The sequence below is a fragment of the Rhipicephalus microplus genome, chromosome 3 (genome assembly GCF_043290135.1).
Source record: "Rhipicephalus microplus isolate Deutch F79 chromosome 3, USDA_Rmic, whole genome shotgun sequence".
In the NCBI taxonomy this organism is placed as follows: Eukaryota; Metazoa; Arthropoda; class Arachnida; order Ixodida; family Ixodidae; genus Rhipicephalus; species Rhipicephalus microplus.
The window spans coordinates 206,897,918-206,970,006 of NC_134702.1; the positions used below are offsets into that span (position 1 = coordinate 206,897,918).

Sequence of the window (72,089 nt, forward strand, 5' to 3'; positions counted from 1 at the left end):
AATTGTTTGCGACGACAGAAATTTGAACTCGTTGTTCGCAGGATAAAGGAATAAACTCGGGGTGCGCCAATCACGCAAGGGGGTACACACCGACCTTCGTATCTTAAACACTTGCTCATGTGCGCGCTTACCCACCAACCTTCTTTTATTCCGTGTCCTTATGTCAGGCCTACACCTTCGTATGACCAGAAAGATTGCCAGCATCGGCGTACACTAAAATGTCACGTAAATTTATATGAAGAAGAAAATCTATAAACAGAGTTTCTCTCGAGCAGACATCATGACAGCGGACTTGTCATCCTTAAGGCTATAATTGTATTTCAGTCTTTCAGAAAACAAGCCTGCTTGTCGAAACGCCGGCTCGAAACAACTTTGCTAAAACTACTGATTAAGCGAGTTGGTTCATGATTATTTTCAGTGTTTGTGTGTGTGTAAACAGCGATTAAAGAATGGGAACAACCCCTGTTCACAGGTTTTTTACTGCAAGCTTCCATCCTCCCCTTTCTGACGTTTCTTACAAAAAAGTATAGGGACACTAAGTTAATAGACTGATAAATGAGTACCTGATAATTCTCTATCGTTCCTGTTCCGATCATACGACTATTAGAACAGAAAAAATTAAGACTAGGTTTAATGTTCTGAGTTTGGCGAACAATCTTCGACACGTGCACGTCGCTTTATGTTGCGTCGCTCCTTGTGTACTTGGCCGCATTGGCTGAGAACATTTCTTTGAAACTTGCTACTTCAGACCTTGCATCTACTAACACAGCAGTCTTAGACATTACCTGAGGCCGTCAAAGTATGACGTCACTGCTAGCCGATGCGCGAGAACTTAAGGGTAGCATCGCCACCTTTACAATCTCTTATAGTTTCGAGAATTCCTTCGCTCACCGGACGTCCTCTCGTAGTACGGGTGATGTTGATAGAATTGACTTACTCCTAAATTGTTATTATGTTCAGAGTCATTTAAAATTAAGTGCGAATATAAAAGGATTAATATAACATTCGTCCACTGACGTAACTGCGTACCTGCAGCGTTAGAGCGCCATTCGCCTCGGCGAGGGCTTTCATCTCGAAAAAATCTTTCTTTAGCTTCTCTAGCTGTGAATGCAAATTACTGTTCATTTCTTTCAGCCTGCTGCACTTCCGCCGCAACGTCTTAGTTGCCGCGACCAGGGAGCGCATCTTCTTCAAACCGATCGACGTTTGCGACGTCATGGAGCGCCGCACTGGCCTCTTCTGGTGTTCCCCTTGTATAACTGAACTACAGTCCTCCATGTTGTCCTGACTTGATGGAAAATGCAACCACTCGGCCTCTTGTGCAGTTTCAATTGGGTTTTCAGAACTATATACTTCCCCAGGCTCCGCTGATGCTCGCTCTTCTTGAGAAGAATCTGCGTTGGACGTTCCCCTGTTAAGCCGAAAAAATAGCGAAGCATGACAGATATATTGTCCCGCTAAACGCATAAGGGAATACTGCTAACATTATTCTTATCCGTTGTTGTGTTAGACTTCAAGTTTTACTTACAGTATTTTTACTTGTATGGGTGCCAGCGTTGTTTCCCCCTGCGTTCGTTTTAGCCGCTTTTTCCGCGGCATTGGATCTTGCCCACGTGGATCAGGAGAAGCGGGAAATAAGGAAGGCACGGCTGTGGGCTTCAACATCTTCCTTTTCGTCACTGTTCTGTAATCTTCAGCGGTAAAATGCAGGCTGCATACCTTCGACCGGTCGCTGGGCTCCCAGCGATGCTTTCCTGAACCTTCATCAAAGGTAAAGGCGTATACGCATGGCTAGCAAGATTGCAAAATAACAGTCCATAACACCTTTTTTGTAATTAATTTTTCCAAAATGTAACAAGCCAAATGGGGAGGTTAAGAAAAAGCATAGCCACGATTTTATTCTGGGGAAGTACCTGTATACCCATTTAGTGCATTTTCATATTTTCTCGCAGCCTTTGTAAATGTCTTTTTAGATGACTACATTCGTCGATTGATGTTTAGTGATGGTACGTGGTCGAGTCCAGTGGCATACTTGAAGCCCTTTATTCGAAGAGCTCATTGGCTATACAAGGTTTCATAACAAAGCTGAATTTCCTAATGGCTGCTCAGTAACGAAGCGCGACCCAATACGACAGAGCCGAAACCGAGGCGCACTTGAGCGCCTTGGTCTTGGTTTAGAGCGCAAACCTCTAACCTGTACAATGACTCCGCCGTTGACGACGATGACTTCAGTGGTTTTTGTTCTTTTGCATTCTCCAAAACGAATCTTTGTCATGCATGATGTAATCTCAGATGCAGCACGCACATAAATAGAGTATCTGTCGCTGATTATTCCAGGTTCCTCATTTCGGTTTCACCGGCTGGGTCTCTTAACCCTCACAGAGCCGATGGGCTCATTGCACGAAGGACTTCAATTATGTCATTATACCCGACCGCCTGCCAGCCCTATATAGAGTGAACAGTTAATCGCCACATTTCGTTACCGGCGTAACGTTTCTAATTACCTTAAGTAAGCTTATACAGAAACGAACAAAGCTGTATGGGAAGATAGAAGTTTGAGATGAGAAATACATTTGACCAAATTCGGTCGCTAACTTCAGTGACACCCAGTGTTCAAGAGTTGTCCATCGCTAAACACACACACACACACACACACACACACACACACACACACACACACACACACACACACACACACACACACACACACACACACACACACACACACACACACACACACACACACACACACACACACACACACACACACACACACACACACACACACACACACACACACACAGAGACAAACTGTGGAGGCAGCACGTAAATATTTCATATCATTAATTTTTTTATGGATTTCGGCGGCATTTGTTGAGGCAGCCTTCGGGAAGGGTGCTCGAACCCCTCGCAACCCACCGCTACGCATTTTTACATAATTTACAGATTTCGTATATTTACTTTTTTCTTGTGTGCTATATTTAAATTTCTTGGCACTATTTGTGGAGCCTGCCATATTAGCCGCGGTACTTTAAAAAAGCTTTCATGTTTTTTAGCTCAGTGAATTAGCATAACACACGGAAATAAAGTTTACTAAAGCACCCTGGTGCTTCTTGCTAGCTTGCAACTCGTTCTGAATTGAAACGACTCTCAAAAACACAAGACTCACCTTTTCTTCCAATTGCCTCGATCCATTCTTCCCGTATGTCTGTGGCAGGAAACTCGTGAAAACTTACTTTACTTTGTTTGCCTTGTTCCGATTTGCAATATGGCACGCAGCAATACACCATACTTACATTTGAGGTGTCAGCTCATCTAAAAAAAAAAAAACTGCACGCGGCCACTATTAGAGCTGACTACTGCAGCTATCTGCCGTCTGCAAGTTTCTGCACACGACCTACTGTGTTTCTGCGTATCTTCTGCAATTTGTGTATGCGTATCGTCTGGAACCATCGTGATTCAGTGTGAACAATGAATGCCTAACAATAGTTTTTTTATCTCGTTGGACTACGTTTTCATTCAAGAAATATTTTCATAATAAATTTTCCTTCATTTGTAGAAAAGTTCCCGTCTGCTTGCCACTGTGACCCTTTGTGTGCTTTTTTTACGGTTCTATTTCTGCTTCAAACGTCCACACGAATGCAGCCAACTCTGACGAGGAATCATATCGCTTTATTTGCCATATTTTACACATTCATACACAATTCATGCACAATAAGAACGATTTGCACTGCCACAGCGATGGCTGAAGCAGACGACAGCGAACAGGTGCTGCCTAGCGCCACGCCGCTCGTAGGTGACGGCCCTAGCGGCAGAAGGTATGAACTAGAACGTGGGCGCTGGAAGAGGTGCTCTCTGGGCAGGTCAGGAGTGTAGTAGGTCATGGTGCTCAATCCCCAACTTGTATAAGCACCTTGGGGGATATGGATAGATTGGATGGGACGTGGCTGTAGCTGTACCGTTTAGATTGGGTGGCAGCTAACGCCACCTAGCCGTAATACTTCATGAACCAACAATTAAATTTCTTTTTTTTTTCTTTAAATAGTGTAGTTGAGGACTGGTACTCGGCAGTGAAGGCGTAGAGAAAGAAGAAGACAAGAGCGGACACTCCGCAAAACCTGGCCTTAGGAAGTGCGTCACGACTACGTAACGAACTAGTGCTCCTACCAAACGTAAAAGGGCGCAAGCGCAAAAAAAACACAGTTATAATGAATGCAACAAAATTGTTTTCACAAATTAATAATTACACGCCCAAATTTGGTATGTTCTTTACACATAAAAACGATTTATTCAACACACCTTACGCGATTATTTTTCTTCAGCCGTACTGTCATAAACACCATCTACCCAGCGACAAGCCCATGCATGACTGACAGCGAGAAGCTTTCGTCGCTTTCGTCAACGTCGGCTGCGTCGGCGTTTTCAAGCGTGAGATAACAGGTGAGGCACGTTTTCAAGCGAAGCTTGTTGAATGACATGTTGTTGGTCTTGTTGGGTCATTTTTTCAGAAAACGGTTACGCCTGCGCGAAAAAGACACCATGCAACAAACATAGAAAGATACACACACACACGTTGCGCTTCGTGTGTGCGAGTTTGTTTCTTACGTGGCGTCTCATTCACGCAGTTGTAACCTTTTTCTGAAGCTTGTAAGGACTGGGAGGTTTGCTAAAAAGAAAGTTTGTGGCTCTATGCGGCGGTTAGACGGGAACATTGTGCAACGTATGCAGTATATAGCAAAGGCGGCCCGGCGTCAAGCTGAGGCGACGCGTGCTGCGTCTGCCACGGACGCGAGCGTCTGTGCGCTGAGCATAGCTGGGGAGCTAGGTCGTAGGCTCGGTGCAAAATATTGAGAAGCGTTTGCTGGGCCTCGCATGCTTCACGACGCATTTCCCGAAGGCTCGAAACATGAATAATTCTTGGTGTGCCGGAGGCAAATCTGGACTAGCCAAGTGGCCATCATCTTTGTTTCTTCGCTAGCCTTGTGCCACTAGTGCAAGCTGCCCACAAATTTTTTTGACGTTTCCAATATAATTTTACCGCACAAATTTCAACTACGATTTTTCTTCCCAATGTACTGCTGATACTGCGTACGCACGAAGGTGTTCTAAAGTTTCCAGGCCGCGATACCATTGCATTACAAGGGATAGCGGCCTGGAAACTTCTGAAGATCTTTGTTCGTGGTCTTGACGTATATCTTTGTAAGTCAGAGTTTTATGGGTCAGAGATGTATCACTGGTTTTGTATTGTGCATCGATTAGCTAATCATTCAAAGGGGTTTGCTGGTACACTTATGACGTACACATATCTTTTTCGTAATTTGACAGCGAAGCATCCACTTACTAACATTTTCAGACCGCGCTGACGCCATGCCGTCCGGCGGTCCAAGCTACGGCAGCTACTGCTGTGTATCGTGGTGCTTCAACAATGGCAGAACCCACAAAAAGCCTGGGACGAAATTCTTCCGCGTACCACGGGACGGCAGGTGTGTTAAAGGTTTTGTATGGTTTGCATGTCTGTAGGCTTACTGTTCGTACTTGCTAAGTGAGGGTAACAGTAAAAAATCACTATTCAAGCACTTCCTCTTTCAGCTGATAGTTCATTGCCAATGCAGGATGAAAGCATGGATGCAGTATGCTGGGCGCGATGATCTCCTGAGTAAGCCGGCCAGCCTATTGTACGCAACGTACAGGGTTTGTAGCGACCATTTTACTGCTCAAAGTTTCATGGACCCTGGGCACACAAGCCTTACAAGAATGGCTGTTCCCAGTGTGTAACCAGCTGCACCATGTAAGTGATTGACTGAAACTCAAATATGTGCAATAGCAGCCACATGTATTGAATCAGTGGCGACAGTTAACCGTGAAGATCTTTGTAGCCGATAGAGAAACCTCACTACAGAAGTAACACTTGGAAAGTCTTAAATTCTGTGAATTGTGGGCTATTACCTTCCTAACAGCAGCTTTACATTTCTGTCATTTTTTGATGCTCTGGACCTGCGCAACTTGTTTTGAAAGACTTTAAAGGGCTATTTCACGTTATCTTCAAGCCTGAGTGCACATGTACGTATACCTTTCATCAGTGAAAGCTGCCACTGTTGATAATTCCAAAAATCACAAATTACTTGTTTCCTAGTTGGTGCCGTCTCTTTTCTTCCACGTTCGACCAATTTATGCGTTTGAAAGAGCTGTTTAAGTTTCCCCATGCTACAAGCTTTGTAACTTGTACCAACTGCACATATATGCAGGTTCTCTGAGCGTCGCTTCAAGTAGTGACTGTGACATGGCTGCAGAAGCAGCACTGCAAGGTGCGGATGAGCTTCAGTTTGTGTTGTTTTAAGCCTCTTACTGACACATTGTCGTAATTTCATCTCTTCAGGACCTGCGGTAGAGGCTTCAAAAAGCGGCTCCCACACATTGAGGTGCCCCGATGAACAGGGTGCGTTCAGTGTCGCGATTTCTTTTTTTTTTTTACCCAAATTGACTGTTGACCAAACCTCTGCAGGTGGCAGCTCCCTTGTAGCTGGTGAAAGAATTTCTGATGATTTCGTCTTGCCGGAGAAAACCTTAACCAGTCGTTCAGCTGTCACAAAAGGAACTTGTGTGGCCGGTAAGTTGTACGTTCACTTCAACACCAAAGTGGATTGATATAGAGACTTCCGCAGGCCGCTCGCAAGATTGTTCCGACAGCACTGTCCGAGGCACTGAACAAGCTTCACAAGACCCTCCAGAAGACGTCTCCGCCAACAGCTCCACGCCTGAGTGCCTTAGAGAAAATGGTGACTATGCTTTTATTGCAGCAGTTTTTAATGTGCTATTTTATGTTTAGGACATTCTGAGGAAACTATCCTCAAAAGGACACTACGTGTGCACTTACAAAATGTAAGGGTGGGCTCTCAGTGATTTTCATTTTTTTGTGCATTGTCAACATTGTGAATGGTTTGTTTTTAGGTAGTGGAATCGAAAACTTTGTACCACAGAAAGTTGTGCACCTTGGGTCTGAAAGAGCGAGGAAAGTGCACGTATGGGATTAGTTGTTCTTCGCTTTTACATCAATTTTTTTGTTTATTGCAGTGCGTTCCTGTGTGCCAGCGACAATGTCTCCATCAATGAAGTACAAGCAAACCATTAAACATCTGCAAGCCAAAGTAGCAGCACAGCGGAAAACTATCAAAAGACTGCAGAGACAGCCTCTCCAAGCACCGTCGTTGACTTCGAAGGCCCTTGAAGTTATCCGACCGCACGTCACCGAAGAGGTTTTTAAACTTCTTTCTGCACATGTTCGTTTGAGGCCCAAACGCAAGGGCAAGCGGTTTCCCGTGTGGTTCAAGAAATTCGCTCTTCACTTAAACTTCCGAGGTCCGCGAGCATACCGATTTCTGGCTCCGTATTTTTCTTTGCCCTCCCGGCGTTCATTAAGGAGGTGGCTAGCTAATGTAAAGATGACTCCAGGCATAATTCCAGTAATCCTTTCTTCCATTGCAACAAATACTCAAGCTTGTAATGAACGGGACCGAGTGTGCGCTTTAGTTTTCAACGAAATAGCACTCAAAAAGAATTTGTACTATGATGCTTCAAGAGACGTTGTCCAGGGTTTTACAGATGATGGCACTCATCGCACTTCAACCATCGCTGATCGAGCACTGGTTTTTCTTCTTGTTGGTGTTTCGAGAAAGTGGGTTCAACCGGTTGCTTTTACTATAGGGCACGCATCAACACCATCATCTGTTATGCATAACTTGCTGGTGTCACTCATTTTGGAGCTTAGAAGCATTAATATTGCAGTGAAAGCAGTCATTTGTGACCAGGGCAGTTCAAATGTAAGTCTCGCTAACCAACTAAGAGCGACTGTAGCAAAGCCTTTTTTTGAAGTTAATGGTGAGCGGGTATATTACATTTTTGATGTTCCGCATTTAATTAAAACAACGCGCAATAATGTCCAAGCACACAAGTTATACATTGGGAATGACATCGTTAACTGGTCGCACATTGTAAGCCTTTACCAATCCTCACATGAGTTGCGGTTGCGATTGGCTCCAAAGTTGACTGAACGGCACGTTCATCAGAAACCTTTTTCTAATATGAAGGTCAGCAGAGCAACTCAGGTCCTCAGTGCATCAGTTTCGATTGCTATCACGGCAATGGTGTATGCGAAGGTGCTGCCTGCCTCGGCCATCACTACAGCTCAATTTTGTGATCGTATGGACAGGATTTTCGATGCCTTGAACAGCTCGAGTAAAATAAGAACTTCGCAAAAGCTGCGGCATGCAATCATGAAAAATGATTCAGAGCTGATTGACTTCCTCCGAGGCCAGCTTCCCTGGATTGCATCATGGCAGTTTGTTGGCAGACGTCAACCACAAACCATCGTAGATTGGCAAATTACAATTCAGGCAATTTGTCAACTATGGGATGACCTCTCCAAAAATTACAATTTTGAATACCTGTTAACACGCAGGCTTCAACAGGATCCTCTGGAGAACATATTTGGCCACATTAGGCAAAAACAGGGTTGCAACACCAACCCCAACGTAGCACAATTTATTTGTGGCCTGAAGCACATCTGCATAAGAAAACTTTTCAAGCTGTCAGAATACGGAAATGTCGAGGATGATGAATGTGACCTCCTCCAGGAGCAGCTCTCGCCATTCTCCCTCACCAGTGCGTCTCTTGTGGATAATGAGGAGTGTGCACAGCCACAGCCTGACGACTTTCCCGCTCTAGACGATCTCTCTGAACTTGCGACAAACATTCACTCCCATATTATCGATGGCTCCGCTGCATATTATGTAGCTGGTTTTCTCATCAAACACTTCCTTCGGAATGCATGTGACGGTTGCAGTTGCCCACAGTTACTGAAAGACGACAGTGAGACGCTTAAGGGTACCCACCAGTATTTCACAATGCTCAAAGCATACCACGTCCCCAGCAAACTTTTTGGGAATCTCACTGTGCCATCAGAAGCAGCTTTTGCATACGTACAACAACTTGAATCTCACTTTCTTGCCATAATTGAGGCCACTGCACATCACCTGAAAGTGTGCGATGTTTTGTATCACCATCTGTCAAGTGTTGGCGATTTTCATTTCTGCTCTGCTGGGTGTCGCGCTAAGTTTCTGAAAATGTTTTGCCGGGTTCGTTTATGTTGGCATGTGCGTTTTGTGAACCGAAACTTAGACAGGGTTAGGTTCCAGTCTTCAATCTCGGGCATGCAGCTTGACAAGTTCAAAGGTTAGCAATTAGCGGCGGGTTTACACTAAAGTATTTGAGTTGAGCCGAATCCTGCAAGAGCTTTGTTATGTTATTACTTCGTTACAGCAGACTTCATTATGGTCTTATATGCTTATATTCAGTTCAACTGGACTAACCACTCCTTCGTTGCATTCATTGTTTTGGTTACCCGCTATGAGGAGTACGAACACTGTGTATTCGCTCGAAGTGATTTGCATAACCTTAAAAAGAATGTTGGGTATTCTGTCTGTATTTTTTGTAGCAAATATGGGCGAACTGTACACTTTACTGTGGGTCGCTTGGTCACTGTGTATGCTTTATCTCTCCAGCTCAAGTAATATATCGATAACAAAACCGCTTGTTGAAATGTCTTCGAGCGGGTAAGGAACACAGTATGAAGTGGGCACGGTTCATGTTATCACGCTTTTCGTATTTTAGCTTCTCATCAACCTCCTCATCTTGCCCATCAAAATTTTCAAAAGAATACCCAAACTTGTAGCGTTTGATGGAGCTGCGGACGCTGCCATTTTATTTTTATATAGCTTGTGAGTGATAACGTACGATGTAGAGCCTTTGTGAAAAATAATGAGCCAAAGTGGTTTCCTTCTGCTATTTATTAGCCCTGTAATACCGCTCTCGTAGCACCAATTAAAGTCCACAATTCTGGATAAAGTGATGACTACAATCTATTTTAGCTCGCAAGCGTCACAGCAACACCCAGACGCAAATCACTTGGGATCTTAAGTTTTTGATAAAGGCGACGCATAAGAAGAGCCACAAGACCTGCCAGTGTTGTAGCATAAAGTTCGTCTTTCACGTAGTGAGCAAGCTGCAAAGCCCTACCTTTCTGAGGACAAGCAGGCATCAAGTCTGCTTTTTTTCATTTTGGACTAGCTGTTCTTAAGCACAGCCAGCACACTGCACCTTTGCCTTTCTGCTATATTGTGTCGTGTGGTTTCTGTGCGCTCTTTTTTTCTATGCATTATTTCGGTTAAGCCCAGGCGTGATTCGCGACTTCATTGCTGTGTATATGTCACTTCTTCCTTCTTCATCAGCATTGTGCGCTGTGTTTTTGCCATACCCACTGGCCCGGTGTGTCATACTTCACCAGCTTCTCGGCTTCTGCCAACTCTAGCGATGTGTGCGTTGTCTGTGTTCTCTATGTCTTTGTTACAATATTTGTTACAATTTATTTGTAAGGCGAGATGCATTTGTTGTCTACCTTTGTCATATTGTGCTTTTTATATTCTCATACTCTACCTTGCCTTTGAATAAAACATTGCGGATGCTCTGTTTCTTTCACTGATATATACATTGATCACTTGTTCCAAAAGAAAAACACAAGCACGATGAATAAAACCGTAGTGAATTATCATTACCTGCATCTCTTTTTATTATAACTTAATCGAAATAAAAATTACGTCACGACCAATTCGCACGAACCACTGAACAAAACAGGGAATCGCTAAATCAAAACGACCTACAAAAACTATCCATTTGGGCGATGAATAGTGGTCTGAAATCATGAACTTTCGACATAACCAAACGTCGGTTATGCAAAGTAATTCAAAATTTGCGCCAGTGAAACCGGAAGCGCACGCCACTTGCTCTCATCAACCACTAGGTGTGCTAGAGTCGATTGGGCCACTGGGGCATGACCTACTACACTCCTGACCTGCCCAGAGAGCACCTCTTCCAGCGCCCACGTTCTAGTTCATACCTTCTGCCGCTAGGGCCGTAACCTACGAGCGGCGTGGCGCTAGTCAGCACCTGCTCGCTGACGTCATCTTCACTCTTTGTGGTCAAATTTTGACCAACAAAGCACTCGTAGTGCGTATTTATGATCCAAAATTTAGAATTATTCAGAAATAATAATACTAAAAGACATTCAGAATTTTTTTGCAATAAAATGCACGCGACCACGCATAGGCTGCCCTACATCGTGTAAATCTACGGGTTCCCACGTTTGTCAACCAGTGTGCTATAAATACTCAAGCGCTCTGAACACCTTGCTTAACCAGCAATGTATGGGAAGAAATAGTCACATATATGCCGCCAGTTCACTGCAGAATGCAGGCATTCTTATACCAGCGCCTACAAAACAACCGTAAAGAAACAGACGAACAGGTTATAGGTAGCGCCACCTACGGCGAGCGATTGAACGAGAGCGGGGACACGCGCTCCCATAGGAACCCCGCTATCTGAACAGGTCAGGAGTGTAGTAGGTCATGCACTGGGGTCTACGGGAGTGTCCACTCTTCACCTTTTTTTATTTCTCTATGGTGAAGGGTCTAATTTTCACTCGTGCCTTGACTTAATCCGCCAATCAGGTAACCTTTTTCTAGTTAATTCCACCCGTTTAAAGTCATCTCTGTCCCTTAACCCCTGATATCAAGGGCGATGACAGTGCCGCGATGCGCCTATGGCGACAAGCACTGGCAAAATTGGGAATAGGTGCGGCCGACTCGGCGATTTCACCGGTTTCACTGCAGACATTTAGTGTTTTGGGGTGATGAACTTCGACAACGCGTGCTATCAGCTTGGTGTGCTAAACCGATTGACCGGCTGTGCGAAACTGCATTTGTGCGTGATGGCAGCAGCGACCCCAAGGAAGAGGCGAGGTCTAAAGTATTGTTGTGTTGTGGGCTGCTATAACACTGCTGACAACATCAGGGCACGCGGTCTACCTATAAAGCTGTATCGGTTCCCGGGCAAGTCGTACGAAAAAGAAAGGCGAGAAACGTGGATCACCGCAGTAAGGAGAATTAAGTAAGTTATAGCCGTGTCTCGCCTTTTGTTTTGGCTGGCTGAGTTCTTCGCTTTCGTTCGACTATCTGGAAGTACCGTGTCAATTTTTATGAAAGGGAACACGCGAACGAATGGCCCGCGCACTCCTGCGGCTGCTTGTAGCGCGTTCAAGCGAAAGTGATGGGAACCACCGCCTCGATTCCCGTCTTATCTAGCGGCCGTGGCACAACAACCAGAGAGAGAGATATAGAGGTTCAGAAAAAGAAAAGACGCGACTTCTGCAGCCCTAATTGGGAGCACGGCTTACACCCAGTCATGGGACCGGCGGCAAGATTGTTACCCCCTTCCCTTCAAGGCGATTACGCCCGGCCTCTTACGTATTCGCATTAAAGGGGAGGCGTTTGATATCTTGGCGCGGTTCTATATCACCGATGACCGGTGGTTTTTTTCGCCACTAGATGACAATAATCGAGCAAGCAGGTTATACTAAAGCTTCTGGAGTGGTGGTCCCGCATACCCGCCCACGTATCGAAGTGAAGCCGCTGCGGCCATATTGCTCAGGGCAGAAGGTGGCAGCGCCGAAAATGCTCTGGGCGCTTGCGGCCGTGTGTTTCGATATAGCTGCTAAAGCACCTGTTCATTATTCTTAGGAGGCGAGGGAACATGGAACGGACGTTAATGTACATCTGTTTTCATTTTTACTTGACACAGTGTTTTAAGCGGGTTAAAAAGGTAATCAGGGATTCGCCTTATATGTTAACACAGTTGATTCACAGCAGAAGTAACCAGTGAGGAGATGCAGAGAAAATAAGTTTCGCTTGCACACAATCGTAAGCCCTTGACAAATAATAGTGCAGGGTGTGTGCAAACTCTTTTTAATATTGTGGGGGGTATTCACCTTTTCACGGACTAGTTTGAGCAGCTCTTGGATATCCGGTGCTTGTAAAACATCCTATACTTCATCCGAGAATATGTTCTGCACCATTACCTGGTCAATGAATTTCCGAGAAGATATAATACATCTTAAAAGGTCCTGTTGGTACTGCTACGATGTCTTGCCCTACTTTTTCAGCTGCTAATTGTACCTAAAAAAAAAAACAGGTGTGTGCAAGTTGAAGGCAAGGACACAGAAAAGATGGACAGATGGAACGCGCATTTGCATGCACATTGCCAAGCTTGAAGGTGCCCACTGATTTTCAAATAGATTAAGATTTTTGGTAGGAGCAGTAATATCACAGCGGGCGAACTGTTGGAAGCCTTTTATATTTCTGCAAGAATGTTTATGTTAACGACACCTCAATGTCCTTATTTGAAAGTGAGCATAAGTTTGTACGCGAAGCTGCTTGGTTTTTGACCATGTCCACGTGAGTATGTTCTCTTGTAAGTATAACTTTGAAAGTTTACAAATAATAAAATTCGTTTGAAGGTTTGCACTTGTTCCTGTCCCATCTTTTCTGTGTCTTTGTCTTCAATTTGGACACACTAGTTTATCTTTAAATAGGAACCAACTCGCCCAGTGACAAATTTTGCTAATTGTACCTCGTTCGTAGTTCATTCAGTTCTTATTTTTTTTTTGCCTGTACCATTTCTTTGTAGGTGAAGTTTGGGGGTGGCAGAATTTTGACAGCTCTATCAATGAGAGGCGCTATAGGCAAAAGTTTTTTCAGACTTTTTAGAGGAGCTCGTTTTCTTTTTCTTCTACATACAGAGATGCATATCGCAACATCATAAATTCTGGAATTGGGAGCGTAGGGCTTATGAAAATATAAGAAACTCAAAATCCCAGAAAGTCAGAGCCGATGCTACAATAACTACCTTTCAAAAATGAAGCGCTCACTTGTATCAAGCGCAGTTACGTGCTGTTTTTTTTATGTGCGCTCGAAACAATGCAAACACGGTAGTAATGTTACAAATTCGTAGTCTCGTTATTTACCCTCTCTCATCGAAGCAGCCTGCTTCAACATAAGTATTGAACATAAGTCGTCATTCTTTTTTAGCACTTAACCTCTAGCCTCGTAGCGCTCGCGCATATGCCGCGCAAAATGACGTCTTTTGGAATCCTAAAATGTATAAAAATTATTCAAAGTGTCTCTGTGCACCCGAACGCAAAAAGGAAATAGTCTGCAGTCATAGTCGCGAAAATATATGAGAAAAAGCGAGCGATTGAAGCATATATATAGAAAGTTCTACCCGGTGTCTGCTTCACACGATTCGCACAGCCAAATGCTTCTCAAGAGCCCACCATCGTCGTCTCCAAAATAGATCACAGACGTTTTCAGAACTGTCTTGTTCAATTAGAGGCACCACACAACATTACTAGCACAAAAACAACGTGAAAGCCTCGTACGCTACATGCGCCCATCCGCTTTCTATCCTGAGCAATATGGCAGCGCATCGACTTCAGCCACGGAGCCCATTCGCCACTCCAGCAGAAGATTTAGTATAACCGCTATTGAATCGAGATGGTGGTTGCTGTCACGTCCGTTTAAACATGCTACAAGCAGGCGCCGCGGAGTGCGCAGGCCACACGTTTACATGTTCCCTTTCATAAAAATTGACGCTGTACGTAACGTGCCACATGCATGCAACAACTGCTCAGTGCTTGCTGTCTCCTCGCAATGTGAAAGTGCATGCAGTTACAGTTGTGTGGTGAAAGAACTTTGTATTTTGAATCTCTGTGTGTTTGAGACCTAGCTGTCGTTCTTGACTGTTCACATTCACATGCGTCATACCACGGTTTGCATTGCACTGTTGATTGAATTCATGTGTACTACTCACATTGTCAAAGGTTCACACGTCTATAACGCTAGCTTTTTCATAGTGTGGGAACGAACGTCTGCGCATTTTCAGCAAAGTTTGACATCATTTGTCTGCTTTGTTTTTATTAGGGTGGGATATACATTTTGGTCGCTGAATCTGTCACTTAATTAATAGATGCTTTGTAGTTGCCACATTTCGAAATAGTGCAATTTTCTCTCCCGGGCTCGCGCACGCCTGTGTGTGTCATGAATTATGACGATTTTCAACCTGCTATGCTGTTTTTTTCTGCTACAGTCCCGATGGAACTCCTTGGTTGCCGAAAGACCATACACGAATTTGCAGCACTCATTTTCAAGGCAACCGCAAAAGTGACATTCGCGAACATCCAGCCTACATCCCCACAATCTTTCCACCTGTGTACAGACAAAAGGCACGTGACCAGCAGAAGGCGCAAAGGTATGAAAGCAGAAAGGTGAAGATGCAATCGGAAACTACAGCTATCTGTTTTTAATAGTCATGCTGTGTTTTCTGATTAAAAAAAAAAGTTGTTGGCATAGTATAAATGAAAGGTGCATGGACCCTCATTCAGTGCATCGATTTCGTGAGAGGTCCCCTAGGCAAAAAGACAATTTGTACATCTCCTTTTTTTATTGTACCGCTTTTCTTTTGCCTTAAATAAACTTCAACTTGCAGCCGGAACAAGACTGGCATTGATCCGAGCCTTTGTGAAATGCAGGTTGGAGAGATGCTTTCAGCAGAATTTCACCAACGAATCTCTGCAAGCACTCACAACCTGTCCCTCATACAACAGCACTCCAAAGAAACACGCGGTGTGGATATATTTAATTTCAGTATTGTGTTTTTGGACAGTTCCATGCAGCATTTTAAATCTGAGTAACACACAGTATTTTGTGTTTCATTCCTTCAGATATGCCAAACAGAAGAATGTGCAGCTCCAGGAAAACTGTCCATATTTCTGTCAGTGACAAATGGCTCCGAGGCGTCCACTCAAGTTGCGCATCCAGAAATGAATCACAAGGTTGGAATATAACTATATACTATACCAAATTCCAGCATGGTTTTAGGAAAGGTTATTCGACAAACACTCAGTTAGTTGAAACAATACATGACTTTGCCAAATCAATAAATAGTAGAACACAGACTGACGTTATTTTTATGGACTTTTCGAAAGCCTTTGATAAAGTATCCTACACTAAACTGATATATAAGATAGGTAGAATAATCAATAATTCCCAAGTAGTTAACTGGATTTCTGCATATCTCACAAAACGTGAACAATTTGTTGTTTTTGCTGATTCCTTCTCACATAGACAGCTTGTTGACTCTGGCGTTCCTCAGGGCTTAGTGCTAGGACCACTTCTTTTTCTCCTGTTTATTAATGATATTGTTGATGGCATCCCTGTTAAAATCAAACTCTACGCTGATGACTGTGTACTTTATAAAGAAATATGCAGTCCCGCAGACCAACACGTGTTAAATGATGCTCTACAAAAAGTGTCCTCCTGGTGTGATGAATGGCTATTAACTTCGAAAAAACAGTGTTTATGCAAATAACTAATAAAAGGAATCCTTTAGAATACGAGTACTCTACTACACATACTAAACTTTCCCAAGTCCCACATTACAAGTATCTTGGCATATGGATCACAGATGACCTAAATTGGACGAAACACATTAATACAGTAACTAACACTGCAATGCGTAAGCTGTTCTTCCTCAGAAGGGCATTGAAACTCTCAACCCCCTCCGTCTGCCTTCTGGCTTATAAAACAATAGTTATACCGACTCTGGATTATGCTTCCATTATATGGGACCCTTTTACCAAATTTAATATCAACAAGCTAGAAAGACTACAAAAAAAGGCCATTCGTTTTATTTATAACAGCTTCGGGCGCACTTCAATCACGGAACTTTCAGCTCGAGCTAATCTACCAACACTAACAGAAAGAAACCAGGTATCCAGACTAGAATTTCTATATCAACTAATAAAGGGACATTACAAGATAGACATTTCTGAAATTCCTTCATTTTCGTCTGGATATGCAACTCGACAAAGGCATGAGCGCACAATAACACCCTATGCAACCCGTAACAAGTGCTTTAAATATTCATTCTTTCCACGAACTATAAACGACTGGAACAAACTAACCAACACCGAAGTTTTACAGCCATCCTTAACATTGTTTTCTTCTAGCCTCGATAACATTGTTTAATATAGCATGCCAATTAAGCTCTGACCCCATAAATATTCCAATTTTTGCATATTTAGGTTGCTTTGTGCGTACTTTTGTTTCTGTGTGTTTTTATCTTCCTGTTTTGAAAATTTGTTTGCATGCATATTGAGCATTCATGTAATTCATGTAACCCACTCTGTGAAAATCCCTAGTAGGGATTGCAGTATTCATAAATAAATAAAAATAAATAAATAAAGCTGCTGCTCCCTATATGTTGTGCTGAATTGTGACACCGCCTTGCTGGTTTGTCTACGAATTCTCACTTTGTTGACTTAGATTATTGGGTACTAAATTTAATTGTTATTCCTGCCTGTTAATTCATTGTTTTATAGTACAGTTGAACTCAAATATATCGAACTTGAAGGGGATCACGAATCAGTTCAACATATAAAAAATTTGATAGGAAGAAATAGAAGCCTTGAGAGCTTACCTGTAGCAGATCACTGCCTACAATAGAAGCATTCAAGAATGACTACTGATGCCGCACATACGCGGCAACAGAATGATTTATTTGCGTGAAAAAAAAATTCGCTAATCTTGGCCTGCTTCTTCATTTTTCGCAAGTGCCATAGCGCACCATCCACCTTGCGCGGCGTTCGATATATCCGAAGGTAAGTAGAAATACCGTTCGATATAAATGTGCGAATTACTATACTTCTACATATGAATTTCAAAGGGATAACTTGCGAGTTCGATATACTCGAAAATTCGATGTATGGGGGTTCGATGTAATTGTGTTCGACTGAAGTGGTGCTTATTTTCCTTTCAGAATGATGAGTTAGAGTAGGGTGCACTTTTTTTTTTCATTTCTTGTCTTACTTAACTGCATTCCTTCTTTTCCATTTCTTAATTATGTCTGTCTGTTCCTTTCTGAAGGTTGCAATCACAGATGAAAATTGGAAACAAAGCTGGATTTCATGGATTTCAGTATATAAGAAGAGGAAGAGCTGCAGCAAGAACTGTGTGGTGTGACATTGCAATTCTTATGCCTTATTTTGAACTTACTGGCTCTGCTAAAGGTACAGCCATGATGGGATATCATGGGAAGGCAAACTGTGCTTGGCCCTGGCCAAGCTGCAACTTTGGATAACATACAGTGCCTTGTGAGCAATATTTGCTCTTACAGCCCCAACATGCATCTGATGTGTTTAGGAAAACACTTCATAATCTAATCATTGCCCTGAAACACCGGGTCTCCATGACCCTCCTGAACATAATAAAGCTTTGTTTTTACAAGGAAGGAAACAGTGCATAAATGGGACGGTGCGAAAGAAGCACACAATGACAGTGCCCGTCCTTGCGTGCGTCCTTCGCTCTGTCCCATGGATGGGATATTTTGTCTTCCTTATACAACAAGTTTCAACTATCCCGCCTTTCACTGCTAGTTAAAGAGGTCTCAAAACGTTTTTAAAAAAATTTCAACATTGTGTGTGTTTGGAATCCTGGCCATTTATTCTATGCTATGCCTCGACTCGTTTCATCGTTCGGGTTTATTTAATAGCTATCAAAGCACAATTTTGATTCCCTGCTCATGTTCCCCTCAACTGAATAACCGATGTCACTTTAACTCGGCCAATGAAAAGTATCTGGAATCGAAAAAAAATTGGTGATGCAGTGATGTTTGCTGAACCACAGTTGACCGAGCTTCGTGGAATCATACCATTCAGATTGCGGTATGGTTAGGCCATCTCGAACGTTGTTTGAACTTTGATGAGTTGTGCAAGACTGTCCGACGACACACATGGCCATTATAGCAAGTACTAAGCCACCCACAACTTGCTGTAAACACGACCTAACACAACCAATAAAGAAAAAACGGTGAGACACTGTACTGAGCTAGCGAAGGCAACGTGGGACTGAACCCTGATGTATTTGAAAGTGGAACCAAGCAGATCACTCACTGTACTTCCACATTCAGAGGGCAAAAATTGCAGTTATTTTTTTTTCCCTTAGGTTTCTATAATTTTATAATTTTGCAGCAAAAGAAAACTAATGCTCTGGCTATAACTTCTCTTACCAGGTCATTCCACTGACGTCACATTCGCGTGTTAATGCATGTGACGGCCAGTAAATCAGCATGATTGTTTAGCAGCCCGAGAAAACTGCTATTTCAAACAGGCCTCATTATGGTCGATCGCCGCTACAACGAAAAATTTATGATTCCCCGTCAGCCATCCATAGGAGTCAATGCATAAATATTGTCGCCACAACAAACACTTTTTCTTCGATCGTCCTGCTTCAACGAAATTTTACAATGCAATTTCAGGCTCAGATACTTATTGCTATGCAGTGAAACCAATCTTTAACATTTCGATGTATTTTCAGAGCCTGAAAATGCGTTAATGACGTCTAAAACACGCGTTGGCACCACCAGAAACCGCCGCTGTTTAGCAAGTTTAGGCACCGCCATCGCTCGATAGCGATGGCAATGAGACTGCCTTGATTTTGTTTTGTCACTGGCTTACTTTTGAGTCATAGACCATCGGAAACTGAAGCTCAGTCGCTTAGTTCATACTAGAACACTGTAGTTCATGGTTTCCTTCACGCAGCTACAGTAGCTAGAATAGGGAAGTGTGATGAACACACCGGCTAGTGCATAACACCCTGGGAGGAAACCGCCAGATTGCGCTAGCACACGTTTCCATCCAAGTTGAATTAAGATTAGAATTTAAGCAACGTGAAATAGATAGGCTTGCTTTAGGAGCTCACGAGAATACACTAAATCAGGAAGTGCAAGGTGATGTCGGATGGACGTCATTTGAGGGCAAGGAAGCTAGCAGAAAGATAAAATTTGAGAAGCGATTGGGAACAAATGAGGGAGGAGCGTTAGGTTACGAAGGTTTTCAGCTACTTGTACATGAAGAACGTCGATACAAAATGGAGGAAGCGAATTGACAGGTAAATACTTAGAAAACAGCAGGGGGCCAAACCAATAAGAACTATCGGTTAAGAAGAAGGTGAAGGAAACGGAGACCGACATGTGAAGAATCGACATAATTAAGAAGACCGCACTAGCAATCTATCGAACGTTTAAGCAGGAAATTTGCAAGGAAAGGATCTATGATAATATTCAGTGTAGTTCTCTACTGTTTGAGGCCAGGACAGGAGTATTGAGAACCAAGACATATTGGGCCAAATACAAAGGGGTAGACACGGTAAGCAGTGCATGGGGAGAGGAGGAGGAAAATGTCGAGCACTTGATATTGTTCTGTAAAGGGCTTCACCCTATAGTTCAGGATGATGGTGCAGAGTATTTTAAAGCACTGGGGTTTAGGGACAGGGAGGGCAAAATAGACTTTAAGCAGGTATAATTAACTAGAAAAAGGTTATCTGATTGGTGGCTAAAGTCAAGGCAGGAGTGAAAAAAAAAAAACCATTCACTGCAAAGTACCAGACCTATACTTCACTATTTTAAAAGAAAAAAAAGATAAATCTAGTTGTTGGTTCACTAAGTATTACGGCTAGGTGGCGTTAGCCGCCGCCCGATCTAAAGGGTACAGCCACACCAATTCATCCATCCATCAGTACCCGATGGATGGAAACTTAGCTGGCTTATCATGATCTATAAAGGAAACGGGGATAAAGCTGACATAAACAACTACCGTCCTATAATAGTGGCATCAGTGGTCTACAGTCTGGCGATGTAGAATATGAAGGAAAGACTGCAGGCATGGATAGAAGATGAGGGGAAGCTGGGAGAACTGCAGAATGTGTTTCGGAAACACAGGAGGCTGGAAGACAATCTGTTCTCACTGATGCAGTGCATAGAAATAGCAGAAAAGGAACACAGGCCCCTGTGGCTAGCATTTTTGGATATCAAGGGAGCGTACGATAGGGTGGTTCACGAGGACTTGTGGGGAATACTGGACACACTAGGTGTGGAAGATGGAGTCACTAATCTTATAAAAGATATCCATAAAAGTAACGAGGTAGTTATGAAGGGGAAAAACAGGTATCCGAGCCCGCAAAGGTAAAACAGGGGCTTAGGCAGGGGTGCCCTCTGTCACCCTTGTTATTCATGATGTACCTACAAGGACTAGAGGCCAAATTAGAGGGAAGTGGACTTGGCTTCAACCTCTTTTTCGTTAAACAAGGAAAACTCTTTGAAGAGGCACTACCAGCATTGATGTATGCAGATGATATAGTGCTAATGGCCGACAACAAGGAAGATTTGCAGATATTGATGGACATCTGTGGTAATGAGGGAGATGGGTTAAATTTCAGATTCAGTAAGGAAAAAATCAGCAGTCATGATTTTTAATGATAATGAAGGTAGTGAGCTCAGAATTCAGGAGGTCACGCTAGAGATAACAGATAAATACAAATATCTGGGCATATGGATAAGCAATGGGACAGAGTACCTAAAGAAACACGAAATATATGTGACGATTAAGGGTAACAGGAATGCAGCAGTGATGAAAAATAAGGCACTGTGGAATTACAATAAGTATAATGTTGTGAGAGGAATATAGAAAGGGGTCATGGTTTCTGGTCGGATGTTCGAAGATGCGGTCTTGTGCATGAGATCAGAAGTGCAAGCAAGATTATAAATTAAGCAATTTGGAATAGATAGGCTTGCATTAAGAGCTCACGGGAATACACCAAATCAGGGAATACAATGTGATATGGAATGGACATCATTTGAGGGCAGGGAAGCTAGCAGCAAGATAAAATTCGAGAAGCGATTGAGAGAAATCAGAAAGGAGCGTTGGGCTAGGAAGGTATTCAGCTACTTGTACATGAAGACTGTCGATACAAAATGGAGGAAGTGAACCAGAAAATTGACTGGTAAATACTTAGAAAATAGCAGGGGGCCAAACCAAAAAAAGAATTATCGATTAAGAAGAAAGCGAAGGAAGCTGAGACCGATATATCGAGAATTGGCGTGATTAAGAAGTCCGTACAAAAGATATATCAAACTTTTAAGCAGGAAATTGCCAAGGAAAGGATCTATGATAATACTCGAGGTAGTTCTCTACTGTTTGAAGCCAGGAAGGGAGTATTGCGAACCAAGACATATTGGCAATTATGAAGGGGTAGACACGGTATGCAGTGAAGGTGGAGAGGAGGAGGAAACTTCCTAACACTTGATAATGTTTTGTAAAGGGCTTTACCCTCTAGTTCAGGATAATGGCACAGACAGAGCTTTTCAAAGCACTGGGGTTTAGATACAAGGAGGACACAGACTTTAGGCGGGTAGAATTAACTAGAAGGAGGTTATCTGATTGGTGGTTAAAGTCAAGGCACGAGTGAAAATGAAACCCTTCACTGCAAAGTATGAATCCTCAACCACACCATTTAAAGAGGAAAAAGTCTAGTTTTTGGTTCACTAAGTATTACGGCTTAGTGGCGTTAGCCACCGCCCGATCTAAAGGGTACAGCCCCATCAATCCATCCAACCTTTATACACGGTAGTTATAAAGTGGAAAAAACAGGTATCCAAGCCCACAGAGATGAACGGAGGGCTTAGGCAGGGGTGTCCTCGGTCACCCTTGTTTTTCATAATGTACCTACAAGGACTAGAGGCCAAATTAGAGGGAAGTGGACTTGGCTTCAACCTCTCTTTCACACACAAGGAAAACTTTTTGAACAGGCACTACCAGCATTGATGTATGCCATAGAATTTCGTATAAAACTCTATGATGTACGCAGATGATATAGTGCTAATGGCTGACAACAAGGAAGATTTGCAGAGATCGATGGACATCTGCAGTAATGAGAGAGGTAGGCTAGATTTTAGATTCAGTAAGGAAAAATCAGCAGTCACAAATTTTAATGATAATGAAGGTAGTTAGCTTAGGACACAGGAGGTCATGCTAGATAGTACAGATAAATGCAAATATCTGGGTGTATGGATAAGCAAGAGGACCGAGTACCTAAAGGAACACGAAATATACGTAACGACTAAAGGTAACAGGAATGCAGCAGTGATTAAAAATAGGGCACTGTAAAATTACAATAGGTATTATGTTGTGAGAGGAATATGGAAAGGGGGTCATGGTTCTTGGTCTGACGTTTGGCAATGCGGTCTTGTGCATGAAATCAGAAGTTCAAGCAAGATTAGAAATAAAGCAATTTGGAAAAGGTAGGCTTGCTTTAAAAGTTCAGGGGAATACACCACATCAGGGAGTACAAGGTAATATGGGATGGACTTGATTTGAGGACAGGGAAGCTAGCAGCAAGATAAAATTTGAGAAGCGATTGAGAGAAATAGGGGAGGAGCATTGAGCTAGGAAGGTATTCAGCTACTTGTACATGAAGAATGCCGATAAAAAATGGAGGAAGCGAACCAGCAAATTCACTGGTAAATACTTAGAACACAGCAGGGGGCCAAATCCAAAAAAAATTATTAGTTAAGAAGGTGAAGGAAGCTGAGACTGATGTGTGGAGAATCGGCATGATTAAGTCTGCACTAGAGATCTATCAAATTTTTAACCAGGAAATTGCCAAGGAAAGGATCTATGATAATACTCGGGGTAGTTCTCTACTGTTTTAGGCCAGGACAGGAGTATTGCGTACCAAGACATATCGGGTGAAATACGAAGGGGTAGACGCGGTATGCAGTGTGTGTGGAGAGGAGGAGGAAACTGCCAGACACTTGATGATGCTCTGTGAAGGGCTTCACTCTATAGTTGAGGATGATGGCGCAGAGTTTTTCAAAGCACTGGGGTTTAGGGACAGGGAGGGCAAAAAAGACTTTAAGCGGTTTAAGCGGGTAGAATTAACTAGAAGGAGATTATCTGGTTCGGGGCTAAAGTCAAAGCACGAGGGAAAATTAAACCCTTCAGTGTAAACTACCAGCCCTCAACTTCACTACTTAAAGAAAAGAAAAGATAAATCTAGTTGTTGGTTCACCAAGTATTACGGCTAGGTGGCGTTAGCCGCTGCGCGATTTAAAGGGCACAGCCACTTCAATCCATCCAATCCATCCATCCACGTCACCCAAGCCTGCAACGCACTGCCCAGAGACGGGAATCAACCAAACGTGCGTGCAATGTGAAACATTTTAAAAATATTTTTTTGCTCGTGCATGGCCTCAAATGGCAACCGAGAAAATAGGATAATTAGCCTCTGGAAAACAGGATGCCTACTACGCGGTTGCGCGACTGAACTGAAATATCGTCACGTCGACAGGATGCTGAAACTGAGCGCGTGACGGCACTGAAACATTTTATCAATGTGAAGTGGTAGAAGAGTGGAACGATGAACTCAGTTGTGAGCCATAGCTTGCGATACCTTGCATGGCGAACTATCATTTACTAAAGCACTAATCTGTAAATAAAGTCCCATTATTCATAACATCGTACTCAGAGACGAGAATCACGAGTGGTATCTGGATGAAAAGCTTTTATTTTCAGCACACAGGTCATACAAGGCAATTTCAAGTAGTGACTCACTATGTGTTTACAGCAATGCATTCTTAATAATTGGTCACGGGTCCTTTTTTATCCCCAAGAAAAAAAATTTTGTAGTTCACAAGCGCCCCACTACACAAGTGCGCCAATACATTGACTAGGCAGCGGGGCACTCTATTAGGCATTTAAAGGAGGGGGGGGGGGTCAAATCTGTCTCATACACTGAATTATTAGAGAGGGGGTGCCCTGCAAGGAAACTTCGCCCCCCCCCCCCCCTAACAGCAAGCACGCCTACGGGCCTACCCCTTTCAATGCGGAAACTTTCACCGTTCACAGTGTGCTCGAAGTTCCGGGAGATCTACCCCTCACCGAAGTACAGCTCTCACACAGCCGAGTTTTTTTTTAAACAGCTTGTCAGCGTGCGGAATCGCTCTCCACGACTGTGCTAACAGAGCTTCGTCCTTTGGAACGTCGAACAACGCATGCTTCTTTTTAGCTGACTTGTAACTTGTAGTGAACCTCGGGAAGAAGCAATGATTTTGTTTTCGTGCTATGAGAGTGCATTCAGAAGCATTGGAGTCAAATTGCCACCGCAATTGAAAAAACGAGGACGAACGCGCCTGACGAAACTGTCGGAAACCTGCAAACAATGTTACATGGATGGATCGATTGGATGTATGGACTGATGTGGCTGTACCACAAAACACTTATACACTACGCTTTAGATCGGGCGGCGACTAACACCGCCTAGCTGTAATACCTAATGAACCAACAACTTATTTAGCTTTTTTTTTTAAATAGTGAAGTTGAGGACTGGTAGTTTACACTGAAGGGTTTAATTTTCACTCGTGTTTTGACTTTAGCAATCAATCAGATAACCTCCTTCTAGTTCTACCCGTTTAAAGTCTTTTTTGCCCTCCCTGTCCCTAAACCCCAGTGCTTTGAAAAACTCAGCGCCATCATCCTGAACGATAGGGTGAAGCCCTTTAGAGAACATTATACAGTGTTTGGCAGTTTCCTACTCCTCTCCACACGCACTGCATACCGTGTCTACCCCTTCGTATTTCGTCCGATTTGCCTTGGTTCGCAATACTCCCACCCTGGCCTTAAACAGTAGAGAACTACCCCGAGTATCATCATAGATTCTTTCGTTGGCAATTTCCTGCTTAAAAGTTCAACAGATCTCTAGTGCAAACTTCTTAATCATGCCAATTCTCCGCATGTAGGTCTCCGTTTCCTTCACCTTCTTCTTAACTTTTTGGTTTGGCCCCCTGCTGTTTTCTAAGTATTTACCTGTCAATTTTCTGGTTCACTGCCTCCATTTTGTATCGACATTCTTCACGTACAAGTAGCTGAAAACCTTCCTAGCCCAACGCTCCTCCCCCATTTCTCTCAATTGCTCCTCAAATTTTATCTTGCTGCTAGCTTCCCTGCCCTCAAATGATGTCCATTCCATATCACCTTGTACTCCCCGATTTGGTGTATTCCCGTGAGCTCCTAAGACAAGCCTACTTATTCCGAATTGCTTAATTTCTAATCTTGCTTGAACTTCTGATCTCATGCACAAGACCGCATTGCCAAACGTCAGACCAGGAACCATGACCCCTTTCCATAATCCTCTCACAACATCCCACCTATTGTAATTCCACAGCGCCCTGTTTTTCATCACTGCTGCATTCTTGTTACCCTTAGTCGTCACATATATTTCGTGTTCCCTTAGGTACTCTGTCCCATTGGTTATCCATACACCCAGATGTTTGTATTTATCTGTACTATCTTGCGTGACCTCCTGTGTCCTAAGCTCACTACCTTCATTATGATTAAAAATCATGACTGCTGATTTTTTCTTACTTAATCTGAAATCTAACCTATCTTCCTCATTACCGTAGATGTCCATCAATATCTGCAAATCTTCCTCATTCTCGACCATTAGCACTGTATCATCTGCGTACATCAATGCTGGTAGTGCCTGGTTAATGAGTTTTCCTTATTTGGCAAAAGAGAGGTGGTAGCCAAGTCCACTTCTCTCTAATTTGGCCTTTAATCCTTGTAGGTACATCATGAATAATAAGGGTGACAGAGGACACCCCTGCCTAAGCCCCCGTTTTACCTCTGCGAGCTTGGATACCTGTTTTTGCCACTTTATAACTACCTTGTTGCCTTTATAGATATCCTTTAAAACATTAATGACTCCATCTTCCACACCAAGTGTGTCCAGTATTCACAATACTTCTTGAACCGGGCTATCGTACGCTCCCTTGATATCCAAAAATGCTAGCCACAAAGGCTTGTGTTCCTTTTCTGCTATTTCGATGCACTGCGTCAGTGAGAACAGATTGTCTTCCAAGCTCCTGTGTTTCCGAAACCGATTCTGCAGTTACCCCAGCACCCCCTCATCCTCTATCCATGCCTGCAGTCTTTCCTTTATAATCTGCATCGCCAGCCTGTAGACCACTGATGTCACTGTTATAGGACGGTAGTTGTTTATGTCAGCTTTGTCCCCCTTTCCTTTATAGATCAAGCTCATCCTGCTAAGTTTCCATCCATCGGGAACTTCACCATCGATTATTATTTTGCTCACTGCCTCTCTGAAAGCCTGCGTAAGACTTCGGGCCTAATGTCTTTATGAGCATAATTGGAATGCCATCTGGGCCTGTTGATGTACTACTAGGAACCCTTTTCTTTGCCCTTTCCCACTCTCGTTGTGAATATGGAGCCATTGCACCACTTGATTCGTGCTTGTCTATTGTGGTGCATAAAGTACTTCTTTGTTGAAGTTTGTCTGTCACCTTTGTTCTTATATATTCAATAGCTTCGTCCCCCTCTAGCCTAGCACCTTGGGCTGTAGTTATAAAAATCTGCTCTAGGCTTGTCTCATTTCTTAGGAAGTTTAGATGGTTCCAAAATTTCGCAGCTGCCTTTCTATCTTTTTTATGTACTTCTGCCAGCCACTGAGCTACCTTTCTTCTAATCTTGTCATTGATCAGAAGGGATGCATCCCTTCTACAGCTTAGAAAGGTTTCCCATTTTCTTTCAACATCATCTGTCGGTTCACCCCGCTGCTTAGCATGTCTGTGTTTCCTAGAGGCTTCCTGACGTTTTGCTATGGCTCTCTTAACTTCCTCATCCCGCCAACTTTTGGGTTTGTGTCTTCTTTTCCGGGGTGACTTGTCATGTGCCTTAGCAAGCTCTAGCTCAAACAGTCTAATTAGATTCGTGTATTTCCACACTGTTTTATTATCCTCAGTGATTACTTTCTGAATTTGTTTAGTAGCTATTTCTATTTGCCTTTCTGAATAAAAATTTTTCTGTAGTTGCTCATCTTGTCTCCTTTCCACTTTCAATGCTCTTCCAAAACTTAGCTTGATACGTTTGTGATCACTACCCAGATTTCTGGAGCCACCTTCATCTATATGCATTCCCCTGAGCTGATCATACATCCTATGTGACATAAGTGCGTAATCTATCGTCGACTGCAGCCTTCCTACCTCCCATGTTTTTTGCCCTTCACACTTCTCGGTACTGTTGCAAATGATCAAATCATGCATTTCACACATATCCATGATCATTTTGCCTGTCGGGTCCGTATACCAATCTGTATCTTTTATGTGTGCATTCAAATCTCCTAGTATAATTATCTCGCACTCTCCTCCTAACTTCTCAATGTCCATTGATATACGCTCTACCATTGCCTGGTTTTCCTCTCTGGGTTTTGCTCACGTCCACAAGTACACAAAACCAAGGAGTGTCATTCGTCCTGCCCGTTTCCCTTTTAGCCATAAATTTTGCTTGCACTCCTGCTTGACCCTTTGCCAGTCTGTACTTTTATGAATGAATGCCCCAATACCACCCCCCTTTCTGCTGCCCTCTGTTCTATTACAATATTCCCACGCGTAGTCCGGATTGTTAGGAGGTTGTTCCATGTCCCTGAGATGTGTTTCTACAAAAACGTATACTATCGGCCTCTCCTCCTATAGCTGTTTTCTATCTCTTCCCTCTTCAGCCTTTTCCTGCCACCCTGCATGTTAATATAACCTGTGTCTGAATAGGCTCGGCCCTCATGGCTATGTCTATTTCTGCCCCAGACTCTACCTATCTTAGATACTGGTGCCACTTTGGAATCGTATCTGCCTATACAACCTGTCAAAGAGTCCCCCTGGCCGTTTTTCTCGTTACTAGCTATCCTGCAGCCCAAAGGGCCCGCGCGCCCCCCCCCCCCCCCCTCCAAAAAGCTACTGCTCGTCCTGCAAGTCGCCTACCCACCTCATGACCTAACCGCCCATCGGAGTGAATTCTGTCTCCTTGAAAACCACCACCTCAAAGCCTTTCTCTCGACTCATCCTCCATATTTCTTGGTTTGCGTTGACAACCTCTCTTTGCAGGTTGCGCTCACGCACCGGTACCTCCGGTATCGTGCATATCACTACCTGTACCTAAGGAGAAGCGGCGCGCATGTCATGGAAACCCTTTCGTCAGTGTGGTTGCTAGTCCTGCCGAATCTTCATTTAAGACATGGTTTAAACCACCTGATATTGTCGCGAGGTTTCGTCTATCAGCTGTAATTTTGAGCATTGCGCTTGCTTGCCCCATGACTGCTTCCAGCTTGCGTCCTGGGAACGTTTCTACTGCAACCCTCTTGTCACCTCTTGCCCTCTCTTTGATTGCTTCTGAGCATCCGTTTAAATTTGAGTCCCCGGCAATTATCACATGCTGTGACTTTTCAGCTGTAGCGTCCTGCACCTGGGGGTACTTGCACCTGTGACGCCGGCTGCTTTGTTTCCTCCCAGCCTCACCACTACTTCGCTGAAGCTGGGTCTTGCGATCATTGAACTGGCTGAACCTGCTTTTTCCAAACATGCTTGCTCTTTTTTCTTCGCCGTTCTGGTTGCTGGTGCCCTACTGTTCTCTCCGTCGGCCGCTCCTTTGTTCACTTTCACTAGTGCTTTCTCGGTAGACTTCAGCCTTTCTCCCATAGCCCTTATTCTCTCTTGCTCCGTCGCCAACGCAGTCTCCAGCTCGGTGATTCTCATCAGCAGTTCACTCTGGGCAACCATCATTTTCTCTATGCGGACTCCCTGTCCGTGCTTCACCAGTCTTCAACTTCACGTATAAACAACTGCGCGCGCCCCCACGCGGCTTCTCCTTGGAGGCTTCAGTGCGCTCCGTAGGCGACGCTTGCCACGATTGTAACACAGCTGCTGGATTCAACCGCGGAATGGTGCCTTTTCAGATTCTGGCGCTTATCATTATGTTCGCACTTGGCCTGTGTGGTATGTGGTAACTAATCAGAGCATCTGTTCATCTGCATTATAACAAAATCAGCCAGCCACGAGTGATAGATAATAAGAATGGCATAGAATAATGCAAAAGTCGCCGCTCCACAATACCCTGCCACCCATCTCGGCGTTGTCGGATACTTTCGACGGCGGACAGCTGCTGGTGTTGAGGTTTTAATGCCACTGTTTGGTTTGTTAACAAAAGTGGTTTTAGGTGTTTTCAGCGTGCTTTTCACCATGGCCTCGCTATGCATGGGTGAGAATCACGTAGTGACGCTGCTGGGAACCAATAGAAAGCAGTGGACATTTTTTTTGAGTTTTGAGAATAAATGTTCCTTTGTTTTGCTTGCTCAGATTACGTATATTTTTTCGATTTCACTACAATGAAATTTTTGCTTCAACGAAATTTTTTCCCTGCCCCATCAATTTCGTTGTAGCGAGGTTCGACTGTAATTGTAGACTGGGTATCCCGCCAAAATATTTTTGAATCAGCATGTCTTGTCCTTATTGAAGCAGAGAGAATTACGAGCGGGCTGCCTCATTTTTGTCTCACGACCCCTTCTTAGTCTACCCCATTTAAGGTATGTTGCCACATTTTCGAAAAATTTTTAGATTTTGATTATAAACTGATTGCTTGCTTTGTGTTTGCCATAAGAAAGGCTGTTTAAAAGGCCCTTCAAATATGTTGGGTCATGGAATTGAAATTTGATCACTGTTTGACTACTGAAATTACCCAAAATAGGACCATCATGTGAATGGTCATAGGTCATGATGTTGTGATACTAAACGAAAACAGCTTGGTGGCAGTGTAGCTTTGCATGCAGGCTGTGCAATGCACTGGAATGTTTGTGCTATCTGAAAAATTAGGCTTTGTATAGGCTGTACAGATATAAAACCAAAATTCATAATTTGAGGCAGTTGCATTTCAGTTTAACTCTTATGACATCAAAACCTGTGTATGGATATCGATTATTGTAGTTGATTGCACAGAACAGTGTTCAGAAAAAAAGCATGGCAAGTTTCATAAAAAAATATTAGTTTATTCTAAAGTTATGACTTCTTATGCAACAAAAATATATGGTAATGGAGGTCTGAGAAAATTGATCATGAAGTTTTCTAAGCGTACTATATACATCATTAGATGGTCGTGGAAGGCTAAAAACTGCTAGGCTCATAGCTTGGTCTTTCCTTAGTTGCTAAAAGTTAAGTGTGAGAACGTTTAGCAGCTCGTAGGGTAGGTTTTTTCTTTGCTTCTGGCTTGTTTTTTGTCTGCTGTTGACTCGCGTTTGGCATTCCTCCAGTGCGCTCCGTCTCTGCTGAGACATGCTACTGTAGTGTAGTACCCCGGGTCGACACCAGCTGGGCTTAAAATGTCTAGCGTGCCACTATTTCATTGTATGAGTGGCTAGCAGAGTTTTATAATCTAAACAAAAACAGTGCACAGGCCTACATAGACATCGCTTTCAGGATTCGCTACCAGAGCATCTCATTCACGCACGCATTCACGTTTTGCATTTTCCCGTGAAGACACTTCATCAAAAATTCACCTAAACTCGGGTCTGGATACATTGGCTTCACTTTGTTAGGTATTCCCCGGTGCTTGTAATATACTAAAGGTTTTCCTCCGTGGTAGGGTCACTATTTTTTCGCTCCTAAAGAACAGAGGCTGTGCCTAGCAGTTCCGTCAGTTGAACTGCCATGGAACAGACTTTCCAGTGTGGCCTGCTTCATTTCATTTGCCCACATTGGATCTGATAGTTATGCCATAATTTTGCTATCGATCGATCACGGCACCCGTCAACTTCTCTTTACCTCCTAATCTGGAATTTTCTTTTTCAGTTTTCTCAGCCTGCATTCCACACACTTTTTAACGTGCCTAATGCATTCAAGTTTGGGCACAGATTCATTTCCATGCAAATCTTTCACAGATGCCTGACTTTTTGAATCGCCGTCTCCATAAAAATTATTGTACTTGAAATCTCGCATCGTTTCAGAGCCCTCGAACATTCAATACAGTCCTATCGCCTCCATGCTACTAGCACTACCTTTGAGGTTGCCTTAGCAGTAAGTGAGGCCTGCCTTTCATTCTTCAAAGTCATTCCTTGAGGAACGTTTCTTTCATGCCTTCCACTTCAAGGACATTGCTTCCACATCAGTCACCTTTCCAGTGTCCGCAGATATTAGATTGACACAACCATTGAAGAACGAGTGTCCACGCTTTGGCCAAGTGCCATCACCTAATAGCCACACTCATTACTGCCTACATCTTGGCGTACTTCTGAAGCAACATCAGTCATAGATGCGACAACTTTTGCAGCTTCACAGAGCTTTGAAGAAGCCTTATCATAGGCAGAGTGGCAAAGTGGCTGTGGCATGTTCATGACCATTGAGAATGTTATAGCACCAGTACGTCCTTTCCACAGGTGGCACATAGTGCAGACAAGCAGAATGTTGTTTTCAGCTGCATTTTGCTACTTTTTCATCAGGAAAAGAGCTGCTGCACACAGGAAGTACATGCTACGGTGTAAGCAGAACACATGCCTTGGCCCTAACGTTCCTCAACCTTCAACAAAATGTTTTCGCATTCATGGCATGGCAGCTACGCCATGCCATGAATGCATGGCATACCATGAAAGCATACCGACAACTATATACCTACCTATTCTCCTGCAGCACATCTTGTAGTGGCAGTTCACAGTTTCTGTCCAAATGGCCCAGTTTGTCTTCGCTTGCCGAAACAGCCACGTTCACATCACGTCTTTATCTTGATTTTAGCAGTGCACTGGGGGACGAGGACTAAGAAGAATGTGCACAACACGGGCGCTCACTCGCAATCGAATTTTATTCAAAAAAGACATGCAACATAAAGGTGAAGATAAACTGAACAGAAAACGGATAATCTTTGTAATCAACATGCGCAGGTGGCACTTAGATGTTGGAATTCCGCTTCACTTAGCCTGATAGAAGGTACACGGATACACTTTTCTTCTTTCCTTTGAATGAAGAATGCTTCACATCACGTTTGGTCGAATAGTTTGTGGTGTATCGATTGTCCTAGAATTTGCGCTTCGGCCTTTGCTGCCCTCAAAAGTAGCCATATATTGTATTCTGTGAGACAACAATTTATGACACAGAGATGAAAACAAAGTAGCCTTCACAATGGTGGCACAACACGTGGGTGCACTGTGAACCAAAACATTGCGTTCCGTCACGTGGAAATTTGTGCTTCTTGAATAAGAAAACCTCGCAATCATCATTTCTCGACCGATAAAGTACTCCATCACAAGCTAATATAAATGTATTATTTGCAATCAAACGCAACAATAAGTTTGTTTTGGGAATCGATGTGTTGGTTTTTTTTTTTTTTGAGAGTCGGCTTGATTCAGGTAGGTCTGCCCGTAGTTGTAAAAAACAACGCAAGTATTGAACCAAACAAGATAAGGATGTAAGCTTTGGGGTAGCAGAATTTTGAATGTCTCTAAATTATTAAGATCGGGAAACATAAAATTCGACTTTTTTGAAAAATCGTCATTTCTAAGGGTGGCAACATACCTTACAAAAAAAACTATCTCAATTGCACCTTAGAGGGGCCCTGCAACACTTCTCGTAGTAGCCATGGAATGAATTTAGTAAAGCATCTTCTCACAAATGAACCCCGCAAATATTTTTAGAATCTGTCCAGGATGAGCAGAGTTACAAGGATTTGTTGTACTTTGCAATTGCTTTCTGTTTTCTCGTCGCAACGAAAGCACTGGAAGCTAAGCAGGGAGGGACAGAATCGGCGAAGAAGGCAGGTCACTGTCGCCTTTTTACCTTGAGCATTTTTCTTTTTTTTTCCCAAACACAGGTTTTCAGAGCAATCGCGCACGGAGGTCAGGTCGCGGCCTCCCATAGCGGCTCCAGTGACTCCAGATTGTGCCATGCTCTAATCAGTCATATGTGGGATAATGGCCTGTGACACACTAATTTCGTAGTATGTAGCATCATTTGTCGAGAGAAGAGAAAGCTATTTTTAGCTGACATTGAGAATTTATTGTGAAATCAAGGTCGCACTAACGTGCCATCGAAAGCCTCGTGTAATGATCGGCAGGGTTTTCTGACTATGCTGGAAAGTTGTTGCAGTGCCCCTTTAACAATACGTTGCAACAAGATCCACACAAAAACACTCAAATCCTGACTGCCGAAACATGCTTTCTTCATATCACAAAGGAGCATAGACATTGAAGGTCTTAGTGGCCATGAATCCTACTGACATTATGAGTTTCATTACCAAACCCAAGCGAAAATTCTGAATAGAAAAACCAATAGCTTTTTTCATTACTGACACCCATTGGTTTTTATTGGTGAAACTGGTCTTATATATGTCTACTTCAACTGTGTTTGGCTATAGGTTCTGTAACAGTGTATTGGAACTATATTAGCGTATTGAATCTGTATAAGCCGATTCGTACTGTAGAGGCCTGTTCGTTTTCTATTCACCTACTAGGACCAGATTAATTTTGTATTTGCCTACTGGTAACGCATTAGCTTTGCAGTTTCAGTGGAGCGACGTGGTGTATAGCGGTCACTATACATGATCCTTGCCAGCCTCTTCTAAAAAATGCACTGACTGATCCATCCCACAGAAACTGGTAATAGACAACAGAGAGCGCCGAGTCAACACAACATCGATGGCGTACGTGCACGAGTAGGCTGGGGCACGTCATTCGCCCATGTCCTTGCTTACGCATGTTGTTCGGGGTGCGTATGCATCATCTGATTCTCCAGCCACGATACCGAAGAAAACAGGAAAGGAATAAGGCTCACGATGACCACCTGGGACGAGAGGCAAGGAATTCATGTTTACTTCTTCACATCATGCTGTGGTGGCTCGTAGCAAACCAATTTGAAAAATCGCCATGGTAGAATGCTTTTCATTGGGGATGCAAGAACTTCTCTCGTCTAACTACAACCTATAATGTCACCTAGAGATAGATGCTTAAAAAGTAAATTACAAACAAAACAAAAGCCCCATCCACACTTCATTTTTTACCTGAAGGGGCTGCAGCAGATGGGTTACAATGTCAAAGAAAACAGACCTTCATTGACACACACACTTTATTCTCTTTATAAGCCATTTCATTCTGTCATGAAACTAATAAAAAACAATATATTAGAAAAACTATATTTGATACGACATTCTAAAATCTTAATTATCATTGCACGAAGAGAACTGTTTAGGTAGTTTCATTTTCGTATGTGAGTTTAGCATGAAATGCTTGACTAGGAGCTTTAACTGCAGTTTAATTCAATGCGATGATATTTCCCATCCTAGTTAATACTTTATATTGTAACAGCTATAATTTATGAGAAATGGCTTCGGACAAACCTTGAATGGCTTCGGACAAACCTTGAAGCGCTGTTCCGTATTTTTTAAGGCTTGTCACTTCAAGACATATGACAAGGGATCTCAAGAAAACAAGCGTATTCAAGCATACGGTGAATGTATGCAAAGTACACCGTTGATTGTAAACATGCCAACACCTGTCTCAGGCTTCGCCATATAAAGTATAACGATTTGGCAACTTTTGCCACCACTGAATCAACAGGAGCATTCCATGAGTGGTCCTCCATGGTTTTTCATTCGTTCTCCAGCTACCCGCAGCTGCCCAGAAAAACCTGCTCTTCCTTTCCCACCTCAACACCCAGGTTTTCAGGGGGGTTCTTCAGTTCCTTCAGGGCACTGGACAGCTATTTGTAGAAGGTAGTTGCCATGTCCTCGGCCATAGATGTTACTTTTATTTTCTCACCCCATCTTCAATTCTCTCTCCTCTTTCCCCTGCAGACGCTGAGACATTCTTCCACTTAGGGCTGCAGAAATATCGTCTTTTGCACTCCTCATGCTCCTTCTCCAATTCCTCGCAGCCTGTCAGCTTTGTTTTCGTTGAACTTTATAGTGTTCGGAAATATCAGTGCTGTCTTTTTTACATGAATAACGATTTCACACCATGCTCAGAAGCAAAATTTCGGCTTTAATAGCGCTCATATGCACGCTCATTTGGAAAATAGGCATTTATAGGCACTTATAGGCATTTATAGGCACTTATAGGCATTTATAGGCACGAACATTCAAAATGGGCATTTATAGGCACAATAAAAACATTATAATAGCCCTTCTTGACCTCTAATTCATGTTCATATCAAAATGACATGATATAAAGGCAAGGAATAAAATAGGCATTTGCCTATAATCCGGTCTCTATTGATTATGCTGCGCTGACAATGCAACGCTTGCACGAAAAGGCAAGTGTTTCCAATGCTTTGCTAAGACGACACAATGGTGGCACCTACCTGTCACCTTGTTCTACACTTTATCGCCTCCAAGACGGGCGCGTACGCCACGCTCTTCATTTTTCAAGATAACTGCCAGACAGCACTCATGTCTTACGCGTGACGTTACTCGATGCGCTCGTTCGACTCCGCTGCACGCTCGAGGCACTATGATGCAGCGCCTAAAGAATACCATTCACCCATTTTCTTGCGCAGAACATCAAATAAACGTTTCGTTCACTCCTTTACAATGCAAGGCTATCGACTTTCGAGGACCTTTGCAATGTAACATGCAGATACGGGGCAAACTTTTCGTTGCAGAACTTGGATGTTACTGTAGCCTAATCACTAAGGGCACGCACTTCTGTCAAGTTCGCCAGTCTCGCGCACTTTTCCAACAATGCATGCACATTAGTTTGCCCAAAGGTCCATCAAAAATCGCTATGTTGCCAAAAAACGGGCAAATTCAAATTGATTCTGAAAGTTGAGTGGCTGCACTAACTACTAGAAAAATCCGGGTGCATGAGAAACAAGTTTACCATGACAAAATTTATTATCCAAAGTGTCGATCACCGATGATCGATTTGAATAGGCCTGGTAATGAAAGAGTTAAGTGACAAACAATTACCACCCATCTGAACAATTGCGGCAGGGTGAGGTGCAGTGCTGCTCATGCTTCCTTTCAATTCAGGAGGGGTCCAGCCATGTGAATACATGGAAAAGACATATCTGATTGCTTCTGTTTGCATCCATTTTGAACAAGTAATCCGAAATTTGAAGATTTTTCACATTCTGAAAAATGAAGTACCACTAAGCCTAATCCCACAGATGGACAAAGTTAATTCAGTGTGTGCTGCTCTTGTGAACGTGTAGACGCCAATTAATAAGAATCAGGTGTTTCCCCTCGTGGTGTAAATAATTAGTTTGATTGAATGGATTACATTTCTGATAAAAAGTCCGGCAGTTTCATTAGCAATTTTGTGACTCTAAATTGACTTTACAATGGCAATTATAGCTTAACTAATAAATGGCTACAATAATCGCAGAAAATGTATTTTTAAACCGAGTTTTATTGTGATGAGAGGTTCTGCTGTCCCCACAGGTTTTTCGTAATGCAGGAGCATGCTTTTCACTTATTCAGCTATGTAGAGCTGCATAGTGCTGAGATGTAAGCATTGAACACCAGCCTAGCACATGGCACTTGAGTTATAGCGCAGCATTCATCTCTTGTTTATTAAGCAGGACCTATGAAGTACAGTGTTTGGTCTTTCCATGCAGAGTACAATGATGCTCAAAAATTATGAGCATGTGATCGTTGCTCCCAGTTTAATATTTCAGCCTTGTAAGATAGTCTCAAAGTGCTATTAATGCGACCTGCTCTCGTCTAAGGACGATACTCTCCTCACCTTCTCAATGTGTGTGACAGTTGCCCTCCACTGTACACAAAGCTGTTTCCAAAGGCAGGCAGATGATCGACAGAATATTCAACAGACTGTTCTGGGTGATGGATTAATTCTGACTATGGGAGCCACATTTTCGATGGTGGCAAAAGTGCTCAAGGCCTGTATAGTACTGAAAATTAGGTGCACATTAAGGGACCCCAGGTGGCCAACGTTTCTGGAGCCCTCCACTGTGGCTACTTTTATAATCATATCATAGTTTTTGAACTTTAAGTCCAAATAATTTTTAGGTGATAGATAAGCATTTCCCTTAAAACAACCCTGCCACAGCAAATGAGATCAGTAAGGCAACACATGTAAGCAATAGCTTTCACCTAAATATTCGTTCTGTAATAAATAAGAAGCCCGATCTTTGTTAGTTCCTTGAACAACTCAGTTTTTCATTTGATGCAACATTATTAAAAGAAACTTGGTGTACGACTGATCTTGATGTTTTGCGCCTTCCATCTTACAATAAATTTTATTTAAATCGTTCCTATTCACGCGGTGGCGGTATATGCATCTTGATTAACAAAAATAAATTAGTCCTAGGACTTTTTATTGACTTCACTAAAGCATTCAATCTTATAAATCATACCCTTTTATTAGAGAAACTGTTACGCTACGACTACCGCGACAAGGCGGCAGAACTCATAAAATCCTATCTACAACATCGTATTCAGCGAGTCGACATAAACCAGGATCTCTTTAGTTCCCTTGCCGTGTCTTCAGGTGTGCCACAAGGCAGTATCTTAGGCCCATTCCTTTTTAATCTCTATATTAATGATATTATTGCCATAAACCTTCTGGCAAAGTTTATAATTTATGCTGATGATACTAGCATCTTTCTAATAGGGAATTCGGCTGATGAATTAATAGATGAAGCCAACTTAACCTTACAAAAGTTAGATGAATCGGCATCTCAAAACAGTTTCAAATTAAATACAAATAAAACAAAACCTTTGTTATTTCGCAGTAAAAATAAAAAAATTATAGTTAATAAAACTTTAACAGTAACCTCCTTACCCATCACCCTCGTATCCAGCTTTAAAACATTAGGCGTCGTCTTTCAGGAAACATTATGCTAGGATGCACATGTCGATTGTCTGTAACAAAGCTCTCTCAAGTGACTAGTATCGTTTACCGCAATCGTCATATACTGTCAGAGTATTATGATGCTAATTTTCAACAGTTTGTTTCAATCCAGGCTGAACTATTGTCATTTAGTTTGGGGCACCACTACACAAGGAAGTATACACAGAATACACGTCCTACAAAAAAAGTTCTTACGCACAATTGAAAATGTCCTAAGACATTTCCACACACGTGAGTATTTCTTAAAATATAGGATACTTCCAGCCACAACACTATGTGATTACCGTTTGTGTAAGTCGTATAAACAAGAGTTAAAAACCAGATCAGGTTTTCTTAAGCACCTTTCCAGGTTACAAGAAAATACCCCTGTATATGCAACACGTGAAAGGGAGTACTGGAAAATACCGACAGTGCGAACAATATATGAAAAACAAACACTCGTAAACAACTTACCAAGATTATTAAACAGATTAATTTGCGAAGGGCTACAATTAGAGAACATGTCTTTTAAAGCCATACACAGTTATTTTGAACTCAAGACAAATCTTGAAAAGGATTCTTCTGATGCCTATCATTTTTAAATCTCTGGTGCACGAATAATTAAGGTCACGTAGGAAGAGCGTTATTGTAATGCGGTATTTTTCTTCTTCTTTTTCTTTGTCTCTGCAAAGGATTGCAACTTTGTAAACTTAGACATTATTATTTTTTTTCTATATATGTCTTGTATTATATAATACTGATTTATGTTGGTTTCTTGTTGTTGCATCACTGCTGTTAAGCGCCGATGAGGGGGCCAGTGGCCTCGTCAAGCTGTCCAAACGACAGTTTTTCCGCCCGCCGCGTTGTATCATTCATTGTACGTATTGATGCGAAAATAAAGTCATTGTCAATAGCTCTAAATCCTTAGAGTCGTAGCCCTGATAAAGCTACAGTTATCGGAAGAATTAGTGCTACACTACACATAAACTAGGACTTAGGTACAAAAAAGCGTAAATAGGTTTCACTACAAGATAAATGTGAAATTATACATACAGTGAAAGTCAACTTACTCAAAAGCAGGAGTTCAATTTAACAAAGCATGACGTGTTAGGCCAGCAATGACGGTATGGAAACCTAGAAGGAAGACAGCATTACTGCAGGACCCGCACCCTTCAGCCACCCACTTCTTGCCCGAGGGCTGCGCTTGGCTGTCGTCGCAGAAGGTCGGTCGAAGTCTCTCCTTTTAATGTCATCTGCCCTGATGCAGCAAGCCTATCAGATGAATCCTGGTCATGACACCAGCTTAGATCTGATCCAGGCTAGTAGGAAGCTTAGCATTTTCCGCTACTTGGGCGCCTCTTCCCCATCGTCTGCAAACACTTCAAAACATGGAGGCAAACATCCACAACAAAACTTTGTTACAAGGAACAGGTGAAATCAGATTAGGTCAACATAGATGATTCTCAGCGGTGGCCTATTCACAGCTCGCTCTTCCCCAAACGCAAAGCCAAAAAGCACCCTTCTACCTCTTTTCTCCTTGTTGTCCTTTTCAAGTCCTACATCTGCGCTGCTGAAGGGTACCCTTTGTCGGCACCCAGATGCCCCCTCAGTTCACGCTTCCACCAGCATCATACGGTTCACGCTACATTAAGGCTTGTCCACCCCCAACAAACCCAGCACTCTCATCTCGTTAAATGCTCATTTTGGCGCAGCAACGCTGGTCACAAACTGACAAATCACTTTCGAGGGTCACTCACAATGCAACCTACGTGCCCCGCTATCTGTGGGCCACGTGTCTATTATCCCCTCGAGTTCGCGAACGTCGCGCATTTCTGTTGAGGCTCTTTGTACATATGTGGGCCCCTCCCAATGCACACACATGGTGGAACGATGATGCGTTAACGTATCATTTTTTTCACCGCACCGTATTGAAACCATCATAGCAAGTGAGCATTGGCGCTGAACTAGCTGTGATGACCCCACTAAACAATCCTTACACATTTTCTACGTCCTGCCCACCGGCTCACTCGCGCGAAGGTTCGGCTTGGTTAACTTAATTCCTCCCACCTAGAATGTAGTAAAACACGCGCTGTGCACATAGCTCGCTATCGAAAACATTTATACATTATGACACTTGCACATTGCAATAAAAAAAAACGTCCAATAATTGAGAATTCAAAAAAGTTCATTCCACATAAACACATCAAGCGAGTTTACGGGCCATGCCACTATCCTATACTCTCTTTTGCTCACTATGCCACGCCTCCAGATGCAAATGCAAAGTTTGGGGTAACGAGACAGATAACATGACGTACTCATATGTAAAAAGGAAAATCTTTTGAAAGATGCACTGTTTTGAAGTACAGCAAAACTTCTGTAATTCGAAATCAGTGGGACCGTGAGAAAGCTTTGAATTAAGTGCGTTTTCGAATTAACAGAACATACGAAAAGTGGGATGCCAGGAACTTGAAATCACTTCTCACAGGCAATACAATTGTCAACTGTCACTAATGTAGCCTGTGGCTTCATATTTACGCATGATAAGTTTAGTACTTTGGATCTATAAATTTACGTCACAGAAAGTTTGATTTATGGCCTTGTTTCGTTCAGCACTAACCAACTGAAATCGCTACTCTGTTCTTGTGCACATAAATATGATGACATATAGCCTTGGGTTCAGTTCCTGTCGACATGCAGATCCATGCTCTAATTCATGTGTTTACTTCTGTGTACAGAATATGTTGCAGTGTTGTTTCTTTTTCTTCAAATTTGATCTCTTTCAAAAACATTTTTGCATTTCTTTACTCGTTGCAGGCCTTGATGTCAAACTGGGCTGCTCAGATGATGGCCAGTACTGGGTGGTGTTGGTTGCGACACCGATCATGAGACGGGCACAGCAATTAAATGCAGCAAAAGAAATTATTTTTATTGATTCGACGTCATCATGTGACACATTACGAAGCACCGTGACTGTTCTTCTGGCAACCACGAATGCGGGTGCCGTACCCATCGCCTGCACCACTTTAAGTTTATATCTTATTTACCTGGATGACTAGGGTTGCTGGCCCTTCACAGACAATATGCAATTCTTGAATGTTTCTGGCAATGTTTTTGTGAACTAGAAACCCCATGCCACACTGTTTTATCGGAAAGCCCTCTGTAGCAGTGGGCCCATTAGTACTATATGTGCCTTTCCAGTTGTAATATCTCTAAGGTCAATTATATTCCGTGTTCCAAATATTCCAAGTTTTCGAAATCTTGAAATAACTCTGCTAATCTAACTGTACTTGAGGAGGTCCTTGTGTTCAACATTGTGTAGGACAGATAACCACAGGTCAGTTAGAGCTACAGTATAGATACCAAGGGATGAATGCCATAGGCAAGAATGGCAGCAGGTGGATAAAGTCACAAAATTTGAAAGTTCACTCACATAAAGTGAAATCAGCTCCCACAGAATAGGGTTAGTTGCATATTATTGTTTGACCTTGAGTGCACATAAAATAATAACCCAAAAATGATGAATGGTGATGATTTGCTGGTATCTAATGCTAATATGGAGGGATGCAACAAGACGTATGAATTGTGTTAAAAAAATGTCAGGTCTGCACTGAAGACGGAGGACAGTCACAGCAAAAACTAGAAGAGCGGCCTGTCAGAGCCTTTCAAAACACTCATTGGGTAACTACTGCAAGCAAAGATGCATGATACCCACTAGGGCACTAATAATAAAATTTCTTGGGTAGTAGGCCGACATTCACTATGCTTTTTTTCGTAATTTTTTTGAGAAGCATGTATTCGCTGAACACTTGCAAGGAATTTTGAGCAAATTGTTCATGCAGTGGCTGAGGACGATGAGGAATAATGGCTGAAGTGGGTATGTGCCACAGTTAATAAGGGAACAAGAACAATTTTTTGTAATTGGTTGGAGTATTGGATGACCCAGTCGTTACACTATTCGCGTTTTGTGGTGACTGGTTGTTCTTTTGCTGTTTTAAAACCCTTTGTAAGTCGTACTAATGCGATTGCTTTTCCGACATTAAGCCTGCTAAGGCAAGTTTGCCAACAAGTCCCAAGTACCAATGTGGCTCAGTGGTAGAATACTGGGCTGGCACTCAGCGGACCTGGGTTCGAGCCCCACTGTGTCATTGGTGCTAGGTTTAATTTAGAGCGATGGTGTTAAGGACACCGGCGGCGGTGGCGGACAAACTGCACGTGACTCGAGTTGTGTATGACATAATAGCTTTCGCTGTAAAAAATATTGAACTTTCCTAATAGCTCGTCAACTATCAAAAGGAGCGGGCTGCTGCTACTAATTGCGCATAGTGGCAGGTTTCAACCAAAACTGTAATTAGCCCTGTTTCACTCTGACCTTTGGTTTGCACGCTACAGCCGCTAAAGTGAGCACATGGGCTAGCTTTTCTTTGAACTAGTGCCCAAATGGCAAAGACCTGGCAGAACAACGTGTGTGTGTGAAATACAGCTAATTTTGGAAAACTTTCACATAAACATTTGGTTGCTTCAACAAGCATACGGGGATCAATATAGGAGATGTACTCAGTGCTATGAGTGGTTGAAGCATTCTGATAATGACAGAATGCGAGGATAAACAAAATGGCAGCTATCTTGGGTCAGAAAAACGAGTTGAAATTTCCCAATTTTCTGAAGCACTTGGTTCAGAAAAATGTGACTGTGGCAAGGAGTTACAAGTGTGTAGCAAAATATGTGGTACTTGAAATAATACATATGTTGATCTTGATAATTATTCTCCTTAGATGATTGGAACCAAGCCACTCAGGAGAAGTGGCCAACACTCGGGCAGATAATTTGACCTTGAGTACCTGGATTCATGTCAGAAATTATGGCATCTGGTAGAATGAACAGTTACTCTTAATTCTAAATTTTCCACTTTAATTAGACATCAAGAAACAGAAAAACGTATGCAACAAATCTGTGTTTTTGCAACGTAAGAAATACGCTCTACTTAATGATATTGAGGAGAAGCGAGGTACAATACACTCTGAAGAGGCATTATATGCACTTTGTTGATGCTCTAGCTGATGACAAAATTATGGCTGAGCCATTTGTAATGGTTGGGCAGCTTTAACCACCCACTTTATGTAACTTGCTATGTATGGCACCTTGTTGTCTTATTCTTCTAGCACACTATATAACCTGTGCTAAGGTGGTTCCTTACCTTATATGACACCTGATTTGGATATATTTTTGAAAAGTAGCTTTAAGCACCAGCGTGGCCTTGTGGTAAAACACTCGACTGCCACGTGGAGTGCTAACGTTAAAATCCCAAACAGTGTTAAACATTTCTTTCCTTATTGTGCATGCCAGTGATAGACAGCTATGCAAAAAATATCAGCTGTTGTCATGATCTCATAACTTTTCCTTTAAAATCACGAGCAATTTACGAAGCATGCAATTCAAGTGATTGACGTAGGGATGTTTCCACAGAAATGTGTATATTCCTGTCAAAGAGTGCCAGTATGGGATTCCCAAATGATAGCAACACGATGGCATGCCAAGTTGCCGCATTATTTCATGGTTCATATTAAAGGAGGTAATATGAATCTTGTAAACACTTTTGATGTCTTTGTGCTTTGTTTTCTTTATTTGTTGTCATTAGTACCATTATTAATGCGATATTAAAAGTGCTAGTTGCATTCCCTCCTCACAAATTTTTAACTCGTGACGTAGAAGCTTTTGAGGGTTTTGATTGTTTGTTAGGAGTACTATTAACTATCAAAAATATGCACAGTTGTGATTGTTGCTGAACTGTTTTATAAATCCATGACTTGAAACAATGCACAAAGCAAGGTAGTGCTAAGAATTTGGAGCTCATTAGCATAAAGTGCCCTCCTTCGTGGAGCATGTTAGGCCGACCCAAACGAGAGGCATGATACTGCAGGTGACAAGAAAAGACATTGGTGACAGTACAACATCTGAAGCACTCTACATCTAAATGAAGTGTATACACATGCAGCGAGTGCTTTGATAAATCTTGTGCTACATTATTTCAAGTGCTCTGAAATGGGAATTGCTGTTCACTATGCATATACTTTGATCTGTGAGGGTGGTGATTTGGGCTAGTTGGTATGGTAGCATGACAATTGATGGTAGCGCAAACAAAGGACATCGACAAAAGAAGCCACATTCAAGACAACACAGTGCTATGCGTTGTCTTAAATGTGCCTTCTTTTACCGATGTCTTTTGTCTGCAATGATGATAAAACACTGACAATGAACAGACTAGTGTAGTGAAAGATATAGCAATGTATATCACAAGACTGCTGTTTCCTTCGACTAACTGTTAAAGCCAACACTGTATCAATTGTAAGAGTACAATAAAATGAGATTGTTTTTCGTTGACTGGAGCTCTTTCGAAAGTTAAAAAAATAATCAAGAGCTGCACATGAAAAACAGAAGTGGTTAAACATGAAGAAAAATATACAGAAAACAACTCAGGAAGGAAAATTAAGGAGATTTCACACATTGTGGAAATCTATTTCATGCAAAGTAGTCCAATAATTATGATGCCTATGATGCAATATTTGGCATTGAGCCAAGTGTCATTGCATGAATGAATGTGTTTTGATAAATGTAGCAGTTTCGTGCTCATCAAGGACTTGCCAAGCACGTTAATTACACAGGAGTTCAAAGGGTAACTTATGTTCTGACACATCGGCACTAATCTGACAGCACAACCGCCAGTTTCATTACAACAAAGTGCATGCTATGGTAGGACAATGTGAAGATGGTTCATTAGCATATTCCTACGTAGTCGAGCAACACTTGAATGTAGCTTGACGAGTCATATGAAATGTTTATTAGACTTACAAAAGTGGAGGCCACCCTGGAACCACTATTGGCATTAACCCAACATGACAGCTGTATTTTAAGTAAACATATGTCAAGTTTACTACCTTTTAATCAAACTGCAGTGCTGGCCCTACAGCCATAGTTAACGTTACACTGATATGATGCCTGCATAGAATCTTTTTTCAAAAAGCCATTTCAAAACATGCCGTGGTTCTGTGGTAAAATACTTGACTGCTGCACAGAACACCGATTTGGATGCCTGCTAGTAGCCCAATTGTTATTCTTTGTATTATTTTGGTCAATGCTGCCATTGCCAGATTTTATTAATGCTCTCACATTTAAATTGCCAATATTTATAAACTGTCATCATGTGCGACGCATACCACAGTGTACCGGCATATGCTGCCTGTGACTGGAAAAAAGGGTTTCATGACGTACGTAACAGGACACTCATTGTATACATGTCATAATCAGACAGTCATGTTCTTCATATTGTCATTCCCTCCTATGCCTTTTTCAGTTCATACCAAGTTGAGGAGGTGAGCTCGATAGCACCCATATGCAGGCCTCTAGACAGATATACGTGCTCAAAGTGCCTTTAGTTCCCTAAAGAAATTCTTTGCTTTCAAAAGGCTTCCTAACATTAAAAAAAAAAGCTGCTCAAACATGCCACTGACTTACCCAAGGTGGGCAAAAGGCAATCAAAGGTCTGAGAGACTGGAAGATGCCTTGAGTGTGTACTAAAAGCAGTGGTTTTGTATATGAAAAAATATCTGTTTGTGGCACATTGTTTTGCTTATTGTCAATGATATTTACTGTTTGAAGCGAATAAATATGCACCATAAGCAAAAAATAGCCAGTTACAAGTGAAAGCATTTATTCTAACTACATGGGCTATTTTCATTAGTGTTAGCTTCCAGCACCTTTCTGCTCTATTTCTCCCAAGCCGCGCATAAAATCTTCAACATTGTTACGTGTATCACTGGTACAAGATTATTGGTTCCACTGGGCACTCCATGGTGAACCACCATTATCTAGGTCTTCCTACTCGAAAAGTGTGCTTGTGTGTGTGCATTCTTTGTCTCTTCATTTTTAGTGTGCTATTACCATTCCACCTGGGTGTACTCCTAGTCACCAAAATTAATGCATAAGTTATGAAGCATCAGAGGCAATAGAAAACAGCCACAATATGGTGTGGAGCTTAAGGCAAACAAGCTGGCAGAATTTTTCCTTTAAGCTGCCAAAACTGTTTTCTATTAGGACGCTTATTGCTGAAAACCGCTTGCCAAAACCAATGGGTGTATTTCGCAACACCGCGCGATCTTTAAAAGTCTGAGTAAGAAGGAACATAGAAGGATGCGCTGCATTTCTTGAAACAAATGGCTAAGCTTTGTTTACATAGTTTCGGAAGTTTTAATAAAAGTGATGGTATTTTGAATATTATAGGATAAAGATTTTTGTTTAATCTTCTAATACATATGTTGAAGAATATTCTTCATGGCTACAGATCGCTTAAAATTTAAAGCTTACGATGGAAGGTGTATCAGTTCATGCAGTTGCACTTTATGCATACGTGCAGTAATGCACTTTTAGTACAAAGCTGTCTGGGGCGCAAATGGTTTTTAAAAAAGAATACTTGCGCACCTACCATCCTTAATTCACTGGACAGTCGTTCTGTCAGATAGACTCATGGCGAGGAGAATGTCGGCCATCCTGAGAAGGATCCTTGGAACGGAGCTCTTCAAGCGGCTTGCCGCCTCTCTCGCGCTTGTTTTATTGGCTTCACACTGGCGCATACATAGGAAAAGTTAATTCCTAGAGAAGAAAAGAACGCTGGCCTGGATTATGACGCCGGGCGTTTACTTCAAAAAAAAAAAAACGTTCACGGCAAGAGAGCACAAGCGCGTTACGCAAACGTAGCTTGATGTCGCCAGATAAATGCGAGTTTCTGCAGATCGCGCGGGCACTCGCATGCGGTTGCTTGTTGTTGACGAGCACGTGCGCGAAACACAAGTGCTCAAAACAGACGGAAGGCGCCCACAACACAGTATTTCTTTTTAATTTTCCTACAGTACTTCCACTTCGTGATGTGCGGTACCTCGTCGTTCCTCAATGGAGTCCAAACGCGTTTAACATTTCGACGGGCAGGCGGCTCATAAGCCCTATTGTTCGGTGGTACAGTACCTTAACAGCATCACAGTCAAACTACAAACTGAAGTTGCAACACTTTCCGAACTGCTCCTACCAGAAACAAAGGTGCACGGAGCGTCGTGTTTCTCATATTGGCTTTGTTGAAGTGGCGACAACGCGCAGGCGCCGAACATGCCGCACGTAAAAATGCGCTGCCGGCGCGCACTGAGTTGTTTTTTCCTCCATGTTTGGCCGGCGTGTTTCGCGGGCGCAACAACGTGGCGGCGCAACCTGGAAACGAGAGTACGGCGCGGAGGCCGTTGCTAGGCGCAACACTTGGCGCTTCCATGCGACAGTGTGGCCAATAGCGTGCCGCTGCGGTTGCCATGCGTTGAGCCCACTGCAGATCACAAATGCGCCCCCGGGCGCGCGTCCCTCTCCCCTCGGTAGCGTAGGTTCGCCGACGAACCTCCTCACATCGGCGGCCGAGCAAGCCCTTGAAAGTTCTCGATGGAAAGGGGCGTGGTGATGCAGGGTTGCGTCATCAGTCCCTCGTACGGCCCGAGGCGGCCCTCGTAAGCGCGAGACGGCCCTCGTACCGTCTCGCGCTTTCCCCAACCTTCGCTGCGTATCGCGCCGACGTAATGATGAGAATTTCCTGGAATCGCGCGCGGAGATGGGAGATCAGGAGAAGAAGGAAGTTAGCGCCAGTATGCGTGGGGTTATTCCGCCGCGTCTGTCAATGAAGGTTTTGTCCTTGTGACAAAGCAGGAGAAGAAGAGAGTATGCGCCAGTGTGCGTAGGGTGTTCCGCCGTGTCGGCGAAGCCTTTTGTCTTCCGTGACAAAGGAGGAGAAGAAGAGGATTTCCACCTGAGAGGTGAAGACTCGAGCAACAGGCAAGAGTGTGTGTCTACCGCTATCGAGAGAAGACGCGTGGCAACCGCTGCGTGTGTGAAGCCGACGGGTTACCGGCGAAGAAGTTTGGAGCCTGGAGAGCGGCCAATTAAAGACGCGAGGTTTCTTAAAAGAGAAACTTCGGGGCAGTGGAACGACAACAACGCTGGACTTTGAGGGAGTGATTCTCGGAAGAGTATCATTCAGACTTTTTTTCCAAGAACTTTGGACTGAATAAGTTTTAACTCTTTAGTCTTTAAGTGTCTTGGTTGTTCGATGCATGCGACAACATTGTAGTGTGTGATTGTTGTCTGTGTCCGTTGTTTCAAGTGTGGCTGATTGTACTGTGTAGTACGTTGTTTGATTGGTGACATATTGTATTCAACTATTGTCGAGTGTGCATACTTGTGTATCGATTTGATCTGCCGTAATTGATAATGTAATTTTGTTTTGTTTATCAACTCTCGGCTCTGACTTGTTCTTTGGGCCACAGCCGGCGTCCGCTGGCGCGGCAAATAGGACCACTTCTAAATTGTCCACGCTTTTGTGGTGCATTTCGGGGGGCCGATATTTCGGTCCTTGGAATTAGCCCGGCGATCGCCTCCCTACTTAACGGGACCCGTGACACTTATACAACCAGTAAACATACCCATTGCCCACATCTTTTGTCTCATGTACTGGCGCTTTTTGGCCATCATGTGGCCCTTGCGCCACAAAACAGCATATCTTCTTCTTCTTCTTCTTCTTCTTCTTCTTCTTCTTCTTCTTCTTCTTCTTCTTCTTCTTCTTCTTCTTCTTCTTCTTCTTCTTCTTCTTCTTCTTCTTCTTCTTCTTCACCACCACCACCACCATTATCATGTCATCAGGGCTACTGCTAGTTCTTACATCATGGTCGTGGTTGTCGGATACAGCGATGGCGTAGTAAAAATGTCCGCGTGATGTTGGAATCGTGCGGATATTTCTATCTAAGATGTCCGCAGTTTTCTCATTCTTTTCGTACTTGCGACGTTGTGTGAACGAGTTTGCAAAAGTCGCCCGTCCGCATTTACTGAATAAATATGTCCGGTTCTTCTGGAGCATTGCGCAGGCTACGGCACCCTCCACACTTATGACATGGCTAGTAGCACTTCCTCTTTTGGCCCATTTTGACGCTGCCGCCTATACAGACCTCCACACCAATGCCAGCGGTCACAGAATTGGTGCTGTTTTGGTCCAGAATCTAAGCGGATGCGCCCGCGTTATCCCCTATTCCAGCCGTCCCCTCACTGCAGCGAAACCGAACTACTCAAACACCAAAAGGGACCTTGCTCTTGTTTGGGTGATAGGAAAAGTTCCGCCCTATTCATATGGTCCACATATTCCCGTCACAACCGATCACCACGCACTCTGCGGGCTCTCGTCCTTGAAGGACGCCTCTGGGCGTCGTGGTTGATGGGCATTTTGGTTCCTATATTATAACTACTACAAGTCCTACAAATCTGGCGGCTTAAACTATGACGCTGGATGCTGGTCCCAGCATTTAGTGAACGCACCTGTATGCCTTATTAAAATTGTGCCTCACAAAGAAAAACTAGTTCTTTAATGTACACTCATATACGTCGATATCTCAGCCCCCCTTCAACAAAACTTCTGGCTACGCCACCTATAGTTTGTCCATCTGTCTGTCGAACAGATGAACAAGACACCATAGCAACAAAAAGAGTCCGTTTCGTAAAATAAATGACGAGCCAATTTATTCGTTTATTGTCTTGATCGTGCGTGTTCCGAAACACGGCGGCAACGACGATCCATTGAAGTTGAGCACCGGCAAGGCGGGACAGTAGAGCTTGGGCCACGCTCCTGTAACGAGATCTGAAGCACGTCATTAGGGAAGAACGCAACAGGACGGACGCCTTCGACACCGCTACATAAACAATGCGTGTGAATGTGCGAGTAGGTGCAGTGCGCGCAGAATTTTTTAACGTGTATGTGCGTCTGCTGATTTCAGCAGGCAACAGCGAGAACACTGCTGGCGCTCATCTCGAGCGCCTGCAGAAGTTCTTGCTTCTGTACCACATAATACGATGCTGCATTTTGTTCATGGAGGAAAGCACAATTTGTAACGGGACAGTGCAATGACTACAAGAAAGAAGGAAAAAAATCGGGCGTGTGCTTACTTAATACCGTCGGGACGATTGACACTGTTGAAGAGAGAGAACATTACAGCATCAGCAATCAATCCACCATAAATCAAATGGATCGCTGGTATTTGTGTGGTTGATACTAAGTGATACGTCCTGTCTTAGTACCCATAGTTGGATGGTCCCTACAAAATAACTGTACATGATGTGAAAAAATAGGCTCACTTCAAAAGAAAGCAGTTTGATTAATTCAAGCAACTTGCACGTAGTACTTTTAGGTGCAATCTGTATCAAACTTTATAGGTCGTTTTCACCACCATATTTATGCACTAGAACGACGTTTGCCCAACTGCAACCCTTTAAGAAGCAGAAGAAGGTAATGGCTTCCTAAATATAATGCGTAATAGCAATGATTCTCGGGGTATCGGCTTGAATTTGGCGCCGGAAGCTCTACAGTCAAGTGGAAACAAAGAAAAGCCTCGCGCAACCTCACTGTTTATATCGCTGGATTTTTTAGATGCGGAAGCATCTTATACTCGCGCCTTGTAGTGCGCCGTCCGCGTCGTCCGCGCCGCTTCTCGAACATTCGACAGCTGACGCGCGCGCATGCGCCGTCGCCCACCATCTGTGCCGCGCGCGCTTCTCCTTCGAGAACATTCGACAGCTGACAGCGCATGCGCCGTCGCGCCGTCGCCATCTGTGCCGCGCGTGCGCTTCTCCTTCGAGAACATTCAACAGCTGACAGTGCATGCGCCGTCGCGCTGTATATATACTCAAGGTCGGCGCTCGCTCGCTCAGTTGCCGCTCGTCGGTTGGTTTGTACGGCGCGTCGACGTCCAAGGTCACGGTGAAATGAATTCCAACGAATCCACAAACACAATGATCGACGTCCCTTCGACCAGCGCCGTCCTTTCGCATACGTGTGTACGTGTTCACTCATTTAACACCCCCTCCTACAACCACGTTAACCAATTTAGCCATCGACCCAAGTAAGTCGCAATTTAACACCCCATTTCACAACCACGTTAACCAATTTAGCCATCGACCCAAGTAAGTCGCACTTTAACACCCCGTTAACCAATTATATGCTCCGCATCCTCCTCAGTGTTCCCCCGAGGAAGCTGCGGGCAATTTTTTTTTTGTTTTTTGGCTTGAAACCAAAACTTTTCTGAGTGTAGATATTTATATACAAACTGACAATAAGACTTTCGACATAAGACGTTATAGGCTATAATATTATACGTAACCGCAAACAAATCTGAAACTTAGGTCATAACGCTGTTTTTTTTACATTTCACACAGCTGTGCCACAATATTTCTTTGTTCGTTTCGCCTCCACTATATATCTTTATCGGAACCAATAGTGCCCATAATGTCGACACTTGTTTATAGAGACTAACTGCGTATTAGAAAACACTTCATAAATGCTGCATTCGGATCGTTCTTTGGCGACCAAAAGTGTCGGAATGCAAAGAGATTAAACAATTGTATTCACATAACAAAAGTTCTAATATATAAAAAAACGATAGTTATGGTTGGCACCAGTATCATTTTGTACGACACTACAGTTGGCTTCCGTGAGCAACACTCGAAGTGCCCTCAAGGCATGCCTAGATTTTTTTTTTCTTATACCACCGCTTCAACAACTACTTAAAATCACATGTACTAGCAAAATTTTAAACTTTTTTTCAACGGGATTGGAAATGGTAAAAGAAAGTCAGTTTCGCCGCAAGGGTGAATGAATGACGAAGCAACAAATTGGGGCGTCACGCATGACCGCGAATCAACTGAATACTTGCCGCGTGGCGCTCAAACACAAGGCACGGACGAAAAGAACCTACACCAGACTGGTCCGAACAGCTGTCGCAGCTTTACACGTACGATTGTATACATTCCGCGCTGCTACAGCAAGAATACTTTCCCACAGTGCCCACAATAACACTTTGAAAGCCTTTAAAAAGAATAGAGCCCACTTACAGTCTTCTGAGATCAGACCTAGGAGAATGGCGAACAGCGAGCCGCTGATGAAAAGGAGCAAGCCGCTTAACACAAGCACCACGGTCCGCTCCCGGATGTTGGTGATCGTCCTGCGTCAAAACAAGAGTTCGCAATGTCACTCACCCAGCCGGTTTTTGCCATGTTTCTTTTTGCACAGCTCCCACAAGGACGTGTAAGGATTTGCCTTATTCAGGCTACGCAATAACGAAGGTTAGATAGGACATTAAGAAGCGTCATTCTCCTGGTAATGAGTGCAAAAGAAAAAAATTATGATTTGCCTCTATAACGTAATCTTAAGCACTAAAAAAATTTATGTTCGAGCATGAAACACCCAGGACTAGCCGATGCACCAACCCTTCAGTACAGCAGATGTTGATTATCCTGCCAGGCTCGCCATATTCTGATAGAAATTATTAAGGCACTATGTTCGTCACGCTTCTTTTGCGTGCCGTGCCAGGAGAAATGGACTGCGAGAGACGACGTGGTAACAACACACGACGTTTATGACAGAACAAAGATAATAAACCCAGAATACAGGACCAGAAAAACTCTTAAGGCAACTAAGTAACAAGACTCTCTGACCGAATGTTTGTCGTGAGCTGTACGTCATGAGGAATAAAGAGCCGGAGCACAGGGGCAGTGTCGTCTCGACGGGCGAAAACTTTGCCGTCCTTATCCCACACGTGCTTCTACCCTGGTTGCCTTTTTTCTCGCTGACGGAGCACCAAGTATCTGCTTGTTTTTTGGGGTGAGATGCTCGTTTATCTACACGGCACGGTTTTTTTTTTACTATGCCCTTGTAGCAGCAACAAAAATGACGTAACGTCCAATGTCGTTTGCAGCGAATAAAATTACAGGTGCTGTGTGACAGAGGTATTAAGGACCGAAAAAAATAGCTTTGTCTGGGTAGTCAAGTTCTTTCAGTCCTTAACTTGGCAGCACTGCCTTTACCTACAAGAAACAGTTCATTGCTTTTATTTTTTTTACACTGCAGTGACATAACCAAGCAGTTGGGCTTCTTGTAATACATTGTGATACGCAAGTTAGTTTGTGCGTCTCTCATAATCATATAGTGGTTTTGGGACGTTAAACCCCACATATCAATCAAGTTAGTTTGTTCCAGATGTCCACGTATATGTTTCAGCTGCGAAGAAAGAATCACTATTGGTACTCTCCTCTTTATTGTTGACTGCTTTGTTGGTTCAAAATGACTGCATAATATTTGAGAAATATTCTGAGCCCCATAAATATTTACAGTGTTCGGAACACGTTTCTATTTTGCGATAGCCCCCGTATGTGCAATCTGGACAAAGTAGTTTCCTTGTCGCAATGTCCAGGATATGTATATGTATGCATGTAAAAAAGGCACAAAGAAATATTAGTAGGACTTATAAAATTCCCATAGACCCGACTGGTGATTCGAACCAGTGATCACTCACTCCATTTAACTAAGCGCCACGCACGCGCTGGCGTAATTACAGCGAGCTAGTTATATACATCATTTACTGCTTGTGGTACACAGATCCAATACTTCTTCTTTTCAATTTGAAAGCTGCCCTTGAAACGCACACAAAAAAGTGACCCCATTCTATACCCACTCGTGATGGGTAACTGAAAAAGGTCGCCTTGCGTCAGACGCATAAAATAAAAGTACCTAAGAGCATCTGGGTTCTGCGTTGTCAACACTTGCACGGCGATGCTCAAACACAAAGGCGAAACAACTTTGACAGTTGTTCACAGATGCCCTGTATATACCTGTCTGTTCTTTTCTCATGTCCGTCTTTGTGGTTCAGCGGCGCGTTGTAAGTAACGAGCTCTTTGTCGTTGTTCGTGTGACCATATAATTTTTCGCTATCGCATCGTTGCTTTACCCTTGCGGTGAAACCAATATTGGTGTCATATTGTGAAGCATGCGTGTTGAGGTTCAGAGTCCTCACTGTTCCTTGTGCTACTAAGTAAAGCCGTTTTCCCTCCACAAACAATTCGATGAATTAAAGGTACTGGATTCGCCCAGCTTTCATTAAGTGTATTTTACCTACGGCTGCTCATAGTTGACACATTGTCACCACGTTAGCAAATATGAAGACACAAAGCGGGGCTCTTACTCTCGGCAAAATAGCTAACGCTAGAGCACACGGACACGGATCTTACGGTTGTCCTCCTTCGAGAGGCTGGCCGCAATTGTTACCACCTTCTTCTCCGGTGCCTGAGATCGCTATGATGAATGATGGCAGTGTGGAGGAAAAAAATAGCCACAGTAAAAATAGTCATGGCACCAATATTTGTAAAAATAGCCATGTCCTCAATACCTCGAGCAGTTGATGACGAAGTTATATAGTGGTAAATGATTCTGGCGCACTCCACGTTAACAAATACTGACCTTGCTGCGCCTACAAGAACCCCAGTGTTACGCAGCCACTTGTATCTGCTTAAATCTCACGGTTCGTTGTTTTTGTAACAATATTTACAGCGCTTTCAAAGCTTTCACAATCCTGCGTACGAAAACTTTCAAGGGCCAGCAGTTTCTGTCAAATGTACAGCATCATGTTGTCTAATAGTTGCAGCTAGACGGACTCTTTGAAAGAAGTCGAACAGCAGCGGACTGCATCATTTCTCACCTGGAATACTGCAGGTTGCCCTGCACAACAAGGCTACCTGTCGACAGCGACGTAGCGCGTCAGAGATCAATGATATTTCTGTGTGTGAACTTGGCTCACAAGAACAACAGCAACACAAGCCAACTTTGGCTTTGTATGTCTTGACGCTTCAGTTTTTACCTCATTGAATTCATTGAATTCAATTGATTTGTTATTTTTCAGTGGAACTATAGAAACTTCAAGGAGAGGAACAAACGGGCCCATTTTGTCTTTGTCTCGAAACTTTCAAACACCTGTTCGTCGTCGTTGCCCTTTAATGAAGCCCGGCAACGTCGTGCGCCTCTCAGGTTATAACGCTCTTTAACGAACCTGTTCACCTGCCTTGTTGTACACGAAGCCTTAACGGCGCAAGAGGTTCACCTTGACATTTCTGTACCCTATTCGTGCATCATAACGTCACGGTCCTTGCCCTGCTCAGAAGCGACCCACCAGTGCACATCCTACTTATTATTAGCAAACATAAACTCAGAAGCGTAACATTCACTGATGTCTTCAGCGCAGAGCACTCAAGCTCGCAGACCATCGCCCACCTATAATAGCGGGTGACTTCAACGCCCATCGTAGGCTTTCGTGTTATCGGAAGTAAGAGATGCGGAGAAGGAAACTTGCGGAGCTAACGTCCACGCGGGGCATCCTTTTTTACACCGACCCTGTGCAACCAACTCGTGTCGGTAACTGTTATTCGGATCAGACGACTCCTAAAACGTCCCATAACGGCTTACCTACCAAACTGGGAAGCCTTTCGGCAGTCCACCCCTGCCTCTTCCATCCTACATATCTGTTATTCTCTGTGGGATCAGTATGCTCCAAACAGTAAGACAGCACAAGACCACAATACAACTCACGGAGAGTCATCCGGATGTAGAGTCTAGCTTGCATCTCTGGAAGGCCCGTCACAGCCTCACAAAGTGATGGCGCCGGCAAAAACACAACCACAAACTCGACATGCGGATACTGGATCTCAACCAGAAAGCAGCCGAATACGCTGCCCATTTTGCCGGCTCAAATTGGGTAGACCGCTGTAACACTTCTAGCAGGCAAACGTCTCGCTGCAATGCATGGAAACTCTTCCGCAGTCTAATTGATTCCCGCTCAAACGCGAGACAAAAGGCAGAAACATTTACACCGATATTTGCACTATTTCTACGACTCCACGACGCCACAAGCGCTCCCACTACGGAACTGATATATTTGCACTCAGTAGGACACGCAACGCTCCGAGCATCACCATGCAGGAAGGGAGAACTCGGCACTGGATGCTCATTATTGGTTGAGAATCAGAATTTTAATAATAAAGTTTGTGTACAATCACAGGAACTAAGTATACAGGAGGAGGTCCTGCACTCAAGAGACTGTATCGAGACCTCCTGTACAGAACCAATATGTTAGTAAACACTTCATAGCAACAGTAGTGAATTGTATCTGTCAAGCAAAAAATATAGTAGAAATGCGTACAAATGAGTGCATAAAATAGTATATTGCTAACATATCAAGACAGAGTGAAAAGTATTAGAAAAAGAAAAATCAAGCGATGCGAGAGTTTAATATTTTTATCCAAAAAAACATCGAACAAAAACCACGCGCCAATAAAACAAACAGTAACTCTTATAATTAGTCCGCGTGGAGAAAATACATTTTTACCAGTTTTTTTATTGGTGAAATGAGTTTGTAGTTTTATGCTGCGTGGAATAGTGTTCTATAGTGACATGGAAGTGAATTTTACAGTTTGCTTACCATAATTAACACGAATACTGAGAAAAAAATTTGTTGTTTAACGCCGATCAAGTATTACTATAAATGATAGGATTATAAGTAAGAAAAATGGTCGACCAAAGTTAGTTAATATTAGGTCTATGAAAAACAATACTTACGTTGCATTTAGTGACTTCAGTAAGAGTAAGGAGGTTATTATTGTGTGGTAGAACATCCTAGTAGCAGTTACACGACTTGCGCACCACTGCGCCCGTATCCATGCGGCCAAACACACGGTCAAAGCAAGGTAACGGTCGTAGATCGGCTGGCGACATGTGTGTTGACGGTTTGCGGCGTCGGCAATCTAACTAGGAGTGAACGAATTTCCGCACGTGGTGGTACATCCCTTGCCAGAAGTACTGATGTCGAATGAGGTGGTAACTTTTGTATACCCCGCAGTTCGCGCACTGTGGATCAGAGAGGAAGGACTCCCATATTGTCGACCGCATACTGCCGGCTGTCCTAGTATCCCCTGCTGGCTGTCGTCGCTGTCATTGCGTCCACGCAGGAGGCCGTCACGTATGGTGAAATGGTGAACTTGGCGACGCAAGGCTCGAGTAAATGCCGTTCAAAGTAGCCACTGCTGGCCCTCGGCGTTTTAATCGAGTCGGTGCAGGAGGCCGTCACTCATAGCAAATGCTGAGCTTGGCGACAAAAGCCTATAGAGTGAAGCGTTGTGGACAGAACAGAGAGGAAGTCGATCAGCGGGGCAATCCAATGATACTTGCACTGTTCGGTAGCGATGATGTGAACATCGATAACAAAAACAGCAGTAGAAGATACTGAGCATGCAGCATTTTCCTCAGGCAGAGGGGAGCGTGAGAGGGCATCAGTGTCAGCATGTCCATTGTGGTGCAGCTCGTGGATGTCCCATAGTCTTGCAAGTGAAGAGCCCTGCAGGCGTGGCCGCGTGCGGTATTCTTGAATGATGGCAGGCAATAATGCATTATGATCGGTAGCGACAACAAATGGGCGACCACACAAATAAGGTCGAAACTTTGTATGGGCCCGGATGATCTCCAGGTATCTCTATGACGGCATAATTCTGTCGGCTCTCGTAAGCGTATGCCTTGCGTATATGCCACGGCATGTTCGGGAAATCCGGGTTCGCGCTGCGCTGGGACAGCGCTGACGCCTACACCGCTGGCGTCCGTGCACACCTCCGTTGGGGCCATAGGTATATAGTGGGGAAGTATGGGAGGACAGGTCAAGAAATGGCGGAGTTCCGCGGATGCATCGTCACACACGAATGACCATGAATTCAGGGGCCCGTTATTCGAAGGATCTTTGTCAGCTGTGATATGACGGTGATAAAGTTTCGTATGAATCGCCGAAAGTAGGAACACAGGTCTACGATACTGCGCAGTTCTTTGACGGAGGAACGTCTAGGAAACGCAGCCATAACCCGAAGCTTGGGCAAATAGGGAATATTTTCATCCTTATACATGACGTAACCTAGGATTGTCAGTTGCGGGCTACCAATCGACACTTCTTCAGATTAGCTGGAGGCTGGCGTTGCTCGGACGTTTGAACACTTCTGTCGGACGTTGGAGGTGCGTGGAGAAATACGCAGTGAAAACAACCACGTCGTCCCGGTAACTCAAGCACGAGAGCCGTTTTAAGTTGCACAGAACAACGTCCATAATGCGCTTAAAGGTTGCGGCAGCGTTAAACAGACCAAGCTGCATGACTTTGATCTCGTACAAGCCGTCGGGTGTGACAAAAGCTGTCTTCGGTTGAGCGTCGTCCGGCATGGCTACTTGTCAGTGCTCCGAGCACGAATGGAGATAAGGGGAGAATTCGGCTCCTTGGGGGCTATCAATCGCGTATTTGATGCGCGGCAGGAAATAATCATATATTGTGAAAGTCGTCGGTAGTCCACACATAACCAAACAGAACCGCTTTTCTTCGCAACGAGAACAACAGGAGACGACCATGGGCTGTCCGAGGGTCTTATTACGTCGCGTCGGAGCACATCATCCACTTTCTGATTAATGAACTGACGTTCGACAGGTGACAAGCGATATGGGCGTCACCGTAATGGTGACTGGCAGCCAGTGTCTGTGCGATGCGTAACAGGGGACTTGCGGCCGAGAGACGACATCGAAATAAAAACGAAATTCTTGCAACATGCCACATCCTGTGAGCCCTGTATCTACGTAAGGTTGTTCGCAATAGAGGGACCAAACACATCAGCAGATGACGGATCAGACAAGAAAGAGCACTGATGGTACGGGAAGTGGGACAGCGCGAGTCATCTCGTCCGTCCAGGACTTGTGCGTCGTTGACGGGTTCCCTTCTGCCGAGATATTTCCCTTGAACCACCGTAACTATGTACGGGAGTTGGCTGGGGAGAATAGCAGCGTTGCCCTAAGTGACCTGCCCAGTCGCGAAAGGTATGAGCAACACTTTCCTACTGCAACCACGTTCAGATGTCGAAATGAGTGCAGTTGTGTTGGAGAGACCGCCGCAGAAAACCGACTGACACAGGCGTTGACGAGCTTGAAGGCACTGTCACATCGTTTTTGACAAAGTTCTTTCTCAGTGCCGAAGGACTGTCTACCGGCGTGAAATGTAAGAACATCAAGAGTTCAGTTTCAGTGGAGGCACAATAAATGACTGCGCCATGCCACGAGGGGAAATTCTACCCCAGGATGACGTCATGAGAGCATGCATTAACGATGATGATTCGACAACATACAGGCTATCCTGTATGACGACCCAAGCAGTGCACACTGCTGCAGGGTGAATACTCTGCGCACTAATGGTACGGAGGGGCATTCCATAAACCATCGTCATAACTTTTCGGAGTAAGCGTGAAAGTTTTGCATCCATAACTGATACGCCAGCTCCAGTGTCAATAAGGGCAGATGGGCGAACAACGTCCGCAAACACGTCAATGACATTCGACAGATTTCCCTGAGAGCTTTCGCGCTCCAATAGTGTCACAGCCCTTCCCTCGTAAAAGGCGACTTCTTTTAATGCTCTTGAGCGGCCGAACGTGGCCCATGGGCCACGGGGATCAACGCCGTATAGAGACGGAGACCAACAAGTGGATGAAGCTGGACGAGACGCCAACACGTTGTAGCACGAATCTCCGTAATCAATCGTTTGTTCTGGGAAAAAACGCTCTCTGTAACAAGCTATCATCCGCATAAGCCGGCATAACGGATGAGCACGATTACGATATCATTTCTCGAAAATTTTATTTTTAGCAGCTGCAAGTCTTACTTCTTTTCCCCTCCCTTCTCTGGCCCCTTCAGACCCGAAAAATGAAATCAATTAATTAAACCGCTGCGTTAATACTTTGAAATCAAACCTCGTCCCGCTTTTGTCTGTTCTTTTCTCTTCATCGCGTTTCCTCTTCACCCCACTGTTCAATGCTGTTCAAACAAAAGCGCATATATATAACAAAATGGGCGTGGTTCATCGCCATGTTTTTATTTTAGTCCTGAATATACTATGAGGTACGCCTACAAAAACTATTACTCTGCTAGGGCTGCACCTACTACTACTACTGTGAATACTGGTACTAGTTCAGTTTACCGGGTTTTACCCGTCGCTCAAGGCAGAAAAGTGTGACCACTGCAACCCTTACGTCAGCCGCGTTTTCCTTGCACGGAGCACGCACACTTGCCTTCGCGCATACGCGTCGGCAGAAATTGTTTTAGAAGGTGCAAACTCAGGTTGCATTTCGACTAGGGGAGGCGGGGAAAGCTCGTATACCATTGGGGAGGGGGGTATCGTGGCAAATGCTTGTGTTGCTTTAGGGAGGAAATCGTTCCTTTTGCAGCCCCCTGCCGACGCCCATGCTTTCGCACTAGTGATCCTGTGCCGATAATAATATTTGGCTTATTGTTGGGCGGTGCTAAATCAAAAGCGTAGAATGTGCTCTTACGTATGATCCGGGGAGATGCTGCCGATGTTCCTCCTGGAAACAGAAAATAAACAACAAAATTTTTATTGATTGCGTTCTTGTATACAGAAGCGACAGTGTGGGACATGTTTTAGGATAACAAGTGATGACTACCTAGCTACATATAGTTGCTTTCTGACGCTGTTTCACGCTAAGACGATATTACACATCTGTTATCCGTAGGTCCCGTCACCTAGCAAGTGATAAGATATGAAATAAAGACTAGAACGGCAGAGGCGGTCCCTCAAAAGTTCACCGCCAGCAACATCGACATGTACTATCGGCATCAAATGAAACGCGAACAGTGGAGCGCGTGGCACAAGCCTTATCAATGGCATGGTGCGCGCCATCCACCAGTCATTGACACAGACATGCCCGCACATCCAGTGTGGCAGCACTGCATGGTCCCCCTACAGTGCAATATTTCTGCTTGTGTTCCAGGCATGGTACTTGAAAGGAACAAAATAAAAAATACAGAGGTTAAACTACTGCAGCCGAAGGCGAGTATTGTAGCACGGTTTGTCATCACGCAGTCAATCATCACGGAATGCCTCGCGAATTCTATTTATAGTAGACAAAGGTCACTTCACAATGCTGGCAATTTCACGCTGTTTCACTTTGTTACAAGCTGTCACTCTAGCGTCGCCAGCGCGAAGTCGGCGACGGGAATGACAGCAGGTTAGTTCGTTCCGTACGCAAGCAGAGACAGTGAAGAGATCTGAGACGTGAGAAAACAAAACAAACTTTACTCTAGTGATATTGCAGCACACGGGATCTAGTACAACACTTCAATACAACTAACACAATTGTCACAGAACGAGCGCTAAAAATGAGCGCGCCGCCAAATTCTTGCGACAACGGGCGGGAGAAACGCCGCGAGGTCAAAAGAAAAAAAAAGAAAACAAGCATCCAGGGCTCCCCGGGCGCGCGACGCCTCTCCTCTCGGAAGCGGTGAAGCGATGAACCTCCTCACCCCACAGCGGCGGCCGGGCAAGCGCTCGATTTTTCCAGAACGAAAGGGGCGTGGTCATACCGAGTTGAATCATCCTCCGGGGAGGGCATTCCAACCGTCTCACTCTCCCCTCAGCCTTCGCCGCGTATCGCGCCGACGAAATGACGAGAAATTTCTGGAAGGTGGCGCGGAAGGTATTTAATCGAGCGGCCGAGACGAGAAATCAGGAGGAGACGGAAGTGAGCACCAGAGCGCGTAGGGATTCCGCCGTGTAGTCGGCGAAGGGTTTTGGTCCGTAGGGACGAAGCCGGAGATGAAGAGGATTCCCACCTGCTGGTGAAGGCTCGAGCTACAGGCAAGAGCGTGTGTTTACCGCTATTGAGCGAGGACGCGTGGCAACAGCTGCGTGTGTGAAGCCGACGTGGTTCCGGCGAAGAAGTTGAAGTTTGAAGAGTGGCCTATTGAAGACGGGAGTTTTCCTGGAAGAGAAACTCCGGCGAGGTTTCCTGGAAGAGAAACTTCGAGGGCTGCGGAACGACAACAACGCTGGGCTTTGAGTGAGTGATTCTCGGAAGAGTATCATCTAGACTTTGGCTCCAAGAACTTTGGACTGAATAGGTTTTCTATCCCTTTAGTCTTTGAGTGTCTTGGTTGTTCAATGCATGCGACTGCATTGTAGTGCGTATTGTTGTCTGTGTCCGTTGTTTGAGTGTGGCTAATTGTACTGTGTAGTGTGTTGATTGATTGAGGACGTATTGTATGTAACTATTGTGGAGTGTGCATTCTCGTGTATTGTTTCGATCTGCCAATTTTGAGAATATAATATTTGTTTCAGTTATCAACTCTCGGCTCTGACTTGTTCTTTGGGCCACAGCCGGCGTCCGCTGGCGCACCAAAAAGGACCACTTCTAAATTGTCCACGCTTTCGTGGTGCGGTTCGGGGGGCCGATACTTCGGCTCTTGGAATTAGCCCGGCGATCGCCTCCCTAATGAACGGGACCGGTGTGACAATTAATCTGGCGTCCGCGACAGGACCTTTTGGTGCACAGTGTGTCCAAAGTAGTGAGAAAGAGCCTCGAGTTGTTGATAGTGCTATCGGAACGATTTTGTGTGTTGTTCAGTGTTCTCGTTAACGAGTGCAGGGGAGTGTTCCGATAGACTGATTTAGGCAGATACTTTTTGCACGCGGCAAGGTTGTATTTGCGAGTTGCGAGACACAATGGATCTCGAAAAGTTAGTTGCGCTTGGTGAGAAGATGGGTCTTTCCGGCGCCGAACTACGGAAATGGGTAAGCCAGAAGGAGAAAGAGGCAGCTGAGAGAGCCAAGGAAGAAAAAGCAGCTGAGCTGGAACGAGAGAGGTTGGCGGTCGAAAGAGCCAAAGCGGAAAAAGAAGCTGAGTTGGAGAGAGAGAGGTTGGCGGCAGAGAGGGCCAAGGAAGAAAAGGCAGCTGAGTTGGAGAGAGAAAGGCTGGCCGCTGAAAGGGCGAGAGAAGAGAGAGAAGCAAAGGAGCGACAGCTGAAAGAAAGAGAAGCAAAGGAGCGACACCTGAAAGAAGAAAAAGAGGCAAAAGTGCGACAGCTGAAGGAAGAAAGAGAGCAGCAATTGAAGTTGGAGCTGGAGAGAGAAAAGTTGGCAGCCGAAAGGGCGAGAGAAGAAAGAGAAGCGGAGATGGCTGAAAGGGAACGGCAGCGGCAGCACGAGACGGAACTCGAGCGGCTCCGTTTGCAACAGCGAAGCGAAACTCCCGTCCAAGCTAGAGTTGAAAGCAGCGAACGGGAAGATCACGGCTTCCGCTTGAACCCAAGCAAGCTACTCGTAGCGTTTGATGAAAGAAAGGACAACCTAGACGCGTACCTCCACAGATTTGAGACGATTGCGAGGAGCCAGAATTGGCCGGAACAGCAATGGGCAAATGCTTTGAGTACTTGCTTGAGTGGTGAAGCGCTCAGTGTGTACGGTAGGCTGACGCCGACCGATGCAGCCAACTACGCAAAGGTGAAAGCTGCTTTGTTGAAGCGATTTAGATTCACTGTGGAAGGATTCCGGGACAGATTTCGGACAGGAAAGCCAGCTGACGGTGAGACAGCTACGCAGTATGCCGCCCGACTTTACCATTATTTCGACAGATGGATTGAACTTTCAGGGACAGCGCAGGAGTACGATGAGCTTAGAGAGCTGCTAATTAGAGAACAATTTCTTACTAGTTGCCACCCAAGCCTGTCACTGTTTTTAAAAGAGAGGAAGGCTGACTCACTTGAAGACATGCTTGACTTGGCTGATCAATTCTTGGAAGCGCAAGGTGGCACTAATTTGGCCAAGGTCAAGAAGGATTGTCCCGATGATTCGAAGAAATTGGTTCCCGAAGAAAAGAAGCGTGCACCAGAGAGCATTCCGCGATGTTTTCTGTGCAACCGAGTGGGTCATCGCGCGAAAAACTGTCGAACAATCTTTACGAGCCCTACGGTAGTGAAATGTTTTAAGTGTGGTCAGACTGGGCACAAAGCAGATGCATGTCGAAACGGAGCGAGTCAAACTCACCAGGTATCCTGTGTGCAAGCGGCACCGAAATCTGATAATAATGCCGTCACCGATGGATTCGTAGAGTTGAAGAATGGGGAGAAAATTCCTATTGTGGGTGCTGTAATGTCAAAACAGCCAACCGGTGTTACGAAAGGAATGCCAACGCGGCCTGGAAAAGTTGCGGGCAAAAAGATTACGGTGTTAAGAGATACCGGCAGTTCCACTGTTATCGTGCGGAGAAATTTGGTACGGGAAAGTGAGTTGACAGGCAGAACGAAACCGGTTTGCCTAATTGACCGTACGGTTCGGATGCTTCCCGAAGCAGAAATTGAGGTTGAAACCCCGTACTTCAGCGGGAAGGTTACTGCTTTATGCATGAAGACCCCCCTGTATGACCTTGTCATCGGAAACATCGACGGGGCGCGAGGGCCAAGTGATCCAGAATGTTTGGGAGAAGACCCGAAGATAGAGCCCTCGCCAACACAGCGGCCGCGAGATACAGTGGAGGAGCATCCCGTGACGGATCTCACTAGAGCCCAAGGTGAAGCTGCGGCGCAAGAGACAGCGAAGGAGAAGACGATCGGGTCGAATAAGTTCACGGGCCGAGCAACCGGACTTACGTCGGCACAACATCAACCGACCGACAGTGTAAAGGAGACGGAGTTGGCCAGCCGGGCAAAATGTAGAGGCATGATCAAGCGGGTAAATAAACAGACAGGACCCGTCGAATGTAATGACGCGTTAACGGTGTCGGAAGAGACAGCGATGGCTGAGACGATGCCTCAGATATCGTCGTTGGAAAGGGCTCGCCGAAAAAGAACGTGGAAACACAACAAGAGATCGAGCGAGCACCGCAAGAAAGGACGCAAGCGCAGCTCAAAGTACAGAGGATAAGTGCTGATGTCAAAGCAGAATGTGTTTGGCAGGGCTGAGTGACATATGTTGTGTTAATGTTCTTGTTATCCTGTGTCTCAATTGTATGTCGAGCGAGTCAAAGTGTTCTGTGCTGTGATGTGATGTATAGTGTGGTATAATTGTTGTAATGAGAGAACTTTGTACGTTCGTATTGTTTGGAACAAGTGATGAAGTGTTGTCGTCGTGCACCTGTGGTTATATTTCATGTGCTGTGTAATTGAATTACAATGTACAATTGTATTAAGTGATCTATTGTGAATGTGAAGTGTCATGAGCGACTGATGGTGTTACAGTCTGTGAGAGTGTGTGGTGACTTTTCGCGCTCGTTTGTGTGGTTTTGAATATTATGAGATAGTATTCTTAAAGTGGGGGGCAGTGTCACAGAACGAGCGCGAAAAATGAGCGCGCCGCCAAATTCTTGCGACAACGGGCGGGAGAAACGCCGCGAGGTCAAAAGAAAAAAAAGAAAACAAGCATCCAGGGCTCCCCGGGCGCGCGACGCCTCTCCTCTCGGAAGCGGTGAACCTCCTCACCCCACAGCGGCGGCCGGGCAAGCTCTCGATTTTTCCAGAACGAAAGGGGCGTGGTCATACCGAGTTGAATCATCCTCCGGGGAGGGCATTCCAACCGTCTCACTTACCCTCAGCCTTCGCCGCGTATCGCGCCGACGAAATGACGAGAAATTTCTGGAAGGTGGCGCGAAAGGTATTTAATCGAGCGGCCGAGACGAGAAATCAGGAGGAGACGGAAGTGAGCGCCAGAGCGCGTAGGGATTCCGCCGTGTAGTCGGCGAAGGGTTTTGGTCCGTCTGGACGAAGCCGGAGATGAAGAGGATTCCCACCTGCTGGTGAAGGCTCGAGCTACAGGCAAGAGCGTGTGTTTACCGCTATTGAGCGAGGACGCGTGGCAACAGCTGCGTGTGTGAAGCCGACGTGGTTCCGGCGAAGAATTTGAAGTTTGAAGAGTGGCCTATTGAAGACGGGAGTTTTCCTGGAAGAGAAACTCCGGCGAGGTTTCCTGGAAGAGAAACTTCGAGGGCTGCGGAACGACAACAACGCTGGACTTTGAGTGAGTGATTCTCGGAAGAGTATCATCTAGACTTTGGCTCCAAGAACTTTGGACTGAATAGGTTTTCTATCCCTTTAGTCTTTGAGTGTCTTGGTTGTTCAATGCATGCGACTGCATTGTAGTGCGTATTGTTGTCTGTGTCCGTTGTTCGAGTGTGGCTAATTGTACTGTGTAGTGTGTTGATTGATTGAGGACGTATTGTATGTAACTATTGTGGAGTGTGCATTCTCGTGTATTGTTTTGATCTGCCAATTTTGAGAATATAATATTTGTTTCGGTTATCAACTCTCGGCTCTGACTTGTTCTTTGGGCCACAACCGGCGTCCGCTGGCGCACCAAAAAGGACCACTTCTAAATTGTCCACGCTTTCGTGGTGCGGTTCGGGGGGCCGATACTTCGGCTCTTGGAATCAGCCCGGCGATCGCCTCCCTAATAAACGGGACCAATGTGACAAAAATACATCAACACTTGATACAACCAAAAAAAGATATAACAAACAATAACTGAGCTTACGAGAGAGAACTATTACAAACTCCACAACTAACAACAATAGAACTACGGAGGAGAAAGTTCGAAGATATAAACAGTGATGACCGGCAGCGTTGCGTCCCCGACGATCGGATGCGAGAAGTTGAAGAGAGTTCTGGCACGACTGCGATGTCGGCGGTGTTGCAACGCTGGTGGCTCCGGGAGGCTAGTGCTTGCAGGCGACCTCGGGCAGGTTGAGCTAACTCGAGGCGAAGTCCTGATGTCTACGTTACAGAGGTTAATATCGCGTCGCAACTAGACGAACGGCTAAGTTTAGGTGGCCAGCTAACACAGAGCCACACTAAAAACTTCTAGAAGAAATACTTGTTGATCTGCTTCTAAACCATGTTGGTCAGCGACTAGACTGCCTAGCAGGGCAAAATCCTGCTCTTAAATCCCCGTCGTGTCTCCTCGCTCTCTTCCTTGGGAACAAGAGACCTCTACATGGGTCCAATCATGCGCGTTTCATTGATGGAAACTCCGCCCCAAAATATATTAACCCCACCCCTTTTTAATTAGGAGAGGGCCTTCAACTAGTGAGAGTGACAACTTGTTGGGATGTTGTCGTACGACTTGGCCACCAGAGGTTTTCCCACGGTTTCCCCCGTGGGAACGGTCAGACTGTTTGGCTCTTAGCTGGTGCGTCCCGTAGTCTAATCCTTGTTCGGGGTACATCGCGGCCTTCCACGACCCTGCAGACGCCACCGCAGTTACAAAGGATCAAACGTCGGCGGCGACGTTCGAAGAAGAGCACCCCATTCTTCACTTCTCGGCTCTCTTTCATACGCCCGCCGTTCCCATGGTCAGTGGGGAGTACGGCGCCCGTTAATTGCCGTGACGCGGGGTCGCCAAAAATGGCCGTCCGTGACACACTTCGTGCCGGTGAAGCAAAATAACTTGCGCGCTCTCTTCTGAAAAAACACTCGGCATTTCCAGTTAAAATGAAGCCTTTTCGGGTCGTTCTCTGAATGAAGGGTGTAGGTGAAGCAGCGCTGGCGAACGAGATACGACAATCGTTTGAAAATCAACCGCAAACCGATTATATTTCTCTTTTTTTAGCGTGCCAAGACACCGATTGCACTGCGACGCTGCAGTAAAAGCAAGGAATTGCGAGTGATACGATCACAAGCGCTCGGCAAAACCACGATTTCCACCATTGTCACCTTACGAAAACTACAGTAGAAACGGAGATAACGGACTCTAGGTGGATCGCGCAGTGCTGCCAAACCGGATGTGCACGCCTGTCAATGGGGATGGCTGGACGGCCACCACTATACTGTTTCTAATGCTTGAAACACGCGCTTCGCTGTTCGGGTTTCATTTGATACCGATAGTACGTTTCCTTTCTCGCCAGTGATGTGCTGTGAATACAATAGACGAAAATATGTCAGGAGTGGAAACGTTTCCACATGTGTTTTCCGTACATGCACAAGCGCTGCAGCACCTTGCTGCTGTTTCTCAAAAAGCTGCCACCTTATCCGGCGTTTGAAATAGCTTCCCCTTTCGAGCAAACAAAGCATTGATTTTGATTGATTTTGTGGGGTTTAACGTCCCAAAACCACTATTCGATTATGAGAGACGCCGCAGTGGAGGGCTCCGGAAATTTTGACCACCTGGGGTTCTTTAACGTGCACCCAAATCTGAGTACACGGGCCTACAACATTTCCGCCTCCATCGGAAATGCAGCCGCCACAGCCGGGATTTGATCCCGCGACCTGCGGGTCAGCAGCCGAGTACCTTAGCCACTAGACCATCGTGGCGGGGCCAAGCAAACAAAGCATTTCTGTTCATTGCGTACATTTATATTCACAAATCATGTGTAGCTTATGTTACAATCTGTTGGCCCGAAATAATGACACTATGAGCGGTGCCAAAGAGAAGGAGCGGGATAGGCAGCTCAATCTCCCCCACAATACTTCGTAATTTCACTTATGTATGCCTATCTTTACATTCAATTCACATATACAGGCGCGCGCACGAACATACATAAATTATGGTTGAACCCCCCCCCCCCCCCCCTCGAAAAAAATTGGCAGTTACCACGTACAGCGGGAATCAATGATATGCGAAGCGCGAATAAGGAAGGGTGATAGGGCACTTTAACATCAGCACAACGTTAAGAGGTGGAGGTAAATTATGCGGCACACGACTCCTATGGCATGATTATCATGTTTGGACGTTTCCTTTACCTTCGTCATCTATTAACGTCACATGATACTAACTTTGATTATATGCAGCTAGCGAAATGGCCGCGAGCGTGCTATGAGCGTAGCATCTAGTCATGTTTTTCATAAAATTGATATCATGTTTATCGTAATTCGGCGTGTCATTTACATTCATCGTCCATTCGCGTCACGTAATACCAAATTTGGCATATGTGAAGCTAGTGAAACGGCTGCGATAATGCCACGAGCGTAGCATGTAGTCATGTTTTGCATGAAACGCATATTATGACTATCTGGTTTGTACGTGTCATTTACTTCCGTCGTATATTCACTTCCCGTGATACCGAATTGGGTACATGTGGAGCAAGCGCAACAGCGGTGAGCGCGTCAAGAAGGGCCCAATATACTCCTACGCAACGTTGCCGCACGCGAAGGTATACGGCGCAGCAACGCCAGCAAAATGCGAACTCTTTACAGTGTGACGTCAGGCGTGACCGGTGCGACCAGCGTCCGTCGCCTCGGCCCGGTGGAAAGCGGTGCAAAATGCGACATGCTGCATTTCACGTCGACGGCGTTACTTAGACAGCACCACGTCTGCCTCTATTCATGACGGAGGGACGCCGCATGCGCTCAAACGCGCGTGCGTCAAAGGAACGCAGCGCGGCGCGTGCCTGCGAGTATATGGCATGCAGCTCCACAATGAAACTCTTTGCACAGATCCACTGATCTCTACTAGGGGGATTTCGGCGCCTGGCGTGGCATCGCTGGTGTGACGCGATAAAATTAACGCCGCAGTGTATTGGTGCCTTGAGTTTGGTGTATAATAATGTCTTTACTTGACACTAATTTCAATATTATATAGTTTGCACCAGCCACCAGCCACATACCTTCGTCATCTATTCTTGACGTAATGCCAAATTTTGGCATGTGTGACGGTAGCGAAACGGCCGCGAGCGCCTGATGCGTGTGGGGCGTAGTCATGTTATATGACACGGATGTCATGTTCGTCATGTTGAGACCTCTCATTTACCTATGTCGTCCGTTCGCGTCACGTAATACCGAATTCGCTACATGCGAAGCTATAGCGAAACGGCCGCGAGCGCATCGAGAGCGTCGCATGTAGTCACGTTTTTACATGACACGCACCTCACGATTATCATGTTTGCACCAGTCACATACCTTCGTCTTCCATTTACATCCCGTAATACCAAATTTTGTTCATTAGAAGCTAGCGAAACGGCCGCGAGCGCATCATGAGCATGGCATGTAGTCATGTCGTTATATGACACGCATCTCATGATTATCATGTTTGCATCAGTCACATACCTTCGTCATGCATTCACGTCCCGTAATACCAAATCGGTATATTTTACCCGCGTTAGCGCGAGGGATTTTAAGGCTCTCTTACAGCCACCTATCATGATCATTGTCGCATCACTTGTCGACTGACCTGGCGTTCTTTGGCCATCAAATGGCCCTTGCGCCATAAAACATCACACATCACCACCAAATCGGTATATGCAAAGCTAGTGATATGGCTGTGAGCACATTATGAGTATGGCATGTAGTCATGTTGTTAAATGACACGCATGTCATGATTTTTATGTTAGGGTCTGTCGCTTGTGTTCGCCATGCTGTCATGCCATACATACCAGTTTTGCCGGATATCATGTGAATGAAACCACCGCAAGCGCGGCAATACCGTGACATGTAAATTATGACATTTATGACACGCATGTCATGATTTTCATGTTACGACTAGCTAAATATGTTCTTCATACAGTCATGTTATGCCATACCAAGTTTGGTATCTATACCATTATCCAAACAGCCAGGAGAGCTAAAAGCCGTAGGCGGCTAGATAGATAGATAGATAGATAGATAGATAGATAGATAGATAGATAGATAGATAGATAGATAGACACGCTTAAAGTTCCTGAAGTTCGCCAAGAAACGCTTCGCATTTAAAAATTCTAGGTGCACCCCTACGGGAAAAATCGTGTTTACACGGAGTGGCTTTCTCGTTGTGTTTCAGACTAGACTTCGTAATCCTTCGGAAGTGGCAGTGATTCGCCCATTCAGCCACTGTAAATGAGCTTGATTGTAGTGTTTTTTTTTTTAGAGGAGCCTTAACAGTCATTGTCGTAACTGCGGTTGCAGCCCTCTTTTCGAACAGTGTGTGATAGTGGCTAGCCACGCTTTCATTAACTCGCGACATTATACAAGTGGAACATGTACACAAATTAAGCAAGAGATACGTAAGCATTCTGTGCCTGGCACATACGGTTTGTGCAAACATGTGCACGTGCTGTGATTTGACCGTGGATGTATTGATTGGGCTTGCATTTATCCTTGCCTTTACGTATATATTCTTACATTCTGCAAAACGAGCCGGTTGGAAATCAACGCTCTTGTCTATTCTGTAGCAATTTTTCGCACGCTCGAGCGTTGTGAAATTCATCACAAACCCAGACCTACTATACCACGCTTCTACACTTGTAAGCGTATACTATTCGCGCTCATCACGCCCACGTAGAGCCAGATAATGAGCTTGTCACTCACTCGTATGAACTTGCAGTGACCGTCGAAGAGGAAGCTTGTCCGGAATGCGCGGCGGAGCGCGTTTGTCGCCTGCCGGCGGCCATGACCACTGAGCCGTCGTCTGCTCAACCGATGTCGTTGGCACACCAACGCGCTGGACGTCAAGGGGCGCCGATGGATCGCACATGAAAGCAATATGCATTATAAGTACACGTAGTTTGTGTGCGTAGTCGGCGTCAAAGGTTAGACCACTAAATTTCAAAAAAAAAACAAAAACAAAAACAAAGTTTGCAGACACTTTTGGCTTTTGTTGGCCGAACAGCCCAATATATGTTAGCGCGTTCTGCAAAACGCCGCCGACATTATATTTAGGGCTGCCTGTCAAAGCAGCTCTAAAACTCAGCCTTTACTTGCGTCTTGTTGTCCTGAAACTGTCGACGTTAACTCTACAGCTCTATGATTCTACTGCTCACGCACATCGCGCCATCTACCGGAAGTGGTCGTTGGCCAAAACGGAACCTAATGGGAAATCGATGAAATATATATATATATATATATATATATATATATATATATATATATATATATATATATATATTGTGAGCATTATTCATGCGCGTCATTTCATCATATGTACGTACTCATCATCATCAGCCGCC

The 72,089-nt window shown here is 44.3% G+C and overlaps 1 protein-coding gene and 1 long non-coding RNA gene across 4 annotated transcripts; both read left to right on the forward strand.

Moving 5' to 3' along the window:
* The first annotated feature begins 5,621 nt into the window (after positions 1-5,621).
* Positions 5,622-10,603, forward strand: LOC142804114 (uncharacterized). Of its 2 annotated transcripts, XR_012894464.1 has the most exons (5): positions 5,622-5,788; positions 6,246-6,305; positions 6,377-6,607; positions 6,663-6,776; positions 7,072-10,603. It is a non-coding gene; the product is annotated as an uncharacterized LOC142804114 (long non-coding RNA). The 2 variants fall into 2 exon arrangements; XR_012894463.1 differs by having other exon boundaries at positions 5,622-6,305.
* Positions 10,604-11,715: 1,112 nt separating this feature from the next.
* On the forward strand, positions 11,716-17,971 carry LOC142803486 (uncharacterized). 2 transcript variants are annotated; one of them, XM_075888597.1, is made up of 5 exons: positions 11,716-11,997; positions 15,031-15,192; positions 15,473-15,566; positions 15,665-15,775; positions 17,868-17,971. In XM_075888597.1, the coding sequence occupies exons 1-5, from the start codon at positions 11,741-11,743 to the stop codon at positions 17,961-17,963; spliced, it is 720 nt and encodes a 239-aa protein (XP_075744712.1). In that variant the 5' UTR covers positions 11,716-11,740; the 3' UTR covers positions 17,964-17,971. The 2 variants fall into 2 exon arrangements, with proteins under 2 accessions (XP_075744712.1, XP_075744715.1); XM_075888600.1 differs by lacking the exon at positions 11,716-11,997 and adding an exon at positions 12,907-13,006.
* Positions 17,972-72,089: the final 54,118 nt, after the last annotated feature.

What these genes read in the sequence shown, in the direction of transcription:
- LOC142803486 (XM_075888597.1), top strand. Translation starts at nt 11,741, where the DNA reads ATGAACTTCGACAACGCGTGCTATCAGCTTGGTGTGCTAAACCGATTG. An exon ending in ACCGCAGTAAGGAGAATTAA is followed by an intron (nt 11,998 to 15,030) that starts GTAAGTTATAGC and finishes TTTCTGCTACAG; the next exon opens with TCCCGATGGAACTCCTTGGT. An exon ending in GCACTCCAAAGAAACACGCG is followed by an intron (nt 15,567 to 15,664) that starts GTGTGGATATAT and finishes TCATTCCTTCAG; the next exon opens with ATATGCCAAACAGAAGAATG.